General features: G+C 43.3%; 2 protein-coding genes across 2 annotated transcripts; both read left to right on the plus strand.

The window, feature by feature from the left end:
* The first annotated feature begins 25152 nt into the window (after positions 1–25152).
* LOC121562661 (mucin-5B-like) lies at positions 25153–44534 on the plus strand. Its single transcript, XM_045217593.1, has 32 exons — positions 25153–25319; positions 25454–25516; positions 25635–25837; positions 25969–26036; positions 26542–26656; positions 27994–28084; positions 28271–28374; positions 28752–28971; positions 29243–29368; positions 30873–30990; positions 31433–31571; positions 33048–33155; positions 33508–33586; positions 33827–33964; positions 34242–34406; positions 35013–35107; positions 35562–35688; positions 36275–36378; positions 36657–36808; positions 36985–37034; positions 37175–37275; positions 37678–37829; positions 37939–38077; positions 38259–38366; positions 39922–40101; positions 40236–40475; positions 41535–41691; positions 41949–42077; positions 42319–42469; positions 43476–43519; positions 43628–44375; positions 44525–44534. The coding sequence occupies exons 1-32, from the start codon at positions 25250–25252 to the stop codon at positions 44532–44534; spliced, it is 4494 nt and encodes a 1497-aa protein (XP_045073528.1). The 5' UTR covers positions 25153–25249.
* A 424-nt stretch (positions 44535–44958) lies between these two features.
* LOC123486321 (mucin-2-like) lies at positions 44959–48907 on the plus strand (the record flags this gene model as incomplete). The annotated part of the gene is made up of 2 exons (XM_045217595.1): positions 44959–46940; positions 48727–48907. Coding segments are annotated over 2 exons (2163 nt in total), but the record flags the coding sequence as incomplete, so codon positions are not given.
* Between the last annotated feature and the right edge of the window lie 23182 nt (positions 48908–72089).

The following is a 72089-nucleotide window of genomic DNA, read 5'->3' on the forward strand; positions in this document are numbered from 1 at the left end:
TGTTGAGGTTGTGGTGTGGAGGTTGTGGTGTGGAGGTGTGTGGTGTGGAGGTTGTGGTGTGGAGGTTGTGGTGTTGGGGTTGTGGTGTTGAGGTTGGGTTGTGGTGTTGAGGTTGTGGTGTTGAGGTTGTGGTGTTGAGGTTGGGTTGTGGGTTGAGGTTGTGGTGTTGGGGTTGTGGTGTGGAGGTGGTGGTGTGGAGGTTGTGGTGTGGAGGTTGTGGTGTGGAGGTTGTGGTGTTGGGGTTGTGGTGTGGAGGTTGTGGTGTGGGGTGTTGTTGGGGTTGTGGTGTGGAGGTTGTGGTGTGGAGGTTGGGTTGTGGTGTTGAGGTGGGGTTGTGGTGTGGAGTTGTGGTGTTGGTTGTGGTTGTGGTGTTGAGGTTGTGGTGTTGGGTTGTGGTTGTGGGTGGGTTGTGGTGTGGAGGTTGTGGTGTTGAGGTTGTGGTGGGGTGGGGAGGTTTTGGTGTTGAGGTTGTGGTGTTGAGGTTGTGGTGTTGAGGTTGTGGTGTGGGGGTTGAGGTTGTGGTGTGGAGGTTGTTGGTGTGGGGGTTGTGGTGTGGAGGTTGTGGTGTTGAGGTTGTGTGGTGTGGAGGTTGTGGTGTTGAGGTTGTGGTGTTGGGTTGTGGTGTGGAGGTTGTGGTGTTGGGGTTGTGGTGTGGAGGTTGTGGTTGTGGGGGTTGTGGTGGGGGGTTGTGGTGTTGGGTTGTGGTTGTGGTGTTGGGGTTGAGTTGTGGTGTTGGGTGGTGGTGTTGAGGTTGTGGTTATTGTTTATTCTTCTTGTTTTTAATTGTTCTTCCTGTTTGTGAGAAAATGTTTGTACTCAGGGCACCATTGGGAATGAGACCCCTGAATAATACATTAAAATTAATACTAAACATACATTTTACATTTTAGTCATTTAGCAGGCAGCTCTTATCCAGAGCGACTTACAGTTAGTGAGTGCATACATTTTCCTGCTGGCCCCCCGTGAGAAAGCGAACCCACAACCCTGGCGTTGCAAGCGCCATGCTCTACCAACTGAGCTACAGGACAGGCCCCTTGACTAGGGCTGTTACGGCGACCATATTACGCAACATCACGGTCGTGAAGGCAGTCAAATCCCCCATGACCGTTTAGTCACGGTAATTAGGCTTCTCCAAGCTCTGGTGCTGCTGATGGTCATTAGTAGCCTACCAACTTGCTAACATGCCTGGTACTCAGCACTCTATTGTCCCTCTATTCACTCTGACATCAATGCAAATGTGATTGGAAATCTAATCAAACACACTTCATGAGAGCCCATGAGCTCATGTTGCGCAACATTAGGCTATGCAATTTCTTGAAAAAACAGAGTGATGGCCTCTATTAAAAAAGGAGGATCCCATCAGCTTTCTATAGGCTTACTATATTTATTTCTCAACTTTTTCCTAATATTAAGCACATTGCTTCGCTTTACAACAGGAGTATAGCCTACCTTGCTGGTGAAAATAAACCACAGGAAAAGCGTCCTCCATTACGCTATTTAAGTGCATAGATGACATGTATTTCTTTCCCCCCCTCCCCCTGTTTCGATACAGGTGCATGATAATGGTCCATTCTGAATCAAAACAAATTTCACACATATATCATTTAGTATATGTAAAGACAAGATTAAATCAAGAATAATGTGATGGGGTGACAATATTAGCCTATCACTTGTGAATTATATGTTATCACTTGTGAATGATGCCCAGCTTAAGGCAAGAAACAGCAAATGCTTTTTTTGGGGGGACTCAAATCATAGTCGCACACCTCATGTAGCCTAGCCCATAGGCCACATGTTTTGATAAGGTTTGTGTCACAACTAAAAGTGGCCAAATAACTTCCTTAAAATGAAGCACATTAATCCGCTTTACAATGGGTGTAGAGCCTAACTGGCATGTCATACGGCGCATGAGTTTCACATTTCAGAAGATAATTTTCACCATAAAAATGCAACTTTATAATAAAATCATTACATGCATAATCGCATTTGTGGTCACTTTTGAGAATTGTGCTAATGGAACATTTGTGCTTATAGCCTACTGCCGTGTGCACATTGCTAGCGCTCATAATGTGAAGAAATAGTCTAATAGTTTATCAACATTTTAAGCAAAAAGCGTTCTCATCTGTTGCGTCAGGCTCATTGCTTAAAACAGGTTTTTTGATGCTAGTGGTTTGTATTAATTTGGGATCTATCGCATCCCACAACTGTCCCCAGACTATGTTTAGAATATTTATTTCTCGCACTTAGAATAGAACAGGTCAACTTTTTGTACTATGGGGGATAGTTGATTGACGTAGGCTAGTGCTTTTGATGTTCGTTAGGGCCTACTCATTGTGTTGGCTGGCGAAAGTAAATGTGGACAGTTCTTCCAATATCTTCAATATGCGCCTTGGAGGTGGATAAGGGCGCGCGCAGTTGCGTCCCGGATGTGTCTGTCTTCACTTGTAGCCAGAAAGACCCGATCATGCGACGGAGAGCCATGTGAGTGAGAGGTGCTTCGGCATCCAGCCGGGAGAAGGGAATTATAGTTAATATATTCAGTCCAAGGGCAAACAACACCGGCGGCGACTTTTTTAGCGGGCATTACGGCCCCAAAAGGGGACGCACGGGAAATTTGGGGCATTATCAAGTGCTTGTCAAATTGTGAATGAGAGACTGATGAAGTGTGTACAGCCTGCGCAAAAAAAACAAAGCAGGTACAATTTTTTCAAATCAGATCAGGGCTAACATAAGGACAACTCAGAGTATGCTATTCTGTTCTTCTGAAATAGACTACATTTTCTTCATATCTTGTTTCTTTAGACCTGTCTAAAATAAATAATGGATTTATTGTGATGGTGTGGGCTATATTACATGGATTTATTATATATTTTTTTAAATGTAGATGTTCAAAGGTCTGCACCCAGTGGCTTGTAGGCTGTGTGTGGAAGCCAGGAAATGCTAAATGTGTTTTATGTTAATTAACGGTCAATTACCGTGAGACCTGCAGTTAATTGCTTGACCAATCACCGGCTGACAAAAGTCATGACCACCACAGCCCTCTCTTGACTTATTCCATATTTTGTGTTTGTTACAGCCTGAATTCAAAATGGATTCAATAATTTTTTTTTACCCATCTACAAAAATACCCCATAATGACAAAGAAATTTTTAGCAAATGTATTGAAAATGAAATACAGAAATATCTAATTTACACAAGTATTCACCCCCCTGAGTCAACATTTGTAGAAGCACTGTTGGCGGCAATTACAGCTCTACAGTGAGTCTTTTAGAGTAAGTCTCTTAAGAAATGTTCAGCCGCTGTCAAGTTGATTGTTGATCATTGCTAGACCACAATTTTCAAGTCTTGCCATAGATCTTCAAGCCGATTTAAGTCAAAAGTGTAACTAGGCCACACAGGAACAGTCAATGTTGTCTTGGTAAGCAACTCCAGTGTAGATTTGGCCTTGTGTTTTAGGTTGTTGTCCTTCTGAAAGTGTTAATTCCATCTCCCCGTGTCTGTTGGAAAGCAGACTGAACCAAGTTTTCCTCTAAGATTTTGCCTGTGCTTAGCTGTATTCCGTTTATTTTTATCCTTAATAAAACTCCCTAGACCTTGCGATGACAAGCATACCCACTTAACATGATGCAGCCACCACCATGCTTGAAACCATGAAGAGTGGTATTCAGTGATGTGTTGTGTTGGATTTACCCCAAACATAACGCTTTGTATTCAGGACATAAAGTTAATTTCTTTGCCACATTTTTTTGCAGTATTACTTTAGTGCCTTGTTGCAAACACAATGCATGTTTTGGAATATTTTTATTCTGTACAGGCTTCCTTCTTTTCACTCTGTCAATTAAGTTAGTATTGTGGAGTAACTACAATGTTGTTGATCCATCCCCAGTTTTCTCCTATCACAGCCAATAAACTCTGTAACTGTTTTAAAGTTACCATTGGCCTCATGGTGAAATCCCTGAGCGGTTTCCTTCCTCTCCAGCTAGTTAGAAAGGAAACTTCTGTATCTTTGTAGTGACTGGGTGTATTGATACACCATCCAAATATAATTAATAACTTCACCACGCTCAAAGGAATATTCAATGTCTGCTTATTTTTTTTACCCGTCTACCAATCGGTGCCCTTCTTTGCGAACCATTGGAAAACCTCCCTGGTAACATAATTCCACTTTGACATTGTGGGGTATTGTGTGTAGATCAGTAACACAAAATCTCCAATTTATTCCATTTAAAATTCATGTGGAAAAGGTTAAGGGTTGTGAATACTTTCCTGAAGGCACTGAACCTATATGTCATGAAGTCAGTCCCAAATGGTACCCTATTCCCTTTATAAGGAAGTAGCGTGGTCTGGTCAATATAATTAATTACTTTTCTATTATTTCTCTATGTTCTTTCTCTCTGCATTGTTAGGAAGGTCCCGTAAAGTAAACATTACACTGTTGGTCTACACCTGTTGTTCTAAGAGCGTGTGATGAATAAGATTTTGATTTGTGAAGTACTGTTGGGATCTACATGTCTACTTCCAGACTTGAATTCCCTGCTGGGATCAAGTACACACACTGTACTAAAATGGATCCACTGACTGTACTGTCTTCAGAACATGGGAAGGACCAGGATGTAGCACTGTCGATAACCTACTTTGTTTCCTCCTTCAGGAAAAAACAGATAGCAAGCAAGCAAGATTTCTGGCTCTCACAGACCTGTAACTTCTTCTTTAAGAGGCTCCTCTGTCCCCCTCGTTACCTGTATTAATGGCACCTGTTTGAGCTTGTTATCAGTATAAAAGACACCTGTCCACAACCTCAAACAGTCACACTCCAAACTCCACTATGGCCAAGACAAAAGCTGTCAAGGTGATATGAGCCATATATAACTCTTCTATAACCTGATACAACCCTTCCACTGAGCTGCTGCTGCGGTGGCACGGACACTACTGGGTCCCCTCTCTATATCAGGACTCTCCAGCTCTGTTCTTGAGAGCTACAGTCCATTGTGTTTTTAATAATAATAAAAATAATAGATAGACAAGGAGGACTTCTGAAAGTGGTGGAGTTTCCATAACAGGGCAGGACTAAACCCAAATCTGGGGCCCTAGGCAAGAAAATGTTTGAGGCCTCCCCTCTTGGCAGCGGAGAGATGAAGCTAAAGCTGTTTTTGAAGCTAATTTCCTGCAGTTCTGCCGTATTTTGCCGTGGCTTATGCCGTGTTCTTATGTTGTCTGGTGGCAGTCGGTAATCCAGCCTCGTCCATATAAAGAGGTCTGACATCCTCCTTCTGAGGGGTGAGAACTGACAGACACAGATTGAGCAATGCCAATATAAAGGAGGACTGTCAAGCAGCACTCTACACTTTTCCCTGAAGCCCACTTCACCTGGCCACTAACTCTGGGGTAGACAACTCTGTGGTTGTGCGTTCTGGATCTGCCACTCGGCGCCATCCAGGAAAGCCAAGAAGGAAGACCAACAGGATTATTTTAAAAGGAATCTCGAAATGCTGTAGCAGTGATTTATTCTGATCTATGTACAGAAAAAAAGGTGCTATCTAGAACCTAAAGGGGTTCTTTGGCTGTCACCATATGAGGACCCTTTGGGTTCTAGTTGCGTTAGCTAGTTAGCGTTAGCTTGGCTCTCTCTGTGTGTTACGTACCGTGGGAGGGGGGGTTTCTTCTTTGTCTGAAAGCAATGGCTAGCTAGTATGCTAACTATTCTAGCTAACTAAGTTTCAGCTGAATAAGTTGACGACTGACTCGCTCAAGCTGTCGGGACTAACCCACAGCGTTAGACACGGACACGAATGATCTGCTTGGCGTGTTGACACACTGGTGGTTTGTTGTGGCCGAGTATTGGTGCTAAACCGTGTTGTTGGAGTCCGGCATGGTAGGTGGCTGTAGCGTCCTTATGACTAGGTGCCCTGGGCGATTTTCACGGGAATACTGTACCAAGTTAGCTAGCTGAATAAACTAAGTTAGTCTTTTCCTAGAAAACATTGAACCGCTGTTGTTTACAACAATTGTAGTTTCTGAGGTGGAAGTTGGGAGGGTTTTATTTGGGTGTTTCAGTAGAAGCGTAAGTGAGGAGGCCCGCTCTCTCGCTTTTCCCAGATGTTTAGTTCATTTCATTCGATCTCTTTGCATTATTGTAGCCATTTTCTGTAGCCTGCCAACTATGCCTCTGTCTATCCCTGTTCTCTCCTCTCCGCACTGGGCTATACAAACGCCCTCCACCGCGTGGCTGCTGCCTCTCTAACCTGGTGGTCCCTGCACGCACCACCCACGTGGGTTCCAGGTCTCAGGCAGCCTCTGGGACTGCCGTTCTGCTGCCTTCATCTCAACCTATGCTAGCCTCCAGTCCCTCGACTTCTTGGCGCTGGCGGAAGCATGGATTACCACTGAAAGCACTGCTACTCCTACTGCTCTCTCCTCGTCTGACCATGTGTTCATACCCAAGAGCATCTGGTCAGCGGGGGTGGTGGCACAGGAATCTTCATCTCTCCCAAGTGGACATTCTCTCTTTTTCCCCTGACCCATCTGTCTATCTCCTCATTTGAATTCCATGCTGCTCACAGTCACTAGCTCATTCAAGCTAAATCCTTTGTCATTTATCACCCTCCAGGTTCCCTTGGAGAGTTCATCCAATAGCTTGACGCCTTGTGATAAGTTCCTTTCCTGAGGATGGCTCACCCCTCACAGTTCTGGGTGACTTCAACCTCCCTACGTCTACCTTTGACTCATTTCTCTCTGCCTCCTTCTTTCCCTCCTCTCCTCTTTTGACCTCACCCTCTCACCGTCCCCCCCCCTACTCACAAGGCAGGCAATACGCTTGACCTCATCTTTACTAGATGCTGTTCTTCCTACTAATCTCACTGCAACTCCCCTCCATGTCTCAGACCACTACTTTGTATCCTTTCCTCTCTCGCTCTCCTCCAACTCTACTCACTCTGCCCCTACTCAGATGGTAATGCGCCGCCGCAACCTTCGCTCTCTCTCTCCCGCTACTCTCTCCTCTTCCATCCTATCATCTCTTCCCTCTGCTCAATCCTTCTCCCTCAATCTCCTGATTCTGCCTCCTCAACCTTCCTCTCCTCCCTTTCTGCATCCTTTGACTCTCTTCCCCTATCCTCCCGGCCGGCTCGGGCCTCCCCCTCCTGCTCCCGTGGCTTGATGACTCATTGCGAGCTCACAGAACAGGGCTCCCGGGCAGCCCGGCGGAAATGGAGAAAAACTAGACTCCCTACGGACCTGGCATCTTTTCATCCCTCCTCTCTACATTTTCTTCATCTGTTTCTGCTGCTAAGGCCGGTTTCTAGCCCTCTAATTCCAAGCATCTGCCTCTAACCCTAGGAAGCTCTTTTGCCATCTTCTCCTCCCCTGCTGAATCCTCCTCCCCCCTCCCCCCTCCTCCCTCTCTGTGGATAACTTCGTCAACCATTTTGAAAAGAAGGTTGGCGACATCCGATCCTCGTTTGTTAAGTCTAATGACACTGCTGGTCCTGCTCACACTACCCTACCCTATGCTTTGACTTCTTTCTCCCCTCTCTCTCCAGATAAAATCTTGCAACTTGCGACGGCGGCCGCCCAACAACCTGCCCGCTTGACCCTATCCCCTCCTCTCTTCTCCAGACCATCTCCGGTGACCTTCTCCCTTACCTCACCTCGCTCATCAGCTCATCGCCTTGACCGCTGGCTATGTCCCTTCCATCTTCAAGAAGCGAGAGTTGCACCCCTTCTCAAAAAACCAACACTCGGTCCCTCTGATGTCAACAACTACAGACCAGTGTCCCTTCTTTATTTTCTCTCCAAAACTCTTGGGCGGCCGTCTTTTAGCCAATTCTCTTTGCTCTCTCTCTCAGAATGACCTTCTTGATCCAAACCAGTCCAGGTTTCATGACTGGTCATTCAGCTGAGACTGCTCTTCTCTGTGTCACGGAGGCTCTCCGCACTGCTAAAGCTAACTCTCTCTCCTCTGCTCTTGTCCTTCTAGACCTGTCTGCTGCCTTTGATACTGTGAACCATCAGATCCTCCTCTCCACCCTCTCCGAGCTGGGCATCTCCGGCGCGGCTCACTCTTGGATTGCGTCCTACCTTTTTTTTTTATAAAAAATAAATCAAATAATAATAATAATATTGTAAAGTGGTTATCCCACTGGCTATAAGGTGAATGCACCAATTTGTAAGTCGCTCTGGATAAGAGCGTCTGCTAAATGATGTAAAAGTAAATGTAAATGAAGAACCAGTTTTGGTTCCAGGTAGAACCCTTTTGGGTTCCATGTAGAACCCTTTCCACAGAGGATTCTATATGGAACCCAAAAGGGTTCTACCTGGAACCAAAAGGAGCTCTCCTATGGGGACAACAGAATAACTATTTTGGAACCCTTTTTTTCTAAGAGTTAGACATGGACAAGGAGTTAAACTTAGAGATGGATACAATATCTATTTCTATAGCTACTGTATCTATATGGAGTTAGGTAAAGTATTTGTTTATATGGATTCAACTATCAGTCAAGAACAATAGCATTTTTCCTATTATGGTTTTAGGAAATCCGAGTGCAATAAAGTATTGATCTATCTATCTATTAGCAATTCCACTCTGCAAACAATAATGGATTTATATTATGGTGTTGCCTATTCACATCTGAGGCACTACATATGTCAAGGGATTTGAATTAAATGATTCAAATTCAAGTGATTTGACTGTATGTTGAGCAACTTCAGTTGTTGATTGACACATTGGTACATTTGTATTTAATCTATGTAATTAACAACGTTCATGATCTTTATTCCCAGTGTAACTCTTTATTCAGGTAGAACCCTTTTTGGGTTCCATATAGAATCCTCTGTGGAAAGGGTATCATGGTCCAAACACACCAAGACAGTCGTGAAGAGGGCACGACAAAGCCTATTCCCCCTCAGGAGACTAAAAAGATTTGGCATGGGTCCTCAGATCCTCAAAAAAACTCTACAGCTGCACCATCGAGAGCATCCTGACTGGTTGCATCACCGCCTGGTATGGCAACTGCTTGGCCTCTGACGCAAGGCACTACAGAGGAGTAGTGCGTACGGCCCAGTACATCGCTGGGGCAAAGCTCCCTGCCATTCAGGACCTCTATACCAGGCGGTGTCAGAGGAAGGCCCTCAAAATTGTCAAAGACTCCAGCCACCCTAGTCATAGGCTGTTCTCTCTCTGCTACCGCACGGCAAAAGCGGTGCCGGGTGCAGTCTAGGTCCAAAAGACTTCTCAGCAGCTTCTACCCCCAAGCCATAAGACTCTGAACAGCTAATCATGGCTACCGGACTATTTGCACTGCCCCCCCCACCCCATCCTTTTTATGCTGCTGCTACTCTGCTAAGTATTTATGCATAGTCACTTTAACTCTACCCACATGTACATATTACCTCAACTACCTCAACCTTAGCCGGCGCCCCCGCACATTGACTCTGCATCGGTACCCCCCTGTATATATAGCCTCCCTACTGTCACTTTATTTTACTGTATATATAGCCTCCCTACTGTCACTTTATTTTACTTCTGCTCTTTTTTTCTCAACACTTTTTTTTGTTGTTTTATTCTTACTTTTTTTGTTTAAATAAATGCACTGTTGGTTAAGGGCTGTAAGTAAGCATTTCACTGTAATGTCTGCACCTGTTGTATTAGGCGCATGTGACCAATAAAATTTGATTTGATTTGATTTGATTTGATTTGATTTGGTTTGAACTCTGCCGTACTACAATGGAGGAGTTCAACTGGAGTGGAACGCAGTTTACACCAAACCTGTCATGTGGAACGGAGGAGATGCCGTCATGGCTGTTATAAGAAAGTATCATGCAGCACTTATTAATGTGTTACATTTACATTTTTAGTCATTTAGCAGACGCTCTTATCCAGAGCCACTTACAGTTAGTGAATGCATACATGTTTCTTTTGTTTTTTTCATACTGGCCCCCCCGTGGGAAACGAACGAGTGTTCACAGAGGTTTCATTGGTCTGTTTTAAAAGAATTCAAATATGCAATTGTTCTACATGTCTGTTATCATCCAATGTGAAAGTTGAATCATATGATGGATTTCTCTGCGTTAGTTGAAGCTGGATTCAGAATATACCAACTGTACCTGTGGTCTCTGTGGAGACTTCATTGGTCTTTCCATCCACATTGAGTTCATTCAAAATGGTGAGCATTAATAAGGATTATAACCATGACGATGCATGAACATTTACATCATGCACAGTATAGTCATTTATAAGTCATTTCTAAGCATTTAAAATGACTTATTTAGTTATTATTAACATATTATTTATGTTACATATTCTAAGTGGCTGTTACTGTATATATTCTAAGTGGCTGTTACTGTAAATATTCTAAGTGGCTGTTACTGTAAATATTCTAAGTGGCTGTTACTGTAAATATTCTAAGTGGCTGTTACTGTAAATATTCTAAGTGGCTGTTACTGTAAATATTCTAAGTCATTGTAATTTCATACAGGTTGTAGGTTCACTAATATACATAATTGTATCTCCGTGCAGGTCGTTAGGTGAGCCCCATTGAGTTTGGCAACAGGCAGAGGGTCCACAGGCCCAATGAGGGTTGAAGAGACAGATGGACACCACCAACAACTACCCCCCAGACAACAGAACCACTAACTACAACAACTACCCCCAGACAACAGAACCACACCACCAACAACTACCCCCAGACAACAGAACCACTAACTACAACAACTACCCCCAGACAACAGAACCACTAACTACAACAACTACCCCCCAGACAACAGAACCACACCACCAACAACTACCCACCAGACAACAGAACCACACCACCAACAACTACCCCCAGACAACAGAACCACACCACCAACAACTACCCCCCAGACAACAGAACCACACCAACAACTACCCCCAGACAACAGAACCACTAACTACAACAACTACCCCCCAGACAACAGAACCACACCACCAACAACTACCCCCCAGACAACAGAACCACACCACCAACAACTACCCCCAGACAACAGAACCACACCACCAACAACTACCCACCAGACAACAGAACCACTAACTACAACAACTACCCCCAGACAACAGAACCACACCACCAACAACTACCCCCAGACAACAGAACCACACCAACAACAACTACCCCCCAGACAACAGAACCACACCACCAACAACTACCCCCCAGACAACAGAACCACACCACCAACAACTACCCCCAGACAACAGAACCACTAACTACAACAACTACCCCCAGACAACAGAACCACTAACTACAACAACTACCCCCAGACAACAGAACCACACCAACAACAACTACCCCCAGACAACAGAACCACACCACCAACAACTACCCCCAGACAACAGAACCACACCACCAACAACTACCCCCAGACAACAGAACCACTAACTACAACAACTACCCCCAGACAACAGAACCACACCACCAACAACTACCCCCAGACAACAGAACCACACCACCAACAACTACCCCCAGACAACAGAACCACACCACCAACAACTACCCCCCAGACAACAGAACCACACCACCAACAACTACCCCCAGACAACAGAACCACACCAACAACAACTACCCCCAGACAACAGAACCACTAACTACAACAACTACCCCCAGACAACAGAACCACACCAACAACAACTACCCCCAGACAACAGAACCACACCACCAACAACTACCCCCAGACAACAGAACCACACCAACAACAACTACCCCCAGACAACAGAACCACTGACTACAACAACTACCCCCAGACAACAGAACCACTAACTACAACAACTACCCCCAGACAACAGAACCACACCACCAACAACTACCCCCCAGACAACAGAACCACACCACCAACAACTACCCACCAGACAACAGAACCACATCACCAACAACTACCCCAGACAACAGAACCACACCACCAACAACTACCCCCAGACAACAGAACCACACCACCAACAACTACCCCAGACAACAGAACCACTAACTACAACAACTACCCCCAGACAACAGAACCACACCACCAACAACTACCCCCAGACAACAGAACCACTAACTACAACAACTACCCCCAGACAACAGAACCACTGACTACAACAACTACCCCCAGACAACAGAACCACACCACCAACAACTACCCCCCAGACAACAGAACCACACCACCAACAACTACCCCCAGACAACAGAACCACACCCACCAACAACTACCCCCAGACAACAGAACCACACCACCAACAACTACCCCCAGACAACAGAACCACACCACCAACAACTACCCCCAGACAATGGAACCACACCACCCACAACTACCCCCAGACAACAGAACCACTCCACCAACAACTACCCCCAGACAACAGAACCACACCACCAACAACACCCCCCAGACAACAGAACCACACCACCAACAACTACCCCCCAGACAACAGAACCACTGACTACAACAACTACCCCCAGACAACAGAACCACCTCCACCAACAACTACCCCCAGACAACAGAACCACACCACCAACAACTACCCCAGACAACAGAACCACTAACTACAACAACTACCCCCAGACAACAGAACCACACCACCAACAACTACCCCCAGACAACAGAACCACTAACTACAACAACTACCCCCAGACAACAGAACCACTGACTACAACAACTACCCCCAGACAACAGAACCACACCACCAACAACTACCCCCAGACAACAGAACCACACCACCAACAACTACCCCCCAGACAACAGAACCACTGACTACAACAACTACCCCCAGACAACAGAACCACTCCACCAACAACTACCCCAGACAACAGAACCACACCACCAACAACTACCCCCAGACAACAGAACCACTGACTACAACAACTACCCCAGACAACAGAACCACACCAACAACAACTACCCCCAGACAACAGGAACCACACCACCAACAACTACCCCCAGACAACAGAACCACTGACTACAACAACTACCCCCAGACAACAGAACCACTGACTACAACAACTACCCCCAGACAACAGAACCACACCAACAACAACTACCCCCCAGACAACAGAACCACACCACCAACAACTACCCCCCAGACAACAGAACCACACCACCAACAACTACCCCCAGACAACAGAACCACACCACCAACAACTACCCCCAGACAACAGAACCACACCACCAACAACTACCCCCAGACAACAGAACCACACCACCAACAACTACCCCCAGACAACAGAACCACACCACCAACAACTACACCCCCAGACAACAGAACCACACCACCAACAACTACCCCCAGACAACAGAACCACACCACCAACAACTACCCCCCAGACAACAGAACCACACCACCAACAACTACCCCCAGACAACAGAACCACTAACTACAACAACTACCCCCAGACAACAGAACCACACCACCAACAACTACCCCCAGACAACAGAACCACACCACCAACAACTACTCCCCAGACAACAGAACCACACCACCAACAACTACCCCCCAGACAACAGAACCACACCACCAACAACTACCCCCAGACAACAGAACCACACCACCAACAACTACCCCAGACAACAGAACCACTAACTACAACAACTACCCCCAGACAACAGAACCACACCACCAACAACTACCCCCAGACAACAGAACCACACCACCAACAACTACCCCCCAGACAACAGAATCACACCACCCACAACTACCCCCAGACAACAGAACCACACCACCCCCAGAGACATGCATGTACTCCTTGCATTCCTACTTGTGAGTGGTCAGAATGGTATGATGAAGATGATGAGTGACTGGGAAATGGAGTGGAAACTAAGTGTGTAAAGATCCACAGGATATTGAATGTGTAGCTACAGACTATCCTGATATGAGCTTAGAGGACTATGTAGCTGGGACAGGCCACGTTGTAGAGTGAGATGAAAACTAAACAGACTCAGAGACCATTAAAGTGCGAGAACTATACGATTTGAGTCCTCTGTTGCATTGTATGTATCTCAACAACAAAACCACCCATAACAACCCCCAAGACAACCCAAAAACCCACAACACCCAAGATGACTGAAAAACCAACAACTGTAAAATCCACAACCCCTTAGACAACTGAAGAACCCACAACAGCAACACCCCGGACAACCAAAAAACACACTGAACCAACAACCCAAAAAACCCACAGAACCAACAACCCAAAAAACCCACAGAACCAACAACCCAAAAAACCCACAGAACCAACAACCAAAAAAAAACACTGAACCAACAACTGTAAAACCCACAAATCAAATTGTATTTATCACATGCGCCAAATACAACTGGTGTAGGTAGACTTTACAGTGAAATGCTTGCTTAGGAAACTTTCCCAACGATGCAGAGTTTAATATAAAATAGTAACTAACACGAGGAATAAAATCAAATACACAAGAATGGAGCTATATACAGGGAGTACCAGTACCAGATCAATGTGGAGCTATATACAGGGAGTACCAGTACCAGATCAATGTGGAGCTATATACAGGGATTACCAGTACCAGATCAATGTGGAGCTATATACAGGGAGTACCAGTACCAGATCAATGTGGAGCTATATACAGGGAGTACCAGTACCAGATCAATGTGGAGCTATATACAGGGAGTACCAGTACCAGATCAATGTGGAGCTATATACAGGGATTACCAGTACCAGATCAATGTGGAGCTATATACAGGGAGTACCAGTACCAGATCAATGTGGAGCTATATACAGGGAGTACCAGTACCAGATCAATGTGGAGCTATATACAGGGATTACCAGTACCAGATCAATGTGGAGCTATATACAGGGAGTACCAGTACCAGATCAATGTGGAGCTATATACAGGAGTACCAGTACCAGATCAATGTGGAGCTATATACAGGGAAGTACCAGTACCAGATCAATGTGCAGCTATATACAGGGAGTATCAGTACCAGATCAATGTGGAGCTATATACAGGAAGTACCAGTACCAGATCAATGTGCAGCTATATACAGGGAGTATCAGTACCAGATCAATGTGGAGCTATATACAGGAAGTACCAGTACCAGATCAATGTGCAGCTATATACAGGGAGTATCAGTACCAGATCAATGTGGAGCTATATACAGGGAGTACCAGTACCAGATCAATGTGGAGCTATATACAGGAAGTACCAGTACCAGATCAATGTGCAGCTATATACAGGGAGTATCAGTACCAGATCAATGTGGAGCTATATACAGGGAGTACCAGTACCAGATCAATGTGGAGCTATATACAGGGAGTACCAGTACCAGATCAATGTGGAGCTATATACAGGGAGTACCAGTACCAGATCAATGTGGAGCTATATACAGGGAGTACCAGTACCAGATCAATGTGGAGCTATATACAGGAGTACCAGTACCAGATCAATGTGGAGCTATATACAGGAGTACCAGTACCAGATCAATGTGGAGCTATATACAGGAAGTACCAGTACCAGATCAATGTGGAGCTATATACAGGGAGTACCAGTACCAGATCAATGTGGAGGCTATATACAGGGAGTACCAGTACCAGATCAATGTGGAGCTATATACAGGGATACCAGTACCAGATCAATGTGGAGCTATATACAGGAGTACCAGTACCAGATCAATGTGCAGAGGTACGAGGTACTTGAGGTATATATGTACATGAAGGCAGGTTAAAGTGACTAGCATCAGGATAGATAATAATAAGGTATTTGAGGTATATATGTACATGAAGGCAGGGTAAAGTGACTAGGCATCAGGATAGATAATAATAAGGTATTTGAGGTATATATATGTACATGAAGGCAGGGTAAAGTGACGAGGCATCAGGATAGATAATAATAAGGTATTTGAGGTATATATGTCAGGCAGGGTAAAGTGACTAGGCATCAGGATAGATAATAATAAGGTATTTGAGGTAGATATGTACATGAAGGCAGGTAAAGTGACTAGGCATCAGGATAGATAATAATAAAGTATTTGAGGTATATATGTACATACATTTTACATTTACATTTTAGTCATTTAGCATGACGCTCTTATCCAGAGCGACTTACAGGAGCAATTAGGGTTAAGTGCCTTGCTCAAGGGCACATTTACGTCATTTAACAGACGCTCTGGTCCAGAGCGACTCACAAAGTGATGCATTCACCCCTATAGCCAGTGGGATAACCACTTTACAATTTTTTTTTTTTGGGGGGTAGAAGGATTACTTATCCTATCCCAGGTATTCCTTAAAGAGGTGGGGGTTTCAAATGTCTCCGGAAGGTGGTGAGCGACTCCGCTGTGTGTGGGGGGGGTGAAGGATTACTTTATCCTATCCCAGGTATTCCTTAAAGAGGTGGGGTTTCAAATGTCTCCGGAAGGTGGTGAGCGACTCCGCTGTGTGAGGGGGGGTAGAAGGATTACTTTATCCTATCCCAGGTATTCCTTAAAGAGGTGGGGTTTCAAATGTCTCCGGAAGGTGGTGGCGACTCCCGCTGTGTGTGTGTGGGGGGTAGAAGGATTGCTTTATCCTATCCCAGGTATTCCTTAAAGAGGTGGGGTTTCAAATGTCTCCGGAAGGTGGTGAGTGACTCCGCTGTCCTGGCGTCGTGAGGGAGCTTGTTCCACCATTGGGGTGCCAGAGCAGCGAACAGTTTTGACTGGGCTGAGCGGGAACTATGCTTCCGCAGAGGAAGGGGAGCCAGCAGGCCAGAGGTGGATGAACGAATGCCCTCGTTTGGGTGTAGGGACTGATCAGAGCCCGAAGGTACGAGGTGCCGTTCCCCTCGCTGCTCCAAAGGCAAGCACCATGGTCTTGTAACGGATGCGAGCTTCAACTGAAGCCAGTGGGTGTGCGGAGGGGGGGGTGACGTGAGAGAACTTGGGAAGGTTGAACACCAGACGGGCTGCGGCATTCTGGATGAGTTGTAGGGGTTTAATGGCACATGCAGGAGGCCAGCCAACAGCGAGTTGCAGTAATCCAGACGGGAGATGACAAGTGCCTGGATTAGGACCTGTGCCGCTTCCTGTGTAAGGCAGGGTCGTACTCTCCGAATGTTGTAGAGCAGGAACCTGCAGGGAGCGGGTCACCGCCTTGATGTTAGCGGAGAACGACAGGGTGTTGTCCAGGGTCACGCCAAGGCTCTTCGCACTCTGGGAGGAGGACACACGGAGTTGTCAACCGTGATGGCGAGATCATGGAACGGGCAGTCCTTCCCGGGAGGAAGAGCAGCTCCGTCTTGCCAGGGTTCAGCTTGAGGTGGTGATCCGTCATCCATACTGATATGTCTGCCAGACATGCAGAGATGCGATTCGCCACCTGGTTATCAGAAGGGGGAAAGGGAGAAGATTAGTTGTGTATCGTCAGCGTAGCAATGATAGGAGAGGCCGTGTGAGGATATGACAAAGCCAAGTGACTTGGTGTATAGGGAGAAAAGGAGAGGGCCTAGAACTGAGCCCTGGGGGACACCAGTGGTGAGAGCACGTGGTGCGGAGACAGCTGCTCGCCACGCCACTTGGTAGGGAGCGACCGGTCAGGTAGGACGCAATCCAGGGAGTGAGCCGCGCCGGAGATGCCCAGCTCGGAGAGGGTGGAGAGGAGGATCTGATGGTTCACAGTATCAAAGGCAGCAGACAGGTCTAGAAGGACAAGAGCAGAGGAGAGAGAGTTAGCTTTGAGTGCGGAGGAGTCTCCGTGACACAGAGAAGAGCAGTCTCAGTTGAATGACCAGTCCTGAAACCTGATTGGTTTGGATCAAGAAGGTCATTCTGAGAGAGATAGCAAGAGAGTTGGCTAAAGACGGCACGCTCAATAGTTTTGGAAAGAAAAGAAAGAAGGGATACTGGTCTGTAGTTGTTGACATCAGTGGGGGTCGAGTGTTGGTTTTTGAGAAGGGGAGCAACTCTCGCTCTCTTGAAGACGGAAGGGACATGGCCAGCGGTCAAGGATGAGTTGATCAGCGAGGTGAGGTAGGGGAGAAGGTCACCGGAGATGGTCTGGAGAAGGGAGGAGGGGATGGGGTCAAGCGGGCAGGTTGTTGGGCGGCCTGCAGTCACAAGTCGCAGGATTTTATCTGGAGAGAGAGGGGAGAAAGAAGTCAAAGCATAGGGTAGGGCAGTGTGAGCAGGACCAGCAGTGTCATTAGACTTAACAAACGAGGATCGGATGTCGTCAACCTTCTTTTCAAAGTGGTTGACGAAGTCATCCACAGAGAGAGGAGGGGGAGGATTCAGGAGGGAGGAAAATGTGGCAAAGAGCTTCCTAGGGTTAGAGGCAGATGCTTGGAATTTAGAGTGGTAGAAGGTGGCCTTAGCAGCAGAAACAGATGAAGAAAATGTAGAGAGGAGGGAGTGAAAAGATGCCAGGTCGGCAGGGAGTTTAGTTTTCTTCCATTTCCGCTCCACTGCCCGGAGCTCAGTTCTGTGAGCTCGCAATGAGTCATCAAGCCACGGAGCTGGAGCGGAGGACCGAGCCGGCCGGGAGGATAGGGGACACAGAGAGTCAAAGGATGCAGAAAGGGAGGAGAGGAGGGTTGAGGAGGCAGAATCAGGAGATTGGAGGAGAGAAGGATTGAGCAGAGGGAAGAGATGATAGGATGGAAGAGGAGAGAGTAGTGGGAGAGAGAGAGCGAAGGTTGCGGCGGCGCATTACCATCTGTGTAGGGGCAGAGTGAGTAGTGTGGGAGGAGAGCGAGAGAGAAAAGGAAACAAAGTAGTGGTCGGAGACATGGAGGGAGTTGCAGTGAGATTAGTAGAGGAGCAGCATCTAGTGAAGATGAGGTCAAGCGTATTGCCTGCCTTGTGAGTAGGGGGGACGGTGAGAGGGTGAGGTCAAAAGAGGAGAGGAGTGGAAAGAAGGAGGCAGAGAGAAATGAGTCAAATGTGGACATAGGGAGGTTGAAATCCCCCAAAACTGTGAGGTGAGCCATCCTCAGGAAAGGAACTTATCAAGGCGTCAAGCTCATTGATGAACTCTCCAAGGGAACCTGGAGGGCGATAGATGACAAGGATATTAAGCTTAAATGGGCTAGTGACTGTGACAGCATGGAATTCAAATGAGGAGATAGACAGATGGGTTAGGGAAAAATTGAGAATGTCCACTTGGGAGAGATGAGGATTCCTGTACCACCACCCCTCTGACCAGATGCTCTCGGGGTATGCGAGAACACATGGTCAGACGAGGAGAGAGCAGTAGGAGTAGCAGTGTTTTCAGTGGTGATCCATGTTTCCGTCAGCGCCAGGAAGTCGAGGGACTGGAGGTTGGCATAGGCTGGGATGAAGTCAGCTTTGTTGGCAGCAGAACGGCAGTTCCAGAGGCTGCCTGCGACCTGGAACTCCAGGTGTGGGGTGCGTGCAGGGACCACCAGGTTAGAGAGGCAGCAGCCACGCGGTGTGGTGCGTTTGTGTAGCCTGTGCAGAGAGGAGAGAACAGGGATAGGCAGAGGCATAGTTGACAGGCTGTAGCAAATGGCTACAAAAATGCAGAGGAGATCGGAATGAAATGAGCTAAGCATCTGGGAGAGGAGAGAGCAGGGCCTCCCTCACCAAAAACTTCTACCTCAGAAACTAAAATTGTTTCACTGAACCACCCGAACAAAAAACTCTCCCAACTTCCACCTTTAGAAATCAGAATTGTTGTGAACCACAGCGGTTCAATGTTTAAAGGAATAGACTCAACCCACTTTATTCAGCTAGCTAACTATGACACCATAGCTAACTAGCATGCTAGCATCCAATAACAATAACACACAGTTTAGCACCAACACTTGGTCACAACAAACCACCAATAGTGTGTTAACTAGCTAACTAGCATGCTAGCATCCAGTAACACACAGTTTAGCACCAACACTTGGTCACAACAAACCACCAATAGTGTGATAACACACTAAACAAATCATTCGTGTCTGTGTCAAGTTCCTTTCATGACGCAGCAATGATTAAACGTTGGCTAGCTAGGACAAGTATATTGTATTTAGCTACTACAGTACAGTTAGCTGGTCGTGTTGGGTAGCTAGCAATGGCCACTGTGTTGACTTTGTTTGAAGAACGGCTAGCTAGCTAGCTTCGTGCTACACCCGGCACACAATGGCTACTGTGTTGACTCTGACTCTGTTCGAAAACGGCTAGTTAGCTCGCTTCGTGCTACAGCCGGCACGGCGGAAGACACTGCCAAGACACACCAATAGTGTGTTAACACACTAAACAGATCATTCGTGTCTGTGTCAAGTTCCTTTCATGACGCAGCAATGATTAAAGCGTTGGCTAGCTAGGACAAGTATATTGTATTTAGCTACTACAGTACAGTTAGCTGGTCGTGTTGGGTAGCTAGCAATGGCCACTGTGTTGACTTTGTTTGAAGAACGGCTAGCTAGCTAGCTTCGTGCTACACCCGGCACACAATGGCTACTGTGTTGACTCTGACTCTGTTCGAAAAACGGCTAGTTAGCTCGCCGTGCTACAGCCGGCACGCGCCGAGACACTGCCAACCTACAGTAACTACCGTGTCTAGTTCCTTTCATAACGCATAACGCAGCAAAAATTAAAGCGTTGGCTAGCAGCACATTAACATTGAAACAGCTCTCCACCGTTGCTAAGCGTTACCCAGTAGCTACCGCTAGCTAGCTGGCCTCGTGCTTCGATACTAACCTACAATTACCTACGGAAACCTACAATAACAACAATACTAACCTACAATAACTACAATACCTAACTACAACTAACTACCTACCTACGATCTAATACATGGTTAAGCTTTACTCAACACCATATGAGAAGCTTACCTCCTGCTTACCTCCTGCTAGAGAAAAACACAACCTCTCCCGGTAAAGTAAAGTGACTAGGCATCAGGATAGATAATAATAAGGTATTTGAGGTATATATGTACATGAAGGCAGGGTAAAGTGACTAGGCATCAGGATAGATACTAATAAGGTATTTGAGGTAGATATGTACATGAAGGCAGGGTAAAGAGACTAGGCATCAGGATAGATAATAATAAGGTATTTGAGGTAGATATGTACATGAAGGCAGGGTAAAGTGACTAGGCATCAGGATAGATACTAATAAGGTATTTGAGGTATATATGTACATAAAGGCAGGGTAAAGTGATTGCAAAGTTTGATGACAAAATTTGCCCACAAGAATGACCACCACGCCACCTTCCTTTTCAAGTGAGCACAGCGCAACAAGGTGAGTCCAAAAATGTATTGTATGCTGCTGCATAAATGATGTAATATGCCAGGGAGATATGTATACTGTAGCTAAGAAAGTAATACTAAGTGTATGTTGTGTAGTAAGCTGTTAGTAGCCCATGTGCCTCACCCTAATAATTTGGTCCCGTTCCCCCTCATAATTTAGCCAACTGTTCTGACTTGGTGGTGCACATGTAGCCTATAGCCTGTTTTAGAGAAATGTAGTCATGGAATATTGTAAGAGCTTTCATTGTCTGCTTATATGCCCCCTTTATATATCCTACGGTTCTGACTTGGTGTACAGGGAGAATACTGTAAGAATGGCCCATGTTCTGAATTCTCCAATAACATGTATTTTTCCTGGTCTTTAGATCCGGATCATGTATAATGGTGTGTCTCCCTCCAATAGAAGGTATTTTTCCTGGTCTTTAGATCCGGATCATGTATAATGGTGAGTCTCCCTCCAATAGAAGGTATTTTTCCTGGTCTTTAGATCCGGATCATGTATAATGGTGTGTCTCCCTCCAATTTGCAGGTGTAGAGAAGGACAAAATGGAAGGGAAAGGGGATAACTAGTCAAAACTGAATGGATTCAAACAAAATATGTCTTCTGCATGTTTTGCGGAATCAGAGAGGTGCAGGGGGCTGCCTTGATCGACGTCCGGGGAGAGAATTATATTTAAAATGTGGAAATGTAGAAACATATGTTCGCTTATCTTATTAAAATGCAACGTTCAAATCCCTCTGCCTCTTGTTTGTTTTATTGGAGAAGTGCATGTACCTAGTCTTGAAAAGTATAGTTTTAATCCATGTGCCCTCCATGAGTTTTGTGGGTGGCCATCAGTCAGTGATGCATTACATTATGACAGAATATACACTGAGTGTACAAAATATTATGAACACCTGCTCTTTCTACTCTCTTCTATATTTACTGTTCTGTTCTGAAGTATCACTACCCTGCTCTGTTCTGAAGTATCACTACTCTGTTCTATCTGAAGTATCACTACTCTGTTCTGTTCTGAAGTATCACTACTCTGTTCTATCTGAAGTATCACTACTCTGTTCTGTTCTGAAGTATCACTACTCTGGTCTATCTGAAGTATCACTACTCTGGTCTATCTGAAGTATCACTACTCTGTTCTATCTGAAGTATCACTACTCTGTTCTATCTGAAGTATCACTACTCTGGTCTATCTGAAGTATCACTACTCTGTTCTATCTGAAGTATCACTACTCTGGTCTATCTGAAGTATCACTACTCTGTTCTGTTCTGAAGTATCACTACTCTGGTCTATCTGAAGTATCACTACTCTGTTCTATCTGAAGTATCACTACTCTGGTCTATCTGAAGTATCACTACTCTGTTCTGTTCTGAAGTATCACTACTCTGTTCTGTTCTGAAGTATCACTACTCTGGTCTATCTGAAGTATCACTACTCTGTTCTATCTGAAGTATCACTACTCTGTTCTATCTGAAGTATCACTACTCTGTTCTGTTCTGAAGTATCACTACTCTGGTCTGTTCTGAAGTATCACTACTCTGTTCTATCTGAAGTATCACTACTCTGTTCTGTTCTGAAGTATCACTACTCTGTTCTGTTCTGAAGTATCACTACTCTGTTCTGTTCTGAAGTATCACTACTCTGTTCTATCTGAAGTATCACTACTCTGTTCTATCTGAAGTATCACTACTCTGGTCTATCTGAAGTATCACTACTCTGTTCTGTTCTGAAGTATCACTACTCTGTTCTGTTCTGAAGTATCACTACTCTGTTCTATCTGAAGTATCACTACTCTGTTCTATCTGAAGTATCACTACTCTGTTCTATCTGAAGTATCACTACTCTGCTCTGTTCTGAAGTATCACTACTCTGTTCTGTTCTGAAGTATCACTACTCTGTTCTATCTGAAGTATCACTACTCTGTTCTATCTGAAGTATCACTACTCTGTTCTATCTGAAGTATCACTACTCTGGTCTATCTGAAGTATCACTACTCTGTTCTGTTCTGAAGTATCACTACTCTGTTCTATCTGAAGTATCACTACTCTGTTCTAACACAACAGACATCCTGTTAGTACAAGTATAGTTCTGAAATATTTCAGTGAATTATAATTGAACTGAGCTAGACCCGTCAACTTCTACTGCGTGACTGTACGGTATGGTCACCAAAAGCAGATGAGGAATTGTAAATAAGTTGCCAAGTCAATATTTGGTCATATCCTGTATGATTTAATGCTTCAGTAGAGCTCTGAGCATTTAGCAATGACTGGGTGGTGGAGTTGATGTTAAAAAATGTCCTCCAACCAAAAACAAATAATCTGAAGACACAACCCAGTGTTTGAACAGCTGTAGGATATCTATGCTTGTGTCCCAAATGGCACCCTATTCCCTAACTAGTGCACTACTCATGACCAGAGCCCTATGGGGAGTAGCGCACTACGTAGGGAGTAGGAAGCCATTTGGGATTGAGCCTATAACTTTGTGGTCCTGTGGTGAGGCCTGGCTGTGAAGCAGACTAACACTAACGATCATCCCTCTTTTCCAAGAACAGGCCATGAAACAGGACAAGTACTAAACCACCATTGAATTGTGTAACACTGAAGTTCAAAGAAGTTCATCCCATCAGGTTTTAAAGGTTTATTTGAACATCTTTGTACATATGCAGAACATACGTAAAATGTGATGTCGTACAATATATTAAAAAGCAGGTAAAACCATAAGATCAGCGTGAACAGATGGACAGTGCATAATCAATTAGTCATACAAAGGCCCACTCCTTCATTTGAAAAATAACTAAACGGCAGCCCCGTCACTTGGTTTTCTGTAAAAGCTGTCTTTCCATTGATCATTGTTTACATAAGGGTTTACTGTAATCAACGCCAAATGGCACCCTATACCCTATTCCCTATACCCTATACCCTATACCCTATACCCTATACCCTATACCCTATACCATACACCATATACCCTATACCCTATTCCCTATACCCTATACCCTATACCCTATACGCTATACCCTATACCCTATACCCTATACCCTATACCCTATACCCTATACCCTATACCCTATACCATATACCCTATACCCTATACCCTATACCCTATACCCTATACCCTATACCCTATACCCTATACCCTATACCAGGACTCTGTTCCAAAGTAGTGCACTATACACTGAGTGAACAAAACATTCCTGATATTGAGTTGCACCCTTCCCCCCCCTTCCCCCCCCCTTCCCCACCCTTCCCCACCCTTCCTCACCCTTCCCCACCCTTCCCCACCCTTCCCCACCCCCCTTTGCCCTCAGAACACCCTCAAGTCGTCGGGTCATGGACTCTACAAGGTGTTGAAAGCGTTCCACAGGGATGCTGGCCCATGTTGACTCCAATGCTTCTCACAGTTGTGTCAAGTTGGCTGGATGTCCTTTGGGTGGTGGACCATTCTTGATAGAGACGGGAAACTGTTGAGCGTGAAAAACCCAGCAGCGTTGAAGTTCTTGACACAAACCGGTGCGCCTGGCACCAGCTACCATACCCCGTTCAAAGGCACTTAAATCTTTTGTCTTGCCCATTCACCCTCTGAATGGCACACATACACAATCCATGTCTCAATAGTCTCAAGGCTTAAAATGTATTCTTTAAACTGTCTCCTCCCCTTCATCTACACTGACTGATGTGGATTTAACAAGTGACATCAATAAGGGATCATAGCTTTCACCTGGATTCTTAATGTTATGTACAGTCATTATATAGGGAATAGGGTACACTTTTGGGACGCAACCAACTTCTCAGGAATATCGATAGTGATCTAAGGACTATTATGCTTAATACATTACCCAATGTCACTTACAGTGAAGTTAATCTGATCTCTGACAGACGGACAGAACAATGGTAACGCCTAAAGTTTGATCAGTCCCCTCCTTAAATACAGAGTCAACTATCCCAGCATCATCAAGGTGCTTCCCTGAGTGTAGGTACTTCCTTGAGTGTAGTAGTTTAAAAGCAGGTACCTGGTGCCATACATTATCAGTAGGAGCAGGTAGATTACCTGTTCAGGTGGACCAGGAGGACATCGTTAGAAGAACCATCATGGCACTCCAATGGGTAAAGCCGTGGATTGCTCTCCTCTTCGGACTGTCTGCTGCATATTCTGAGACTGGTAAGAAAATATAAGACAAGATATGATAAAATGCCATTTAATATCACCTTAGGATAATTCATGTAGCATAGTTTAGGAACTAAAGAGGAGCTGGACTAGAAGCTAAATAAGACTTGTTCCCTGTCTTTTTCCAGTTATGATTCCAGATATGACTTCCATTGGGAGTCTATATGATTCCAAACTGCAAATCTTGTCAGGTATTCTTTTTTACATATATGTTACCTAATACTCAAATATCTATATTATACTGTTATATTTTACATCTCATATTCAGACATGAATGGTGCAACTATACAGTACATTTCCCCCATGCAGCAGGAGTGAGTCCCACTCATAACGGGCAGGTCTGCAGCACATGGGGTAACTACCACTACAAAACCTACGATGGAGACTTCTTCCAGCTGCCCTACACCTGTAACCACGTGCTGACGTCGCTGTGTAAGAGCAGCAGCGGCTATGAGGCCTTCAACGTTCAGCTGCAGCGGGGAGAGGTAGACGGGCTGCCCACCATAACCAAGGTATTCCTTTGGGATCAGTCCTTTGATTGGTTTTTAAATTGCACTATGATTTTAATGTAAGGTGACCTTGAGATGTCCTGAAAGGCATCTGTCAAATAAAATGTATTATTATTATTTTTTTTTTTATTAAGGTGTCTTTGAAGCTGGATGGAACCTTCGTGGAACTGGCCAATGGTAACGTCAGTGTCAACGGAAAACAGTGAGTTCACAGTTCAGTCAACAAAGGCTCTTAGATGTGTAAAACCATTGGCTCTTAAATTTAGTGTAAAATAAATTGTAATAGAGGAAGCAAATTATAGGCGGTTTGTTACCACTTAACTACATCCAATGGAATTAATGTTATTCAGAGATCAATCTTATCAACTGTAGGGAAACAAAACGAATGGAGAGTTTTTTTAAATTTTTGCTTCAATTGCATTCAGTTGCTACTTTTGTACAAAGAATTCATACATTAAAAATTGTTTTTATTAATATCATGGATGTAGTGTTGGATCATAATTCTTTTTGCTGTTTTAACATAATCTACATAATGTCAGTTTCAACGGGCAACAGGGAGGTTCATCAGTGATCAGTGATCTAAAAGCATGAATTGTATAGCATTCAGAGGTAAAACTCTTTTTCTGAAGTTTAGTTGAACAATGTTGACCCTTGTTGGAATACCAACCCTTCCCTCTGATGAACACTGTATTGTTTTGTTCCCCTAGGGTCACCATACCATTTGGTCAGTTCAACGTCTTCATTGAGAGGACCGTTTCCTATGTGAAGATCACAGCCAAGCTGGGGTTAGTCGTCATGTGGAATGGACATGATTCCCTCTGGGTATGTGTTCAGTCTGCTTTACTCATTTCAATGTGTTTTCTGTCACACTACAGTGATATGCGGTTGTTTTACCTGCTTTGGTTCAATGCACTGATTGTAAGTCGCTCTGGATGAGAGTCTCTGCTAAATGTCAAATGTATGTGATGCTTTGCTGCAATATACTGGTCCTGATGAACACGGTCTATAGTTAGCTAGTGAATGTAGAGCAACATCAGTGTTAGTGGAACTGTTGGGATAAGAGTGGGAACATATCAGTGTTAGTGGAACTGTTGGGATAAGAGTGGGAACATATCAGTGTTAGTGGAACTGTTGGGATAAGAGTGGGAACATATCAGTGTTAGTGGAACTGTTGGGATAAGAGTGGGAACATATCAGTGTTAGTGGAACTGTTGGGATAAGAGTGGGAACATATCAGTGTTAGTGGAACTGTTGGGATAAGAGTGGGAACATATCAGTGTTAGTGGAACTGTTTGGATAAGAGTGGGAACATATCAGTGTTAGTGGAACTGTTGGGATAAGAGTGGGAACATATCAGTGTTAGTGGAACTGTTGGGATAAGAGTGGGAACATATCAGTGTTAGTGGAACTGTTGGGATAAGAGTGGGAACATATCAGTGTTAGTGGAACTGTTGGGATAAGAGTGGGAACTTATCAGTGTTAGTGGAACTGTTGGGATAAGAGTGGGAACATATCAGTGTTAGTGGAACTGTTGGGATAAGAGTGGGAACATATCAGTGTTAGTGGAACTGTTGGGATAAGAGTGGGAACATATCAGTGTTAGTGGAACTGTTGGGATAAGAGTGGGAACATATCAGTGTTAGTGGAACTGTTGGGATAAGAGTGGGAACATATCAGTGTTAGTGGAACTGTTGGGATAAGAGTGGGAACATATCAGTGTTAGTGGAACTGTTGGGATAAGAGTGGGAACAGAGAATGGTGTGAAGACGGTTTAAAAGGTTTTAACAACATGATGAGAGTTTAAAAGGTTTTAACAACATGATAAGAGTTTAAAAGGTTTTAACAACATGATAAGAGTTTAAAAGGTTTTAACAACATGATAAGAGTTTAAAAGGTTTTAACAACATGATAAGAGTTTAAAAGGTTTTAACAACATGATAGTTAGAGAGGGAGTAGCGAAATGCTTGTAGCACAGGTACAAGGAGTGGAATGTTAGCATAAACAGCCTGGTACCCAGGCTAGAACAGCCTCAACTCATGATGAAGTGTGTGAAATGTCAATACATATGAACTGCTGTAGGTGCATGTACAGCTGGCTGTATGTGAAATGGACATATTTGCAATGCGTTAAACCTCAGTCATCTTCCTTTGGTTTTATAGGTGGAGCTGAACTCAAAGTTCCAGAATCAGACGTGTGGGCTGTGTGGAGACTTCAACGGAGTCCAGATTTATGACGAGTTCATTAAGAATGGTAAACACAATCACCAAATGTCTTAGGGGGGGGCGGATTATGCTCCTGTTCTGCTTATGAATGTGTGGGTTCAATCTATGGCTTAGGAACAGGTCCTAAAGTATTTTACCATGTTAAGAAAGCGTTACAAAAAACACAAAACACATGATGACAGAGATAGATAAAACTCTGTTTCTTTTCCCACAGATGCTCATCTCAACATAATCGACTATGGTGATCTTTGGAAGATGAATGGCCCAACAGAGACCTGTACAGAAATCCCTGGTCCCAAGGAGCAGTGTGAAGACCAGGTATTTACACGTCTAGAGCTGAGCTGAACATTTAAGATTTCGTATTCATTACATTTAAACATGATTGTAAGATCTTGGAATGTCAGTTGAAATATCAATATCAACATCCTCATGGCTGACATTTGATCAGTACAAAATCCCCTCTATGTTGCCTCTAGTAATTTCTTCTTCTTCTCCTTCTTCTCCTTCTTCTTCTTCTTCTTCTTCTTCTTCTTCTTCTTCTTCTTCTTCTTCTTCTTCTTCTTCTTCTTCTTCTTCTTCTTCTTCTTCTTCTTCTTCTTCTTCTTCTTCTTCTTCTTCTTCTTCTTCTTCTTCTTCTTCTTCTTCTTCTTCTTCTTCTTCTTCTTCTTCTTCTTCTTCTTCTTCGTCCTTTTCAGACCGAACTTTGTGAGCAGCTTCTCACCAGCCTTGCCTTCAGTAGCTGTAAGGAGCTGATTGCCACAGACTCTTTCATCAAGGCCTGTGCAGCAGACATGTGTCACTGTGGCAACAGTAGCAGCAGTGCCACCTGCGCTTGCCCCACCATGTCAGAGTACTCCCGCCAGTGTGCTCACGCAGGGGGGAAACCCCAACAGTGGAAGACCGAGGAGTTCTGCTGTAAGGGAAATCTGTTTTGTCTTTGTATTGGAACAGTTCTGTTGGAACTCAAAGTAAACACTTTGGTCATGCAATAATGCTTTGCCTTAGGTCATCTGTAGTGTCTTCTTCTTCTTCGAGATGCTGGTATTTACATTTACGTGACGGAAAACTGAGGAGCAAATCCCAATTTCCACTTAGTTGATGTCAATAAAAGACTAAAGTGAAAATCTGAAGTAATGAAGACTTGGAAACAGATTTCTGATTAGGGTTATTTGTCTGTGTTGAGCAGTGGAGACGTGTCCTTTCAACATGGAGTACCAGGAGTGTGCTAGTCCCTGCACTGATACCTGCTCCAACCCAGAGAGGAACCAGCATTGTGAGGAACACTGCACCGACGGATGCTTCTGCCCTGCCGGTACATGCACTAATATACTGAATACAACATCATACGTCAGCAATGTAACTTTTTTAAAGTAGCAATAAAAAATATACAAATGTGATCTCACCGACGGATGCTTCTGCCCTGCCGGTACTGCACACTCACTGATTTTAACAGAGATGGGATCAAGTCACAATTTTGCAAGTCTCAAGTCTTAACTTTCGAGTCTCGAGTCAAGTCCCAAGTAATAATGGGTAAGTCCCAAGTTCCACAGCTCAGCTCCCTAATTTGGGGTTTCGAGTCCTCAAGTCAAAGGTTAAGTGTTTAATGCCAATTTCAATGCATCAGTGATTTTGGACCCACATGTTTTACAAACTGCCCCCAGAGCAACTTACAGGAGCAGTTTGGGTTAATTAAGTGCCTTGCTCAAGGGCACACTGACAGATTTTCACCTAGTCAGGTCAGGGATTCAAACCATTGACCTTTCAGTTACTGGCCCAATGCTCTTAACCAATAGGCTACCTGCCGCTTTGGTATGCAGATATTTTCTAAACAGGGCACATGGTTTTAAAGAAATTCTGGAAAAACTCCTGGCCCTAGGGAGGATGAAAATCCTGTCAAACTGCAGCAACCTTGTACTTAATATGAAATATGTTTGAAAACGACTTTCCGTTACCCATCAACCACTGCAATTGGACAATAGAAGTCACAGGGCGGAGCTTGCTTTATGCAGGTTTGCATCGTTGCAACTGCAATTAAAAAGTAACTCACACAGTCTATTTATGTCTTCAGTATTGTGTTGTTTGATTAATTTCAGTTAATCATTTTGGATTTAAAAGATCAAGGGAGCCTAGCCAGCAAGCCCAAGTTTGAATATAGCCTAAACCGAATTTGATCACATTCACATTTTCTCTAGAAACAAATAAATGGGCTATAAATTGGCTACATAACATTACCACATATTTCCCCTGGCCAGAGGGCAGGAGGGGACATTGGCTGTGGCCTATGCAGCTGGAGGCTGCAGTTGTTATCAGTAGTCTAGTTGATCAGACTGAGAAATAGTCCCATTTTCTTCCCCTATAGTTTAGGTGGAGGCTGCTGCAGCATTTCTGTCAAGGGTTCTTGCTTGTGTATGTCGGGAGTGATATGTTATCATGTTGGCTAAACAAATATCGGAGGACAGTGGAGCGGCACGCGCTTTGCTAGATTATGTGCTTTGTGCCCGTGAATCTGATTGGTCAAGTTATTATTATCAGGTGACTAAATGTATTTAATGTCATTTATGGAACCAGGTGACTAAATGTATTTAATGTCATTTATGGAACCAGGTGACTAAATGTATTTAATTTCATTCATGGAACAAGGTGACTAAATGTATTTAATGTCATTTATGGAACCAGGTGACTAAATGTACTTATTGTAATTTATGGGATCAGGTGACTAAATGTATTGAATGTAATTTATGGAACCAGGTGACTAAATGTATTGAATGTAATTTATGGAACCAGGTGACTAAATGTATTGAATGCCTTTCTCATAGGAACCGTGTTTGATGACCTCAATCTGACTGGCTGTGTAGCTGTGAACCAGTGCTCTTGTCTCCACAACGGACAGTCTTACCAGCCTGGACAATCATTCTCAAGAACATGCCAGACATGGTAAGAGCTGCACTGTATTTATATACACTGAATTATTGTGTGTGTGTGCGAGCCGGATGTGTTGAGCCGGATGTGTTGAGCTGGATGTGTTGAGCCGGATGTGTTGAGCTGGATGTGTTGAGCCGGATGTGTCGAGCCGGATGTGTCGAGCCGGATGTGTTGAGCTGGATGTGTTGAGCTGGATGTGTTGAGCCGGATGTGTTGAGCCGGATGTGTTGAGCTGGATGTGTTGAGCTGGATGTGTTGAGCTGGATGTGTTGAGCTGGATGTGTGCGTGTGTGTTGAGCTGGATGTGTTGAGCTGGATGTGTTGAGCTGGATGTGTTGAGCTGGATGTGTTGAGCTGGATGTGTGCGTGTGTGTCTATGTGTGTTGAGCTGGATGTGTGCGTGTGTGTCTATGTGTGTGTGCTGTAGGCTAAACTGACTGTCTCTCTCCATTAGTACCTGTAACCAAGGCCAGTGGAGTTGTACAGATCTAGATTGTCCAGCTACCTGCTCCATAGTGGGAGGTTCCCACATCACCACCTATGATGGGAAAGACTACACCTTCCATGGAGACTGCTCATATGTCCTGTCCAAGGTAGGGATCTAAACTAACGTATGGAGACTGCTCATATGTCCTGTCCAAGGTAGGGATCTAAACTAACGTATGGAGACTGCTCATATGTCCTGTCCAAGGTAGGGATCTAAACTAACGTATGGAGACTGCTCATATGTCCTGTCCAAGGTAGGGATCTAAACTAACATATGGAGACTGCTCCCGCTGTATGTCCAAGGTAGGGATCTAAACTAACGTATGGAGACTGCTCATATGTCCTGTCCAAGGTAGGGATCTAAACTAACGTATGGAGACTGCTCATATGTCCTGTCCAAGGTAGGGATCTAAACTAACATATGGAGACTGCTCCCGCTGTATGTCCAAGGTAGGGATCTAAACTAACGTATGGAGACTGCTCCCGCTGTATGTCCAAGGTAGGGATCTAAACTAACGTATGGAGACTGCTCCCGCTGTATGTCCAAGCTAGGGATCTAAACTAACGTATGGAGTGATATTAGTGCCAACAGAAATATTGAATACAAATTTGATTTCTTAACACAAATTATTAAATTCAGACTCCATTTCAGTTGGCACTGATATGACTCCATACTAATGCATACTGTATGTTTAGTAGATTTAACTCCTGACTCGCTAGCGAACATGTACTGGCCCACGAGCGGGCCACATCCGGCATAGATTGCGGCCGACCGGTGGCATCCACTTGCATTGGCGGTGCTTGTACATACCATTGCTATCACTATCCATATTCATCTCATAAATAAAATCTAACTTTTCAATCAAGTTGCACCATAATATACCCTGCCTCCATTCACACCCCTTGACCTTTTCCACATTTTGTTGTGTAACAGCCTGAATTAAAAATGGATTAAATAGTGTGTTTTTTTTGTCACTGGCCTACACACAATATCCCATAATGTCAAAGTGGAATTATGTTTTTCAAAAATTAATTTAAAAGAAAAAGCTGAAATGTCGAGTCAATAAGTATTCAACCCCTTTATTATGGCAAACCTTAAGTTCAGGAGTAAAAATGTGCTTAACAAGTCACATAATATATTGCATGGACTCACTCTGTGTGCAATAATAGTGTTTAACATGATTTTTGAGTGACTACCTCATCTCTGTACTCCACACATACAATTATCTGTAAGGTCCCTCAGTCGTGCAGTCAATTTCAAACACAGGTTCAACCACAAAGACCAGGGAGGTTTTCCAATGCCTCGCAAAGAAGGGCACCTATTGGTAGATGGGTACAAATTTAAAAAGCAGACATTGAATATCCCTGTTTTATTTTATTTTCTTCTTCTTCTTCTTCTTCTTCTTCTTATTATTTAATTCAGGTTGTAAGACAACAAAATGCAGAATAAGTCAAGGGGTATGAATACATTCTGAAGGAACTGTAATTCCCTAGAACTGAAAGTATGCAAGTAGTAAGTAGTGTGTTAAAAAAAAATGAGTTTCCTTAACTTTACTGTCATACCTTGTGCCAATTGTCCCCAGCAAACCAACAACACTGCTTTCACAGTCCTGGGTGACATAGTGAAATGTGGAAATACGGACACTGAGACCTGCCTAAAGGCTGTGACCCTGGTGATTCCAGAGTCCAAGGTAAGTTAGCCTCTCTGCAGTGACACACCCACCTGATAGTGTCATATTAAAATACATCAACATCAAACCATGTTGTATATGTTTAGAGAAAAAAAGCTCAACGTTGAGACTTCTCCTGCTGCCAGTAACTCTTATCACCACTTCAGGGCCAATTCTATTTCAATTCCAGTCAATTCAGGCAGTAAACTGAAATCCCAATTCCAATTCTCTTCATTGTTTTTCAGTGAGGAACATTTGGAATTGGTATTGGAATTAGGCTCTGGATAAGAGTTTCTGCTAAATGACTAAAATGTAAATGTAAATGTTTACTTTCTGTATTGAATGGAATTGACTCCACACTCCTTATCACCAGGGGAGTCTCTCGGTCGTCATCAAGGCCAGTGGAAGGGTCTTTGTCAACAAGATGTTTTCTCAGTTGCCGCTTTTCATGGGTGAGTTACTGCTTGATGGCAACTTGAGAAAAGGGATACAGAAATGTGATATCTGTCTATTTTATTTTTGTCATGAATCAGTATAAACTTCTGTTTGAAACCCACCAGACATGTCACCCATTGAGTTGTCTCTTTTTTCTTAGCATCATGTAACACCAATAGCATCCCACAACACAACGGGGGAGCTAAAAGTTAATGGTCCACCAGATTGTGACTAGAACTTGTGTATATTTTCCACAGCGAATGTAACAATCTTTCAGCCCTCTACGTTCTACATCGTTGTGCATACCTCTTATGGGCTGCGTCTAGAGGTCCAGCTAACTCCTATAATGCAGGTCTACATCATAGCTAGCAGCTCCCACAAGGAACAAACCCAGGGTATGTTTCTCTCAGTTCATTCAACGTCTTCGTGAAAGATAAGCGTCTTTGGGTCTTTGAAAAGCGCTATATAAATCCCATGCATTGTTATTATAAAAGCTGATTGGTTGTCAAACTATTGTTATTGTAATATACCACTTGTTTGGGGGGGTTCAGTCAAACCTCATCTGAAACAATTATTAATAAACTAACAATACTTGATGCATTGCATCTTTAGTCAATGTTAGTTTTAACCACTTTAATGAATCTGTTATATTGTTTTGTACCTCTTATCCAGGTCTTTGCGGAGACTTTAACAGCGTCCAAGCTGACGACTTCAGAACCATCAATGGACTGGTGGAAGGAACCGCTGTGACGTTCGCCAACACGTGGAAGACCAAAGCAAGCTGCCCTGATGTGACACAGAGCTTTGAGATCCCATGCAGTCTGAGTGTAGAGAACGGTACTCCTTCGACCTCTTTAAAAACACTAACGTATGTCTAATGCAGCGGTTCTCAAACTAGGGGTCGTGAACCATTGTGGGGTCGCCTGATATGAAAAAAGGGTCGCGGGAGAATTTCCAAAATACCCCAAAGTATATACACTGAACAAAATATAAACGCAAAACATGACAAGTGTTGGTCCCATGTTTCATGAGCTGAAATAAAAGATCCCAGAAATGTTCCATAAACACAAAAACGTATTTCTCTTAAATTTGGTGCACAAATTTGTTTAAATCCCTGTCAGTGAGCATTTCTCCTTTGCCAAGATAATCCATCCATCTGGGGTCAAAAAAAGGCCACTCTACCCCAGTGGTAGAAAAAGGATCACTCTACCCCAGTGGTAGAAAAAGGATCACTCTGTGCATAGATCAGAGTTTATTTTCTAACTAAACATTTGTATTGTTTGCTTATGTTTCGGCGTAGAGAGCCTTTATCAAGGCCTTGGGACACTTTTTGGGGATGACACTTACGTATGTCTACTGAGATGCACAGTAAAGCCTAGATAAAAACTCTTTGTACTTTGTGCTTAAATGTTAAATGTTGCTCATATCTCATATGTTTTACAGAGAGATATGCCAAGCACTGGTGCTCGATGCTGTCCGATCCTGCAGGAATATTTTCCCAATGCCACACTGAGATCAACCCAAAGTACTACAAGGAAGTAAGTATGATGATTTTAATTTGTCAAATGCTCTTTAATTACAGAGTTATCCCAAAGCTCTATCATTCAAGAAGTTCTATATTAAAATGTATCATTTTAATGTATTACTAAATGTAACCTAATGTAGATCTCAAAACATGTCATCAGATTTTTCAAGATGTTTTCAAATAGTATTGTCCTGTGCTTGTGTGTGATTTCAGAAAACAGTAGTTTTCTTCATTAACACATCACATAACTGAACTATCTTCTATTTCTCCTTCTCCTTCTCCTTCTCCTTCTTCTCCTTCTTCTTCTTCTTCTTCTTCTTCTTCTTCTTCTTCTTCTTCTTCTTCTTCTTCTTCTTCTTCTTCTTCTTCTTCTTCTTCTTCTTCTTCTTCTTCTTCTTCTTCTTCTTCTTCTTCTTCTTCTTCTTCTTCTTCTTCTTCTTCTTCTTCTTCTTCTTCTCTCCCTATAGATCTGCCTATATGACAGCTGTAACTGTGAGAGGAGTGAGGAGTGCATGTGTGCTGCGGTCTCCTCCTATGTCCGTGCATGTGCTGCTGCAGGTGTCCTGCTCAGTGGATGGAGAAACACCACCTGTGGTAAGATAAACATCAGAGAACCCCCAAAATGAATTAATGAATTAATGAAGGGTTTCCACTTATATTAACCCACTGTGTTCAGGGTTTCCCTTTATATTAACCCACTGTGTTCAGGGTTTCCCCTCCTATTAACCCACTGTGTTCAGGGTTTCCCCTTATATTAACCCACTGTGTTCAGGGTTTCCCCTTTATATTAACCCACTGTGTTCAGGGTTTCCCTTTATATTAACCCACTGTGTTCAGGGTTTCCACTTATATTAACCCACTGTGTTCAGGGTTTCCCCTTTATATTAACCCACTGTGTTCAGGGTTTCCCCTCCTATTTACCCACAGTGTTCAGGGTTTCCCCTCCTATTAACCCACTGTGTTCAGGGTTTCCCCTTATATTAACCCACTGTGTTCAGGGTTTCCCCTTTATATTAACCCACTGTGTTCAGGGTTTCCCCTCCTAATTACCCACTGTGTTCAGGGTTTCCCCTCCTAATTACCCACAGTGTTCAGGGTTTACCCTCTTATTTTAAAACAAAATAAAAGAAATACCCCAAAACATATAATGAAATGTTGAATCACCATACTGTTTCCACAGGGAAGTACACCTCTCTCTGCCCCGACACAATGGTCTATGACTACACCATGACCAGCTGTGACCGCACCTGTCGTTCACTGAGCCAGCCAGACTTTACCTGCCAGGTACATTCACATGGACATCTCATTTCTATCACTTTTATTTATTTAATATTATTATTATTATTCATTTTATTAATGTCTTGGTGTCTAAGATTGTTGTTGTCTTGTTGTTGTTGTTGTTGTTGTTGTGTATGTTGTTGTTGTGTATGTTGTTGTTGTCTTTGTTGTGGTTTTGCTGTTGTTGTCTTGTTGTTGTTGTGTATGTTGTTGTTGTAGTTGCAGACATGCCCAAAGTAATTTCCCCTCAGGGATAAAATAACATTTTAAATTGAATTGAACAGTTAGACCATGTGCCTGTGGATGGCTGTGGCTGTGCAGAGGGAACCTACCTGAATGACCAGGGAGACTGTGTCCCTGCCTCACTCTGCTCCTGCTACTATGGAGGCACGGTAGTACCCCCTGGAGAGGCCACCAGGATCTATGGGGCTACTTGGTGAGGACTTGCTTGGCATGTGAAAGAAAATCTCAGAAAATCAGATGGTCTTCTTTGTCGTGGCTCTATTCAAATATTTAGAAATCGACTGTCTTCTTCTCAAGTCTTGGTTTACTGCAAGAGGCATGCTAAACCATGCTTAACCCCCTCCTCTTGTACCCCTCTTAACCACCCAGCTCATGCAGACATGGGAAATTAAGCTGTGTTGGAGAACAAAAACATTCATGTGAGTACGACGAAATTCGGAAACACATCTTTATTTGCCAAATACAGCAAATCACTTCACAACCAAGACTCTATAGTTGAGTCATGAACAAGGAAGTTGAGTCCCTACTAACGTATAAAGCCTACTTTTGTTCCCTACAGCCTGTGAAGAACCAATGGGTTTCTTCAACTGCTCCAGTGCAGGGCCCGGAGCCAAGGGCTCAGAGTGCCAGAAGAGCTGTCAAACACTAGACAGTCAATGTGTAAGTCTACAATGGGACATGCCTTACAACACGTTTAATAAAAACATGCCTTACAACACATTTTAATAAAAACATACAAGGACAATGTTATGTTACCACAGTCTCAGATTGATCAAATTATTTATAACCTTAGACATAGCTAGGCCCAGGATCCAAACGACATCCTCCGATGGTGCACTGAGATTGACTTTTTAGAAGGTTTCTGTTTGAGCAGACATCTGTAACGTTTACAGAGAACCTGATCTCCATGAACATCAAGGAGATCATCTTTAAAAGTCCTTTAAAAACACTTGATCCATTTGACAAATAATGCCCACATGTCATTCCCAGGGACATACAGGCACACTGTCAACTTAAATATCAGTCCTTCCCTATTTCATGTCATTTCATTGTGTGTTCCAGATCAGTGCAGACTGTGTATCAGGCTGTGTTTGTCCTGCTGGTCTGCTGTCTGATGGAAATGGAGGATGCATCGAGGAGGACCTATGTCCCTGTTCTCACAATGGAGTCTACTACCAACCTGGACAGACACTCAAAGTAGACTGCAATACCTGGTAACATCGGCTTCTGCCCCTCCTCTTCCTCTTTTGGATATTTTCAAATACAAGTGTCAAATGTTTCCCTCTATAATCTTGACATGTGATCATGTTTGCATCACTGTAGCACTTGCAAAGGGAGGAAATGGCATTGTACCAATAACCAGTGTGATGGGATGTGTGCCATATATGGGGATGGGCATTTCATCACTTTTGATGAGGAAAGGTTCACTTTCAATGGAGATTGTGAATACACTCTTACTCAGGTAGGGCAATACTCATTAGCATTTATGATTAAGGAACAATACTTTGATTTGATTTTGTATTTTAATAAAAACCCTACTTTATGTACGGTCCACATATTTTCTAATTATTGATCAATATATAGTAATGATAATAACTAAGCGTTAAAGGTTTTCTGATTCTGTGTTGTAATACATCCTGCAGGATTACTGCAGCAACAATCCAAACGGTACCTTTAGAGTGATCACGGAGAACATTCCCTGTGGAACCACTGGCACCACCTGTTCCAAGGCCATCAAGCTCTTCTTGGGGGTAGGAACCGCTGTTCATAAACGGCTTCATAAATGCATTAAAGGTGTAATAGACAAGTCCGGACATTTGGCACAATGTCGACGGCGGTGGCAGCGAATGTAATTGCATTGCTGAAGTCTATGCGTTTTTGCTAGCAGGCTAGATTGACTGACAGAGTGCCTGCTTAGAATTGTCTTCGAGCAGAATTGATAGCAGCACAAAACCCCCATATGTATTTGTACATTAGAATTTAAAATCGACATGTTGTATCTGTGTACAAACTGGGTAGTGTAAAACCCAGCACCACCACATTGTAACCCTGGACAGTGTAACCCTGGATAGTGTAACCCTGGATAGTGTAACCCTGGACAGTGTAACCCTGGATAGTGTAACCCTGGATAGTGTAACCCTGGACAGTGTAACCCTGGATAGTGTAACCCTGGATAGTGTAACCCTGGATAGTGTAACCCTGGATAGTGTAACCCTGGATAGTGTAACCCTGGATAGTGTAACCCTGGACAGTGTAACCCTGGATAGTGTAACCCTGGACAGTGTAACCCTGGACAGTGTAACCCTGGATAGTGTAACCCTGGACAGTGTAACCCTGGACAGTGTAACCCTGGATAGTGTAACCCTGGACAGTGTAACCCTGGATAGTGTAACCCTGGACAGTGTAACCCTGGACAGTGTAACCCTGGATAGTGTAACCCTGGACAGTGTAACCCTGGATAGTGTAACCCTGGACAGTGTAACCCTGGACAGTGTAACCCTGGATAGTGTAACCCTGGACAGTGTAACCCTGGACAGTGTAACCCTGGACAGTTTAACCCTGGATAGTGTAACCCTGGATAGTGTAACCCTGGATAGTGTAACCCTGGACAGTGTAACCCTGGACAGTGTAACCCTGGACAGTGTAACCCTGGATAGTGTAACCCTGGACAGTGTAACCCTGGACAGTGTAACCCTGGATAGTGTAACCCTGGACAGTGTAACCCTGGACAGTGTAACCCTGGATAGTGTAACCCTGGACAGTGTAACCCTGGATAGTGTAACCCTGGACAGTTTAACCCTGGATAGTGTAACCCTGGACAGTGTAACCCTGGATAGTGTAACCCTGGATAGTGTAACCCTGGATAGTGTAACCCTGGATAGTGTAACCCTGGACAGTGTAACCCTGGATAGTGTAACCCTGGATAGTGTAACCCTGGATAGTGTAACCCTGGACAGTGTAACCCTGGACAGTGTAACCCTGGATAGTGTAACCCTGGACAGTGTAACCCTGGATAGTGTAACCCTGGATAGTGTAACCCTGGATAGTGTAACCCTGGATAGTGTAACCCTGGATAGTGTAACCCTGGATAGTGTAACCCTGGATAGTGTAACCCTGGACAGTGTAACCCTGGACAGTGTAACCCTGGATAGTGTAACCCTGGACAGTGTAACCCTGGATAGTATAACCCTGGATAGTGTAACCCTGGACAGTGTAACCCTGGACAGTGTAACCCTGGACAGTGTAACCCTGTCTACTAGTCTTACATTAGCAATAAAATGAACACATTCTGTTTCTTTCTTTCAGAACAATGAGATCATACTGGCAGATGAATCTGTAAAAGTGATCAAACAAGAGAATGGGGTAGACGTGCCATACCAGGTCCACTCTATCGGTCTGTATGTTGTTGTTGAGGCTGAAAATGGCCTGATCCTCATGTGGGATAAGAAGAATAGCCTGTTTATCAAACTCAGCTCGACTTTCCAGGTGAGTGACTAGAATAGGACATATTCAACCAGTGACTGCACTGTATATTTGTTTAGCAATTGATCAAAGGGAATAGGGGAGTGTACTCATAATTAAACATGTGATGTTATATTAACCATGTTCTCTCCTTCCAGGGCCAAGTGTGTGGTCTGTGTGGAAACTACGACGGTAATGGAAAGAACGACTTCACGTCCAGAAACCAGGAAGTGGTTGTTGACGCTCTGGAGTTTGGGAACAGCTGGAAAGTGTCAACTAGTTGCCCCAACGCTGATGTCATAAAGAACCCATGCGCTTTAAGATCATACAGGGAGTCCTGGTCTCTGAAACGTTGCAGCATCATCACCAGTAAAGTGTTCGCAGCCTGCCACTCAGAGGTACAGTAAACAGCAGATACTAGTCAAGATAGATTCAACACTTTATTGCCATACCAACCAAAGTTGTTAGGAAGTTGACGTAGTGCAGCTCAAAAAACAAAGACAAAAAGATACAGATATAGATACGTTCATTTGCATAACCTATACATACAATAGAGAGTACAGCAGATACATTCTGGGGGGGGGGTTACATATGGAATTGTTTTAAGATGGTCATACCATTGATCATTTAGCTATTTGATTTAGAAATGTAGGACCCCTTTAGGTTTCAAAAAAAAATATATAAAAAATATTTGATAAAATATTGAATTTGGCCTTTACTACTGTAGCCCATAGAAACACATTGAATAACACTTTCATAAATGGCAAAAAAAAATACAGTCAAAAAATAAATCATAAGGAATGAAGTTTTGAAGTGTCTGACGTATATTTAGGAGATATAAGAAACCTCAGGTTGTAGCCTCTGAAGATATCTTTAGCACAAAGATGCAATGCTTATTTCCTGTCTTTTACATTTTGGGGTGGTTGTCATGGTAATGGCAGGTCATGTGCAAAACCCCCACTTTAGAGAAAAAAACATCAGATCTGAGCAGGTCGCATGGAGAATCGGGTTTGAATCAGGTTTGAGATCCACATATGGAAGTGGTATAAATCAGAGCTCAAAAGATCAGATTCCATGTTTTTTGTTGTTGTTGTTGCTGTTTACACATTAAGGACAAGATCAGATAGGTATCAGATATACAAATAATTGGTAAAATATCTGAATTGGACTGCCTGTGTAAACGCAGCCATAGTGACAGTGCATAAGTACAATAATATAGTTAAGGCTTCAACAAGAGTTCATAGACTTCACAGGGTCAATATGGTTAATGCTTCAACAAGAGTTCATAGACTTCACAGGGTCAATATGGTTAATGCTTCAACAAGAGTTTATAGACTTCACAGGGTCAATATGGTTAATGCATCATCATCATCATCAGGAGTTCATCTGTAGTCTGTTCAACAAGCAAGGCAATGCATTGAATAAATAAATGATGGCTAAATGCATCTTCCTAAAAGGTGGACCCCACCCCATTCCATGATGCCTGTGTGAGGGACTCGTGTGCCTGTGACACTGGGGGAGACTGTGAATGTTTCTGTACTGCTGTAGCAGCCTACGCCCAGGCCTGCAACGAGGCAGGGGCTTGTATCAGGTGGAGAACACCAGATATCTGCCGTGAGTCATTTGCTTTGAGTGGGACAATTGATTGATGGATAGGTGGGATTGTTTTTGCTATTGGGGCGAAATACTGATTTGTATGTGTAACTGTTTAATCATTCCTCGTTTGGGACCCTGGTTAAAATGTAACATGTTTTAATTTCCCCAGCTGTGTTCTGTGATTTCTACAACCCTATTGGTGACATGTTTTAATTTCCCCAGCTGTGTTCTGTGATTTCTACAACCCTATTGGTGACATGTTTTAATTTCCCCAGCTCTGTTCTGTGATTTCTACAACCCTATTGGTGAGTGTGAGTGGCATTATCAGCCGTGTGGAGACCCCTGTATGAAGACCTGCAGGAATCCCTCAGGAACATGCTCCAGTCAGATCCCTGCACTGGAAGGTAACTAACAGCCCTTCATAACAGCTTGGGCCTTTGATTTAGACCATATTACATGCCAAGTTGTAAAACAAATGTACAGTATAAAATATGTAATGACTCCTCCTCCCTTGTCTATCTATACTGAAAAACTAAACACAAAATATTTAAATATCGTATCCAGCTTTGGTGTTAGAACTAGATACCATGAGCATGTTCTAATCTGTGCCGGTGTCCTGGATTAAATTGACTGTTTATCTTAAAGGTTGCTATCCAAAATGTCCTCCGGACCAGCCTTATTTAGAAGAAAGTACCATGAAGTGTGTCCCTATCAAGAAGTGTGGTTGCTACGATGGAGATGGAACACATTACAACGAGGATGACGTTATACCTTCCAAGGAGAACTGTCAGAGATGGTATGTTTTTATATCAGCATTTTGACATATACATAGATACTGTATTTACATTACATAGTATTTAACATGGTTGGTATATTTCTATATACCTATGTTTCTGGTGAGATAAGGCGATGTCAATGGTCCCCCTACAAAGACGTTTTCCTACCATTCAACTGATTTAGCTTTTCAAAGATTGGGATTTGACCTGTTAATATCTTATTGGGATTTTACCTGTTAATACCTTATTGGGATTTGACCTGTTAATACCTTATTGGGATTTGACCTGTTAATACCTTATTGGGATTTGACCTGTTAATACCTTATTGGGATTTGACCTGTTAATACCTTATTGGGATTTGACCTGTTAATACCTTATTGAGATTTGACCTGTTAATACCTTATTGGGATTTGACCTGTTAATACCTTATTGGGATCTGACCTCTTTATACCTTATTGGGATTTGACCTGTTAATACCTTATTGGGATCTGATATGTTAATACCTTATTGGGATCTGACCTGTTAATACCTTATTGGGATCTGACCTGTTAATACCTTATTGGGATTTGACCTCTTAATACCTTATTGGGATCTGACCTGTTAATACCTTATTGTGAACATACTCCTGAGTGGCGCAGTGGTCTAAGGCACTGCATCGCAGTGCTAACTGTGCCACTAGAGATCCTGGTTCGAATCCAGGCTCTGTCGCAGCCGGCCGCGACCGGGAGACTCATGGGCGGCGCACAATTGGCCCAGCGTCGTCCAGGGTAGGGGAGGGAATGGCCGGCCGGGATGTAGCTCAGTTGATAGAGCATGGCGTTTGCAACGCCAGGGTTGCGGGTTCGATTCCCACGGGGGGCCAGTATAAAAAAATATGTATTCACTAACTGTAAGTCGCTCTGGATAAGAGCGTCTGCTAAATGACTAAAATGTAAATGTAAACATATAACAGTGCTTTCAAATCATAACAAATAACATCTTATTCGACTTTCAAAGGTACTAAAACCCCCTGCTTTCTTTTTCAAGTCTTTGCTCATCAACTAAGGCCAATTGCAGCTATGATATCGAAGGTAAGGAAAACTGTTACAAACTGAAACATTAGCCTTCATTACCAAGAAGGTAACATGACAAGATGATTACATGATAATAACTTGTTCACTGTGAAAATCATATTGCAGCCTGCCATTGTATATACGACGGCAGAACATACCCGTATGGAGCTATCGTATATAACACAACTGACGGTGATGGGACCTGTATTACTGCCATCTGCAAAACCAACGGAACCATTGTCCGGAATATGAAACCCTGCCCCGGCACCACAACTCCACCTAGTGTTACAACAACACAGATATCCACCCAAGCACCGACCACAACAGTATTTGTTTTCTCAACTCCTACCACTGCCCAAACAACAACTCCTACCACTAACCCAACAACTACTACGACTACCTCAACAACAAAACCTACCACTACCCCCACAACAACCCTCACTTCAACACCAACCACTCCACCCACTTCTACTCCACACTGCCTGATCTGTGAATGGTCAGACTGGATTAACAATCATTATCCTTCAATTGGACCAGAAGGAGGAGATTTCGAAACCATAGATATTTGCAGTGAACCCAAGGAAGTACAATGCAGAGCCAAAGAATTCATTGATGTTCCTTTGGCCGACCTAGGTCAAAAGGTTGAATGCAATTCCTCGGTTGGACTGATATGCCGCAACAAGGATCAAGGCATCCCACCAATATGCTACAACTATGAAATCAGAGTCAAATGTTGTGTTGTTTGTGGGACAACTACCACCTCAGAAAGGCCCACAACACCTACTACCACTGAAATAACAACCACTAGGCCAACAACTACCCCAACAACAACCACAATAACAACCCCTACCCCCACAACAACCATTACACCAACAACAACAACAACACCCACTACCCCAACAACAACCCCTACCACTACCCCAACAACCACAACAACAACCCCTAGCCCCACAACAACCCCTACTTCAACACCAACCACTCCACCCACTTCTACTCCACACTGCCTGATCTGTGAATGGTCAGACTGGATTGACAAACATTATCGTTCAAATGGACCAGAAGGAGGAGATTTCGAAACCATAGATATTTGCATTGAACCCAAGGAAGTACAATGCAGAGCCAAAGAAAACATTGATGTTCCTTTGGCCGACCTAGGTCAAAAGGTTGAATGCAATTCCTCGGTTGGACTGATATGCCGCAACAAGGATCAAGGCATCCCACCAATATGCTACAACTATGAAATCAGAGTCAAATGTTGTGTTGTTTGTGGGACAACTACCACCTCAGAAAGGCCCACAACACCTACTACCACTGAAATAACAACCACTAGGCCAACAACTACCCCAACAACAACCACAATAACAACCCCTACCCCCACAACAACCATTACACCAACAACAACAACAACACCCACTACCCCAACAACAACCCCTACCACTACCCCAACAACAACAACAACTACCCCAACAACAAGCACCACAGAAAGTCCAACAACCACAACTAAGACAACAACCCCATCCACAACAACAACAGTAACAGAGGAATTTACAACTGGTCCAGAATCAACAACCCCCACAACAACAACAACCATTACACCAACAACACCCACAACACCCACTACACCAACAACACCCACAACAACCACTACACCAACAACACCCACAACAACCACTACACCAACAACAACAACTACTACTACTACAACCACAACAACTACTAAGACAACAGCGTATTCCACAACAAGTGAAACAACAGAAGAAATTACAACTGGTCCAGAATCAACAACAACCACAACAAACCCTACCACTACCCCAACTACTACCACAACAACAACCCCATCTACGACTACCTCTGAGGAAACGACAACAACGACCCCAACAACAACCACAATAACAACCCCTACCCCCACAACAACCATTACACCACCACCAACAACAACACCCACTTCCCCAACAACAACCCCTACCACTACACAACCAACAACAACAACACCCACTACCCCAACAACAACAACAACAACTACCCCAACAACAAGCACCACAGAAAGTCCAACAACCACAACTAAGACAACAACCCCATCCACAACAACAACAGTAACAGAGGAATTTACAACTGGTCCAGAATCAACAACACCCACAACAACCACTACACCAACAACAACAACTACTACTACTGCAACCACAACAACAACAACCACCACAGAAAGTCCAACAACTACTAAGACAACAGCGTATTCCACAACAAGTGAAACAACACAAGAAATTACAACTGGTCCAGAATCAACAACACCCACAACAACCCCTACCACTACCCCAACTACTACCACAACAACAACCCCATCTACGACTACCTCTGAGGAAACGACAACAGCCACCACCAAAGCCCCTACCACAACAACACCCACAACAACCCCTACCACTACCCCAACAACAACCACAACAACCCCTACCCCCACAACAACCCCTACTTCAACACCAACCACTCCACCCACTTCTACTCCACACTGCCTGATCTGTGAATGGTCAACCTGGATTGACAAACATTATCCTTCAATTGGACCAGAAGGAGGAGATTTCGAAACCATAGATATTTGCAGTAAACCCAAGGAAGTACAATGCAGAGCCAAAGAAAGATTTGATGTTCCTTTGGCCGACCTAGGTCAAAAGGTTGAATGCAATCCCTCGGTTGGACTGATATGCCGCAACAAGGATCAAGGCATCCCACCAATATGCTACAACTATGAAATCAGAGTCAAATGTTGTGTTGTTTGTGGGAATGAGACAACTACCACCTCAGAAAGGACCACAACACCTACTACCACTGAAATAACAACCACTAGGCCAACAACTACCCCAACAACAACCACAATAACAACCCCTACCCCCACAACAACCATTACACCAACAACAACAACAACACCCACTACCCCAACAACAACAACAACTACCCCAACAACAACACCCACTACCCCAACAACAACAACAACTACCCCAACAACTACAACAACTAACCCAACAACAACCACAATAACAACCCCTACCCCCACAACAACCATTACACCACCACCAACAACCACAACAACTACCCCAACAACAAGCACCACAGAAAGTCCAACAACCACAACTAAGACAACAACCCCATCCACAACAACAACAGTAACAGAGGAATTTACAACTGGTCCAGAATCAACAACACCCACAACAACCACTACACCAACAACAACAACTACTACTACTGCAACAACAACAACAACAACCACCACAGAAAGTCCAACAACAACTAAGACAACAGCGTATTCCACAACAAGTGAAACAACAGAAGAAATTACAACTGGTCCAGAATCAACACCACCCACAACAACTCCTACCACTACCCCAACTACTACCACAACAACAACCCCATCTACGACTACCTCTGAGGAAACAACAACAGCCACCACCAAAGCCACTACCACAACAACAACAACACTGACTACACAAACACCACAATACAACAACCGCACCACAAAGAAATAACAACTTGACAATACAGACAGAAAAACTACTACACCAACCCCAACAACTACTACTACTACACCACAACAACAACCCCTACCACAACCCACAACAACTACCCCAACAACACACCCCACTACAACTACCCCAGGACCCAACAACACCCACAACGACCCCAACAACAACCACAATAACAACCACTACCCCAACCACAACAACCATTACTACCACCAACAACAACAACACCCACAAAATTCCCCAACTGAACAACCCCAACAACCACTACACAACCACCAACAACAACACCCACATCCCCAACAACAACAACAACAACAACTACCCCAACAACAAGCACCACAGAAAGTCCAACAACCACAACTAAGACAACAACCCCATCCACAACAACAACAGTAACAGAGGAATTTACAACTGGTCCAGAATCAACAACACCCACAACAACCACTACACCAACAACAACAACTACTACTACTACAACCACAACAACAACAACCACCACAGAAAGTCCAACAACAACTAAGACAACAAAATATTCCACAACAAGTGAAACAACAGAAGAAATTACAACTGGTCCAGAATCAACACCACCCACAACAACTCCTACCACTACCCCAACTACTACCACAACAACAACCCCATCTACGACTACCTCTGAGGAAACGACAACAGCAACCACCAAAGCCCACCACAACAACAATAACAACCCCTACCCTACCCACAACAACCAACCACAACAACAACAACAAACTACCCCAACAACAACACCACTACCACAACAACAACCAACACACAAAGTCCAACAACCACTACTACCCAGACAACAACTCCAATCCACAACAACAACAGCAACAAGAACCCCATCTACGACTACCTCTGAGGAAACGACAACAGCCACAACAAAGCCACTACCACAACAACAACAACAACCACTACCACTACCCCAACAACCACAACAACAACAACTACTCAACACCAACAACCACCCACCTACACACCCCACAGACGACAACCTAAAGACCAGAACCATGCAGTAAAACCCGAAGTACAAACCAAAGAACCGCGACCTACAACAACCTCACTATACCGCAACAACACCCACAACACACACCACAACTACACCAACAAACCCACAACACCCACTACTACCAACAACAACCACAAGCAACAACTACCCCAACAACAACCACTAATACTACAACCCCAACCCCCACAACAACCATTACAGACCAACACCCACAACAACTACCACTACTCCACAACTACTACCCCAACAACAACCCAAGCAACTACGACAACACCCACAACAACCATTACACCACCACCAACAACAACACCCACTTCCCCAACAACAACAACAACAACAACTACCCCAACAACAAGCACCACAGAAAGTCCAACAACCACAACTAAGACAACAACCCCATCCACAACAACAACAGTAACAGAGGAATTTACAACTGGTCCAGAATCAACAACACCCACAACAACCACTACACCAACAACAACAACTACTACTACTACAACCACAACAACAACTCCTACCACAACAACAACTAAGACAACAAAATATTCCACAACAAGTGAAACAACAGAAGAAATTACAACTGGTCCAGAATCAACACCACCCACAACAACCCCTACCACTACCCCAACTACTACCACAACAACAACCCCATCTACGACTACCTCTGAGGAAACGACAACAGCCACCACCAAAGCCCCTACCACAACAACAACAACAACCCCTACCACTACCCCAACTACTACCACAACAACAACCCCATCTACGACTACCTCTGAGGAAACGACAACAGCCACCACAAAAGCCCCTAACTACAAAAACAAAAAAACAAAAAAAAACCACAACAACAACCCCATCTACGACTACCTTTGAGGAAACGACAACAGCCACCACCAAAGCCCCTACCACAACAACAGGATTCACTGTCATCACAAACCAACACAACATAAAAGGCTCCTACCACTACCCCACAACAACAACTCCTACCACTACCCCAACCCCAACTCCTACCACTACCCCAACCCCAACTCCTACCACTACCCCAACCCCAACTCCTACCACTACCCCAACAACAACTCCTACCACTACCCCAACAACAACTCCTACCACTACCCCAACAACAACTCCTACCACTACCCCAACCCCAACTCCTACCACATTATGTTTTTGCACATATAAAAAACAATATTTCCCTGCTGGTAAGTGATAGCTTCCTTCATTAAAATGATCAAATCTGACTACATAATGCATTCATACACTTCATTTAATATCTATTTGTTACTAATAATATGTTTTTGTTTAGGTTCCTTGATATACAACGAGACTGACGGGGCAGGCTGGTGTTTCACCTCTTACTGTAACTCAAGTTGTATTGTTGAGAAACAAGCCAGACCGTGTCCATCTCCGACCCCAACTACAGTCAGCACTGTCTCAACTACAGTCAGCACTGTCTCAACTACAGTCAGCACTGTCTCAACTACAACAGAAGCTACACGTTCTACAACATCTAGATTGTCCCCGACTACACCTTCCAGAGGCTGTGAATATGTCAATCCACCAAGAAAGGTAATGAAATAAAGTTTCGACAGAATAATTGTGTTTCTCAGTTCATAGGTAGTACATGTCTCAGTAAGATGGCGGTGTGTTTCTCAGTTCATAGTGTTGTGTAGCGCTCAGTTCATAGTGTTGTGTAGTACGTAGTTTGTTTCCTTTCAGGACTAAAACATACATTTTCGACTTTAGGATGGTGAAACTTGGAAAACAGGCAACTGCACAACTCAAACGTGCAACAGGGGTGTAATTACCACAACGTATGTGGTCTGTGAGTCTGTACAACCGCCTGTGTGTGAAAATGGATTTCCACCAGTGAAAGTCTATGACGAATCAGGTTGCTGCTATCGCTACGAATGTCAATGTAAGTTCAAAACACAATGATTTTAAATTATCTTATCTCCTTCTACAAATACTTCATACTCCAAGTTTACTTGTTTTAAAGACGTCCGGCAGTGATTTTTGAACTTTCCTGTTGAAAAACGATATCCCAAGTATTAATACAGTGAAGTACACACACTAAAGGGTAAACAAATACAATGTGTTTTGAACAAAATAGTGTTTTTTAGACACAACTGCAAACTTCAAGGAGTTGGTCTGATCCAGGGACGCAACTTTGGTTTTTTAAGTGGGGGGGGACATAATAATAATAATAATAATAATAATAATAATAATAATAATAATAATAATAATGATAATAATGATAATAATAATAATAATGATAATAATGATAATAATTGTAATAATAATTGTGACAATAATAATAACAATAATAGTAATAGTAATAATAATGATACTAATAATGATAATACTAATAATAGTAATAATAATGATAATAACAATGATAATAATAATAGTAATAACAATAGTGACAATAATTGATAACAATAATTTAATAAAACTAATAATAATAATAATGATAATAATGATAATAATAATAATAATGATAATAATGATAATAATTGTAATAATAATTGTGACAATAATAATAACAATAATAGTAATAGTAATAACATTAATACTTTTTTTATCCAGTCGGATAAACACTCCAAACATCCTACCCGACCGCTCGGAGGCGTCCGCATGGTCCTAAAACATACTGTTGCCTCGTTTTGTATCACATTCCAATGAAAAAACTGGAGGGGACAAAAATGCAATATCAGAACGTCCCCAGTGAAAGTTGCACCTCTGGTCTGATCTGATGGTGACATTGTGATGTTTTCAGCCTCCCCTCTTGCTTGTGCCATGTCATGAGGATACCTAGACCACCTGTTGTGTTCAGTAAATCAGGTGTTAAATGAGGTGAAAAGGAGACTGGAGTAGGATTTTAAACTCTTGTATTGATGAGTGATCTATCTATTTGGTACCGTTTCTCTGTTTCATCTCTCAGGTATATGCTATGGATGGGGAGACCCTCATTACGTCACATTTGATGGGCAATATTACAGTTTCCAGGAAAACTGCACCTACGTTTTGATTAAAGAAATAGTTCCTCGATATAACTTCAGTGTCAACATCGACAACTACAACTGCGATCCGTCTGGACACGTGACCTGCCCTCAGTCTCTGATTGTCCATTACAAGTCCTATATAATCGTTCTTACTCCGAAGAGATCAACCACGACAAAAAATGTGGTAATTATAAAACACTTATACACTTTTTAAAAGTGCACTTTGATATAGACATTCGTTGATATATATATTCTATGATATAGATATTCTTTGAGATAGATATTATCATACCACTTTAAGAATGAAAATAATCTAGCTTCATATTTTGAAATGTATTATTTACTTTTTGTAACGTGGAGGTATTGATTAATAGGCATATCTGATCCTGCCGACTACCACAAATATAATTTGCAGTACTACACTAGAGTAGTTGGTAATAGTTATTTAGTAACATTACATAATGGTTAAGCACTTTGATGATGCCATCACGTTAACTCAAAAACCATCATCAAGGTAACCGAAACATTCCCAGGACATTTCAAAGAATTTCATTTTATTGACAAAAGATTAAATGAATTGACAGAATACCACCTCTTATTGTGAGTTCATTTAGTTCTGGAAACCGTTCATATCTTATCTACTGTGTTGTCATGTTATTCTGTTCTCTATTGTCATTAATTATGTTGTGTTTTTCCTTCTCATTCACAAGGTGTACATAAATGGAAATCAGATCTTCCCGACCTTTTCTAATGAAGACCTCATGATCACCAGCACTGGAATAGAGTTACTGTTGACTATCCCTGCCATTAAAGCACAAGTGATGTTTAAATCCCTTATGTACAGTGTAACCCTGCCAAACTCCCTATTCCACAACAACACAGAGGGACAGTGTGGTAAGTATGTAGGCTTTGTCTGTATCCCAAATGGCCCACTGTTCCCCAATGCACTCCTTTCAACCAGGGGATAGGGTCCCATTGGGGATGCTGACATGATGTAGACAAAATACACTTGTAGTATAAATCAGAAGAACAGCTTGTAGTACTCTGTGAGTAAACGGAACCTTATTGGCGATGATTTTATGTTATTTTGTTGCATGTTATTGTATTTCCATGGCATTAAAAAGTTCACTGTACAGTTGCAATGATAGCGTAACCAATTAAAAGATACTGTGTAGGTATGCTTAAAGTTATGAGCGGCTGTTTCTAACATCAAAGAACCTTTGTTTCTTTCTCATTCCCATATTTATTTGACCTTTTTAAAGGCACCTGTGACAATATCAGGAAGAACGATTGCAGATTACCGAATGGACAGATTGATCCATCATGTCCTGGGATGGCTCATCAATGGCAGATTCCTGATGATAAAAAACCCTATTGTAAACCGAAATCCCCTACCCCATCTACCACAACTACCCAATCAACCAAACATACCTCACCTACCAAACCGATGCCACCTAGCACACCTACCCCTACGCCTCCAACCTGCCCGTCAGGAAAGACAGCAATCTGTGACATCATACTTAGCCCGTAAGACATGTGACCTTCTAATAACACACTGAGCCAGCGATATTACAAAGACACGTGAATCTGATTGAGGTTGCTAGTTTTGACACTGTATACATAAAACTCTGTAAACTTTCCAGTAATGGGTTGTTGTTCCATAAAGTATAACCAAACTCATAATGAAACTTATCTTACAGACTTTTTATGCCATATCAAAGTTTTATAGAGCATTCATGAAGTCTTCATAAACACTACATAGATGCTTCACTAATAATTTAGCCTGTAAGGCATACAGTAATCAAATATTTCAAAGTGATCTGTCGTGACATGTTATGTGCCCCATTTGGGTTAGGCCTATATAATAACTTAAATGGGTTCTTTATTTTGGAAGGGTCTTTGAACAATGCCATGACGTTATCCCACCACGACCCTTCTTCGAGGCCTGTAAGTTCGATGTCTGCCACATGCCAAATATCACAATCGGCTGCTCCAGCCTGGAAACCTACGCTGTGATGTGTGCAGGAGCTGGAGTCTGTGCCAACTGGAGGAACTCAACTAATGGAAAATGTGGTAGGGAGGGAATTTCATATAAAATAAGGACTGTGTCCCAAATGGCATCGTATTCCCTACATAGTGCACTACTTTTGACCAGGCTCTTGCCAAAAGTAGCGATCTATGTAGGGAATAGGATCCCATTTGGGATGCAGACAAGATGTTAATAAGATTTTACATAATTATAATAATTGTATGATTTATCATAACGAATTGTATTTTGACAACCTGCATTTACAAACTGTTTACGTACTGTTTTGTCTTTCATTCCATCTTGACCATATTACAGAACTGACCTGCCCTAAAACCAAAGTGTATAAGGCATGTGGCCCTACTATCCAGCCAACATGCAATTCAAGGTATCCATCTCATTCCCATCTCATTATTTTACACCACTACCTAGTGTACATGCATTCTTAAAGGTTTCCATTCCGTTTTTCTCCCTAGTCTGTAACGCATTGTTTTTCCTTATTATAGATACAATGACAAATATGTGCATTCATGTGAGGGAGAACAAAACAGCCGTGACATTGTATGTGACACATTCATGGAGGGCTGCTTCTGCCCCGAGGCGACCATCTTGTTCAACACGTTATCTGACACCTGTGTTCGTGACTGTGGTAAGGATGTGTCACAGTTTTGAGGAATACATTGTTTAATTGTGTCTCAAAGTACCACCATGTATGACTTGAAATCTTATTTTCCCTTCAAGGATGCACTGGACCTGATGGGAATCCCAAACAGGTAAGAATGTAGATCGATTCACTGTGGTGTACATCAGAAGAAATGGTGCGACAGTATATACAACCGAAAATGGTTCAACGGCTCGCTTCACATTACGGCCCTCAAAAAGGTTCTGTATAGAACCCCATTTCTTATTTTCTTCAGTTTACTAGTTTCATTGGGGCTTGTTAGTGGTCCAAGCCCTGAAGGGGCTGGAAGCCCTATTGTTATTATCAATCAATCAAATGTATTTGATAAAGCCCTTTTGTCATCAGCAGTAGTCACAGAGTGCTTTACAGATACCCAAGCAGTAAGCAATGCAGAGACAGGAGCACAGTGGCTTTACAGATACCCAAGCAGTAAGCAATGCAGAGACAGGAGCACAGTGGCTTTACAGATACCCAAGCAGTAAGCAATGCAGAGACAGGAGCACAGTGGCTTTACAGATACCCAAGCAGTAAGCAATGCAGAGACAGGAGCACAGTGGCTTTACAGATACCCAAGCAGTAAGCAATGCAGAGACAGGAGCACAGTGGCTTTACAGATACCCAAGCAGTAAGCAATGCAGAGACAGGAGCACAGTGGCTTTACAGATACCCAAGCAGTAAGCAATGCAGAGACAGGAGCACAGTGGCTTTACAGATACCCAAGCAGTAAGCAATGCAGAGACAGGAGCACAGTGGCTTTACAGATACCCAAGCAGTAAGCAATGCAGAGACAGGAGCACAGTGGCTTTACAGATACCCAAGCAGTAAGCAATGCAGAGACAGGAGCACAGTGGCTTTACAGATACCCAAGCAGTAAGCAATGCAGAGACAGGAGCACAGTGGCTTTACAGATACCCAAGCAGTAAGCAATGCAGAGACAGGAGCACAGTGGCTTTACAGATACCCAAGCAGTAAGCAATGCAGAGACAGGAGCACAGTGGCTTTACAGATACCCAAGCAGTAAGCAATGCAGAGACAGGAGCACAGTGGCTTTACAGATACCCAAGCAGTAAGCAATGCAGAGACAGGAGCACAGTGGCTTTACAGATACCCAAGCAGTAAGCAATGCAGAGACAGGAGCACAGTGGCTTTACAGATACCCAAGCAGTAAGCAATGCAGAGACAGGAGCACAGTGGCGAGGCAAAACTCCCTAGAAGGTAGGAACCTGGGGAAAAAACCAAGAGAGGAGCCAGGCTCTGAGGGGTGGCCAGTCCTCGTCTTAATAACTTTGAAGTCTCTGCTAACAATGTTTTGTTTTGTCCCAACACAGTTTGGTGAGACTTGGAACAGTAACTGCCAGAAGTGCGAGTGTAATGCTGACACACTGAGTGTCCGGTGTGAACCAGTGAAATGTCCGCCCCAAGAAGTTGCTACCTGTAAGAAGTACGGTGAGGTGTTGGTCAACAAGACAGTGGACTGCTGTCAAATAAATACATGTGGTGAGTAGAGACAGTATTTCAGTTTAGACTAGGTAGAGCCACCTTAACGTACTACCAGGTAACCTGGGTACAGGTCTGTTGGTGCTAAATGTTTGGCATATGACATATGCTGCCCTTTTACTCCACCCCATTCCAATGGCGGCTGAATCACATCACATGTGGCTTACTACACCACAGAAACCCCTCTAACCAGACAGTGCAGGGCATGGTCACTGAATTAAAGGCCAACTACACCACACCTCAAAAGTCATGCCCTGTTGTGGTTTAAGCATTAAAAGTGTGAAAAAAACTGGGGGAAACCAGAGAAAACTGGGGGAAATCAGAGAAAACTGGGGGAAATCCCAAAAAATTGGAAAAACAAAACCAAGAAAACTGAAATTTTGAGAAAACCCCCCAGAAATAAGCAAAAAATGTAAACATTACAATATTACAATTACAATACAGTAGATTTTGAAAGGCCTCACCAATGTGTTCTGCTGTCATGACCACACTTTAGAGTGTCTCATCCTGCAGCACAGCATTCTGGGAGAAGTTGAGGTCAGGTCCAATATTGACTGTTTACCCAAGAGGGAAATAGGTTGGGCTATCCTAGAAATGTTTTAGTGAAATATAATATATATCATTTTGCATATGCTTTTATCCAAAGCATGAGTACATTTTTACGTATGGGTGGTCCCGGGAATCGAACCCATTATCCTGGTGTTGCAATACTCTACCAAGATGGATGACTGTGTAATAAATACTTAGTGAAGCCTCAATTTAATTATTTATAAAGCCTTTATTAAGCAGTGCTTATGCCACACTTTACAAAGCACATCTTTGTCACATTTGACATTGGTGGTTATGTCATACAGTTATGCCACGTTTATGAACCCTTTATAAAGCATGACATACGGTTACAGATGATTTGTAACACATTGATGTAGTGTTTATAAAGCCTTTATACTGTAAGCTGCACGTCATTTGAAGAGGGACCGAAAGGTTAATAGCTGACGTGCATAAAAACAGTGCCTCCATGTACTTACCACAAATGCCTTGTTTGCTAAGTTCGTCGTATTGTACAGTGCTCTCCGTTACTCTGTTTTTGTATCAGCATTAGACCAGTACACATGATCCCAATTCCAGCTCCAAGATGGCGGCAATTAAAAAAAACCAAAAAGTAGATTGTGCTGATTTACTGGCACATTGGACCATCTCATTGGACCATCTCATTGGACCATCTCATTGGACCATGTCATTGGACCATGTCATTGGACCATGTCATTGGACCATGTCATTGGACATTTTTTTACATTTACATTTTAGTCATTTAGCAGACACTCTTATCCAGAGCGACTTACAGTTAGTGAATACATATATATATAGACTTTTATTTATTTTAATTTTATTTTTTATACTGGCCCCCCGTGGGAATTGAACCCACAACCCTGGCGTTGCAAACGCCATGCTCTATCAACTGAGCTACATTCCCTCCCCTACCCTGGAGCCGGCCATTCCCTCCCCTACCCTGGACGAAGCTGGGCCAATTGTGCGCCGCCCATGAGTCTCCCGGTCGCGGCCGGCTGCGACAGAGCCTGGATTCGAACCAGGATCTCTAGTGGCACAGTTAGCACTGCGATGCAGTGCCTTAGACCACTGCGCCACTCAGGAGACAATGGACCATCTCATTGGACCATCTCATTGGACCATCTCATTGGACCATCTCATTGGACCATGTCATTGGACCATGTCATTGAACCATCTCATTGGACCATCTCATTGGACCATGTCATTGGACCATGTCATTGGACCATGTCATTGGACCATCTCATTGGACCATGTCATTGGACCATCTCATTGGACCATGTCATTGGACCATGTCATTGGACCATGTCATTGGACCATCTCATTGAACCATATCATTGGACCATCTCATTGGACCATGTCATTGGACCATCTCATTGGACCATCTCATTGGACCATCTCATTGGACCATGTCATTGGACCATCTCATTGAACCATGTCATTGGACCATCTCATTGGACCATGTCATTGGACCATGTCATTGGACCATGTCATTGGACCATCTCATTGGACCATGTCACGCGCTGTAATGTAACATCTGTGTATAGTGGTAACATGGTGCACGTATCAACAACTGTCTGACCCTTTTATTGTGTGTTCTTTCAGTGCCCAAACCTGTCTGTGTCCACAATAATACTGAATTCACGGTGAGCAGTAACACTTCTTTTGATATCAGAGCAGTATTACAATAAAACATCTGTAATTTTTTTATAAAATATACCTAAATATTGATGTACCAATCACAGATTGCCCCTTTAAGTCGTCTTGAGAGCCACTGAGGACCCAAGCTTAATGTTTTGCTACAGCACATGATACTAACTCTTGCTTGCACTCTCCAGCTTGGTGAAATTGTTCCCAGCGGCATCTGTGAGGAGTGCAAGTGTGGCCCTAAAAAGGATCCAGTCTCCGAGCTATATGTTGTTGAGTGTGTCCAAATCGACTGTTCCACCACCTGCCAAACGGTACTGTACTCGGGATAATGGCAAACTCAGTTTAACATTTTACATGGTAGGCTATACAGTTTGATATGAAGGACATCCGCTAATGATGCCACCTTGTTGATTCCCGTCCAGGGTTATGAGTATGAAGTCGTACCTGGGGAATGCTGTGGAACATGTGTCCAGAAGGAATGTGTTGTAGCTCTACCAAACGCCACATCTCACATCATTCAGGTGACACCGATGAGATAATTCACCCAATTTAGATTATTATTAATATCAGGTATCTTTGTGATATCACAAATGGACGAATGACGTCACTAATGAGAACTTATTATAAGTGCTTACAAATGTTTATAAATGCATCATAAATGTTATAGGTCTAAATGCTTAAGAATTGTAATGCTTGTTTACATTTTCAAACCATGAAGTACTTATTTCTGAAAAGCTTATAAATTATTTAGCAACGCTTATTTATTTAAGTTTTTATAACGTGCAGCATTAACTTACCAACATTTCTTTCCTGCTACCTGACAGCTTGGGAAGTTTTGGTCGCCCCCTAGTGACCGCTGTGTGAAGTATGACTGCACAAAGAGAAACGACCAGTTCATCGTTGTGAAAACCAAATTGGAATGCCCAGTGTTCAGTCCAGAAGACTGTGTCCCTGTAAGTAGATGAGAAAACTGGTTGAATTTGTTTCTTTAAAGTAAAGTAACTATATCTAAATATGCTGTTTGCTTCATAGGATAGTAACTTGTAGGTTATATTGAATTTACACCCTAGTAACATTTCATATCTGATCATAGTTTTCCATTATAACATCTATACTGTGTTCTCCAACTCAATAGACCGTAACTAGTCATATCCAAATTTAACTGTACACTATTCTTTTTGACATCACAGGGAACTGAGAAAACTGATGCAAATGGCTGTTGCACATCCTGTAAGTAACAAAACAACGGATTTATTTATAAATATTCATGTTCATAACCTCTTGTGAACATAACCTCTTATGAACATAACCTCTTATAACCTCTTGTGAACATAAGCTCTTGTGAACATAACCTCTTGTGAACATAACCTCTTGTGAACATAACCTCTTGTAAACATAACCTCTTGTAAACATAACCTCTTGTAAACATAACCTCTTGTGAACATAACCTCTTGTAAACATAACCTCTTGTAAACATAACCTCTTGTGAACATAACCTCTTGTAAACATAACCTCTTGTAAACATAACCTCTTGTGAACATAACCTCTTGTGAACATAACCTCTTGTGAACATAACCTCTTGTGAACATAACCTCTTGTAAACATAACCTCTTGTAAACATAACCTCTTGTGAACATAACCTCTTGTGAACATAACCTCTTGTGAACATAACCTCTTGTGAACATAACCTCTTGTGAACATAACCTCTTGTGAACATAACCTCTTATGTTCATAACCTCTTGTGAACATAACCTTTTATGTTCATAACCTCTTGTGAACATAACCTCTTATGACACAATAAATCAATGTTGAGTTACTGTAGATGAAACTGAATGCAGATATGATGAGAGTCTGATGGTTCTGGAATATATAATAATCTACTGGATGTAGTTCTATTTCCATAGCCAGAAAACCAGACCCTGTTTTGTGAGGACATTCCAGTCCTTGTGCTCAGTTTCATTGCCAAATACGCATGACAAGGCGTGGCAAGGAGTTCAGTTATAGCTAAAACCAGGCAACTTTTTCAAGTAGCTCAAAGTCCAAGCACTTTACATAGTAAGGGGGAAACTCACCTCTTTAAAATGTCCTCCCTAACTCTGTCTCCCTCCCCAGGCACTCCAATCAGTCACTGTGATGTGAAGAACACCACCACCTACCTAGAGGTGAAAAACTGCAGATCTACTGTGCCCGTGGAGATCGCAGCCTGCGGGGGATCCTGTGGAACGTCTTCTATGTGAGTAGAAACTCAAAATAAGCACACACACACACACACAGAAACAAACGCAACATGCATTTGGGTCTTGCAGAAATGTGTACGGGTGGAATTGGATTGAAGGTTGAGAATTCAATGGGAGTTGACCTATTGCAGAATGAATTGGGACTGTTTCTAACAGTGTTGTTTGTATGTCCTGTTTGCTAGGTACTCTGCAGAGAAAAACACCTTGATGCACTCCTGCTCCTGCTGTCAAGAGATGTCTACCAGTGAGAGGGAGGTGGAGATGGTCTGCTCTAACGGGAAGAAGTTCATACATTCCTACATTTACATTGATAAGTGCGGCTGCCATGAAACTGAGTGTGACAAGAAGAACCACAAAGATTAGGCACAGAAGTCTTTTAAAATGGCCGTATCAATTTTCCTATTTACATTAACTGCATGGAATATTAAATACCTTTATCTATAGGGAACCAATAGGGTCTGACTCATTATCATATAGGCTACTTTCATGAACTGTATGTCCTTTCTCTCTACACTATCATATAAATGATTCATGTTGTCTAACTTTTTCTCAAATGTATTAAACTGATTAAGAAGCATGCAGTCATTATCTTTCTCATTTTATTTCATATTGTTTAGTGCATCAATGTGCGACTAGGTAAAAAGTACAGATATGATTTAATAAAGAACACATTCATTATATAAGTGCTACTATTAAAGGGGCAATCTGCGGCTCAAACAATAACAAAGTAGGTACCCCGCCACTGTTTTGGCAAAAAGATGAAGGATGGGGCTGGAGGAATTTAACCACTTTCAAACTCATAAACAGAGCCATGGATGCAAGGACTGACCATCCATGATATCAACATTATAGTTTTAACCATGTTTTGAGGATATATAGTGTTTGTTAACAATGATGTTGTTTACGAACAATGGAATAAAGCAATGTTATATTTGGGGTTCTGATGGGCTGCTACTGTTGAACTAAGCTCATTGGACATTTATAAGTTATATTCTTCAAGAATCAATGGGTTTCATCAATTTAAAAGACCAAAAATGTATGTAGCAATCACAGATGAGTCACTGAAATCTGCAACATTGATTACCTATTCCAATACATTGATGTCAAAATGTCACAAGAACCATACCCACTGGGCACAGACGTCAATTCAACATTGGTTCAACATCTATTCAACATCTATTCAACATTGGTTCAGGGTTATTTCATTGAAATGACGTGGAAACTACGTTGATTTAACCAGTGTGTGCCCAGTGGGCAGTATATTATTAGAAACAAAATTAGGGTACACAATATTTATGCAGTCACTCACTGGCGACTTACCATGAGGTGTTTCTATACGGATGTTATTGAATGTAACAAACTGGCGACCTACCTGTCATTTCCAGAGATCCACTCACTGACAGTAATAACATCAATCTACCTTTTGTTTAGCCAATTATATCTCAATTAATGTGTCTGTCATTTCAAAATGTAGCTAATAATCACCTAAAGATTTGTTTCTTTATTGACATTTAGATTGCATTTTTAGAGAGAAAGTTTACAGCCAGTTGAACATTTGATTTAAGAGCGGTGAGCTGAGCTGTTGGTCCTGTTTCGATTGACTGACTCTGAAGTTTGTGAAGTTAAGGGGAGTTGGAACTATGAATCCAATTAGGTTGACGTCTTATAAAAAATATGATTGGGAAGTTGTTGATGCTAAAGTGTTAACAGATGGGAGCTTGCTGGTGTTCTGTAAGGACATGGAGCAGAGAGATGGGAGCTTGTTGGTGTTCTGTAAGGACATGGAGCAGAGAGATGGGAGCTTGCTGGTGTTCTGTAAGGACATGGAGCAGAGAGATGGGAGCTTGTTGGTGTTATGTAAGGACATGGAGCAGAGAGATGGGAGCTTGCTGGTGTTCTGTAAGGACATGGAGCAGAGAGATTGGAGCTTGTTGGTGTTCTGTAAAGACATGGAGCAGAGAGATGGGAGCTTGTTGGTATTCTGTAAGGACATGGAGCAGAGAGATGGGAGCTTGTTGGTGTTCTGTAAGGACATGGAGCAGAGCGATGGGAGCTTGTTGGTGTTCTGAAAGGACATGGAGCAGAGAGATGGGAGCTTGTTGGTGTTCTGTAAGGACATGGAGCAGAGAGATGGGAGCTTGTTGGTGTTCTGAAAGGACATGGAGCAGAGAGATGGGAGCTTGTTGGTGTTCTGTAAGGACATGGAGCAGAGAGATGGGAGCTTGTTGGTGTTCTGTAAAGACATGGAGCAGAGAGATGGGAGCTTGTTGGTGTTCTGTAAGGACATGGAGCAGAGAGATGGGAGCTTGTTGGTGTTCTGTAAGGACATGGAGCAGAGAGATGGGAGCTTGTTGGTGTTCTGTAAGGACATGGAGCAGAGAGATGGGAGCTTGTTGGTGTTCTGTAAAGACATGGAGCAGAGAGATGGGAGCTTGTTGGTGTTCTGTAAGGACATGGAGCAGAGAGATGGGAGCTTGTTGGTGTTCTGTAAGGACATGGAGCAGAGAGATGGGAGCTTGTTGGTGTTCTGTAAGGACATGGAGCAGAGAGATGGGAGCTTGTTGGTGTTCTGTAAAGACATTGAGCAGAGAGATGGGAGCTTGTTGGTGTTCTGTAAGGACATGGAGCAGAGAGATGGGAGCTTGTTGGTGTTCTGTAAGGACATGGAGCAGAGAGATGGGAGCTTGTTGGTGTTCTGTAAAGACATGGAGCAGAGAGATGGGAGCTTGTTGGTATTCTGTAAGGACATGGAGCAGAGAGATGGGAGCTTGTTGGTGTTCTGTAAGGACATGGATCAGAGCGATGGGAGCTTGTTGGTGTTCTGAAAGGACATGGAGCAGAGGGATAGGGAGGTATAAGGTGTTGAGAGGCGTGCCTGACCAAGCAGGGTAGTATAAGGTGTGGTGGAGGTGTGTGGGTGCTCACAGTGTGGGCTATGGTGGGTATGAGGCAATGAAACAGGCAGTAGAGAGAAGGGTGTCATGCTGAGGCAGTGAGGGTGGTCCAGGACCAGGGAGATACAGGATCTAGGTAGAGAAGACAGTTAGAATGGTCCAGGACCAGGGAGATACAGGATCAAGGTAGAGAAGACAGTTAGAATGGTCCAGGACCAGGGAGATACAGGATCTAGGTAGAGAAGACAGTTAGAATGGTCCAGGACCAGAGAGATACAGGATCAAGGGTGATTAAGGTAGGCATATGGAGCAGTTTCAGTGCCAACAGAAATTGTATTAGAATTCCATAATTTTGCAAAGTTTTAAATAAACTAAAAAATTGTTTGTGCACATCCCGGCCAGCCAAACCCTCCCCTAACCTAGACGACGCTGGGCCAATTGTGCGCCACCTCATGGGTCTCCCAGTCGCGGCCAGCTGCGACACAGCCTGGGATCAAACCCGGGTCTGTAGTGACGCCTATAGCACTGTGATAAAGTGCCTTAGACCGCTGCGCCACTCGGGAGGCCAATTATGAATTTATATTAGGATATTGAATTTGAATGTAATCTTTTTGAATTTGTAACACACAAATTGAATTCATAACCTTAACTTGTATTTCATGATTTGAAACTGAATTGAGTGAATATTGCATTCAGTTTTCAAATTCAATTTCAATTTAATTGAATATTCAAATTAAATATTTATATATTCTTTTTCAATATGGTAGATATTGCATTCATTGTCTGTGTATCAAGTTTGCAAACTATCATTTCAAGTTTATCAAAGTTTCATATATTCAACATCTCAGATGCATTCAGATTTCAGTTTTCAAATTCAGTTCTCTAAATTCACATTCAAAACCAGAGACAACATCCTGGCACTTTGCCAGCCAGGAAAGGTAAAGGAGAGCAGGTAGAATTAAATGCTCACTGTGGTCGACAGAAGCTTCTGGCAGTTTCTGAAGCCAATGTGGCATGTTGAATTTATTTTCTTTCTATGAATTTGGCTCTAGCATTTGAACCGTTTTGGCTATAAGCTATGATAACCCAATTCCTGAAAGCTAAGACTCTCTGGAATATGGATGTGCCTTCTGATCCCCTCTATGGTGATCACAGGCTGCGTTAGAAGGGAGTGTCACAATTATCCCTGTCATAGCCCTTCTAAGGATAGCCTTTCTAATCTATTTCATCTTGTGACTGACTGGGTTCGAACCAGGTCTCCTGCGTGTCACAAGACTGTGCTTAGAATCAGAGGTCAGGAAGGCCCAGGTGAACTAGCAGACGGTTGTGGCTGTCTGTGTCTATGTGGAGAAAGCGTACAATATGATGTGGAATGAGGGGTTGCTAATCAAGCTTGGTCTTATGGGGGTAGGAGGAAGAACGTACAACTGGATAAAGGACTTCCTGTTTGGAAGGTCTATCCAGGTGAGGGTGGGGAAGTCTTTATCAGGAAGCTACTTGGTGGATAACGGTACACCGCAGGGGAGCGTGATTGGTCTTCTTTTGTTCTTAATCATGATCAATGATGTTTACTCTCAGCTACAGACGGATATTGGGAGGTGGTTATTTGCTTCAGATTCTCCAAAAGGTTCTACAGCTGCACCATTGAGAGCATTTTGACTGGCTGCATCACCGCTTGGTATGGCAACTGCTTGGCATCCGACAGCAAGGCGCTACAGAGGGTAGTGCGTACGGCCCAGTACTTCACTGAGGCTGATCTCCCTGCCATCTAGGACCTCTATACCAGGCGGTGTCATAGGAAGGCCCTAAAAATTGTCAAAGCCACCCAAGCATTAGACGGTTCACTCTGCTACAGTCTGGCAAACGGTACCGATGCACCAAGTCTGGAACCAACAGGACCCTGAAAAGCTTCTACCCCCAAGCCATAAGACTGATAAATAGTTAACCAATAGCTACCCAGACTATCTACATTGATCATTTTTTTACTAAATATTTTTGACTCATCACATACGCTGCTGTTGCTGTTTATTATCTATCCTGTTGCATAGTCACTTTTCTCCTTACCTACACTATATATACAAAAGTATGTGGACACCCCTTCAAATGAGTGGATTCAGCTATTTTAGCCACACCCATTGCTGACAGGTGTATAAAATCACAGCCATGCAATCTCCATTGACTGTAGAATGGCCTTACTGAAGAGCTCAGTGACTTTTAACGTGGCACTGTCATAGGATGACACCTTTCCATCAAGTCAGTTTATTACATTTCTGCCCTGCTAGAGCTGCCCCGGTCAACTGTAAGTGCTGTTATTGTGAAGTGGAAACGTCTAGGAGCAACAACGACTCAGCCGCGAAGTGGTAGGCCACACAAGCTCACAGAACGGGACCGCCGAGTACTGAAGCACGTAGAAAACGTCTGTCCTTGGTTGCAACACTCTCTACCAAGTTACAAACTGCCTCTGGAAACAAAGTCAGCACAATAACTGAGCTTCATGAAATGGGTTTCCATGGCCGAGCAGCCGCACACAAGCCTAAGATCACCATGCGCAATGCCAAGCGTCGGCTGGAGTGGTCGAAAGCGCGTCGCCATTTTACTCTGGGGCAGTGGAAAGGTGTTCTCTGGAGTGATGAATAATGCTTCATCATCTGGCAGTCTGACAGAAGAACCTGCCCAAATGCATAGTGCCAACTGTAAAGTTTGGTGGATATGGAATAATGGTCTGGGGCTGTTTTTCATGGTTCGCCCTAGGCCCCTTAGTTCCAGTGAAGGGAAATCTTAAAGCTACAGCATACAATAATATTTCTAGACGATTCTGTGCTGCCAACTTTGTGGTAACAGTTTGGGAAAGGCCCTTTCTTGTTTCAGCATGACAATGCCCCCGTGCACAAAGCGAGGTCCACTTGACTGGCCTGCACAGAGCCCTGACCTCATCCCCATTGCTAGGTTTCAATTCAATTGGCAACAGATTTTCATGCAAATATTCTAAAATCTGCATAAAAACAATATGTGCATTTCAGAGTTTCCTTCAGTAAAATTTGGTGCTGGACAACTAGACCATGAAGATTTTCATTTACCAGACATTTGAGAAATTTACCGGACATCCATATGCATTCAGATCCGACCTGGCACAGCCAGCGCTATTGAATAAAGGAAGCATATTGGCCAAATGAGCCACATTTACTGTCAGAACGCTGAGTGTGGATGTGGTGCAGGGAATCAAGCGCAGGAACAAGGGTGTTCGTCAACAGACTTTAGTAATCAAAAATAGAACTCCAAACAGGTGGATAGCCAACCCAACCGGGAGGCATGAACAAAATTACGCACACACACAACAGTGCGTAAAACAAGAAAAGGCGCACGCAGTGCGGACTCTCGACACAAACAACACGAGAGAGAAAAACCCATCAACAGCAACAGCTGACATAACAATCACACATAACACCTGCCCCAACACACGATAACTAAATAGGAAACAAAATCAAACACTAACAAGGGACAGGTGTACAAACAGACAAAACCAAACAAACATGAAACATCGAACGGTGGCAGCTAGTACTCCGGGGACGACGACCGCCGAAGCCTGCCCGAACAAGGAGGAGGAGCAGCCTCGGCCGAAACCGTGACATTTACGTGTCCTTAAAAACAGCCTATAACAAATCACAACAGCACTATTCCTTGAGTTTTGATGTGTAGCAAAACTTTATAGCCTATTTTTGTTTTTGTTTTTTACAATAATTGTCAGCTGTCGGAGATTTGACCACTAAATATATCAGGGCATTGCATGTATGATACTGTATGATATTACTATAAAAAAATATAAAAATAGAGATGCTATGATATGAATATTCATTTCTTTATGTCAGATGGCTACTGTGTCTGCTTTACAGATATAGACGGACAGAAGGAGGCAAATTCATAAATTGTCAATGAGAATATTTTGTAGAAAGATAAGCATCGTATTGTTAGATTATAGGAGTAACTATGGTAGGCCTGAAACCTCAAGTTCAACAGTTGGAGTCAGTTGGAGCGCCGGGGATCACTGCCTTCATACCATAGGCCTGCAGTAGCTAAAGGTTAATAATAGCCAAACCAAACCTTCACAAAAATGTCTAAACTTTATTAGGGAAATATCAAAGTAAGTCAAGCCATTGTTTACAGGGAAAATATGAGCAGTGGTAAACACAGCATTAGGCCTACAGCACAGGTGTCAAGGTAGATGTAGGTGGGTGTGGGTGGAATCAGGCGCAGGACGCAGTACGTTAGTCCAACAGACTTTAGTGATGCACAGCAAAACAAACACGAAATAACTGCCCTGAGGCAAAAGCTCCGCACGTAGGCGAAAACACAAGCGCACAAAACAGGTGCGACAAAATACTCCAAAACTAAGGAGCAAAATAGCTCAACCGAGCAAACAGTAATAATCCAGCCTACCGGCACGACAGTAAAACAATCACACACAACACTAGACAAACACAACGAGAACTTATAGGACACTAATTACACTAAACGATAACAGGTGTACAACAATCAGACAAAAGCAAACGAACATAGAAACATACAACGGTGGCAGCTAGTATTCCGGAGACGACGAACGCCGAAGCCTGCCCGAGCAAGGGAGAGAGGCAGCCTCGGCCGAAACCGTGACAACAGGAGGTTGGTGGCACCTTAATTGGGGAGGATGGGCCTCGCGGGTAATGGCTGGAGCAGAATTAGAGGAATGGTATCATGATTTCCATGTGTTTTTGTGATTCCATTAGTTCCCTTCTGGCCATTATTATGAGCCGTTCTCTCCTCAGCATCCTCCTGTGGCCTACAGTTGGAACTTAATATGCCAAAGAAAATGGCTCAACAGAACGTAACAATACACGTGCCAACTGGCTCAACGGAACGTAACAATACACGTGCCAACTGGTTTAAACCTTCACAAAAGTTTTGAACAGGCTGTATTGCAGTAATTACCAACAAAGGCAAGTGCCTACCGTACCCAACAAATGACAGAAATAGGCTAATGTTATTTATTTCACAAAAGACCTACTTATAACCTGTCTTAAACTAAATACGGAGCACACAATTAAAAAAGACCGATGTAATTACCCGCTCACTATGCCGAAACCAGTCGGCGACAGCTGGGACAGTACCCTCCCTTGTGCCCAATAAAAACACACTACCCTCCCCTGTTCCCAATAAAAACTCACTACCCTCCCCTGTGCCCAATAAAAACACACTACCCTCTCCCTGTGCCCAATAAAAACACACTACCCTCCCCTGTGCCCAATAAAAACACACGACCCTCCCCTGTGCCCAATAAAAACACACTACCCTCCCCTGTGCCCAATAAAAACACACTACCCTCCCCTGTGCCCAATAAAAACACACTACCCTCCCATATTTTGGACCACCCCTCCCCCTCAGTAAATTGCGATCTGTCCCTTATAACACCCATTAATAAAATTAGGAGGTCCCGTGAAAAACACGGGTATTATTTAAGATACTCTTTGAAGAGGGTTTCAGATGTTTTTGGAAGATGGACAGGGACTCTGCTGTCCTAGCTTTAGGGGGAAGCAGGTTCCACAATTGGGGTGCCAGGACAGAGAAGACCAGAAGTGGCAGAACGGAGTGCTCCGGTTGGGGTGCAGGGTTTGGGCAGAGCCTGAAGGTGAGGAGGGGCAGTTCCTCTTGCTCTTCCGTAAGCAAGCACCATGGTCTTGTAGTGGATGCGAGCTTCGACTGGAAGCCAGTGGAGTGTACGGAGGAGCGTGAGACATGGGAGAATTTGGGAAGCTTGAACACCAGGCGGGCTGCAGCTTTCTGGATAAGTTGCAGGGGTTTGATGGCACAAGCAGGGAGCCCAGCCAACCGCGAGTTGCAGTAGTCCAGACGGGAGATGACAAGTGCCTGGATTAGGACCTGTGCCGCTTCCTGTGTGAGGTAGGGTAGTACTCTACGGATGTTGTAGAGCATGAACCTGCAGGAGCGAGTCGCTGCTTAGATTTTTCTACTTTGAAGAAATAGTGAAATGATTTCACCACAGCTCTGCAGCCTACTTGGGCAGGCTAGCCTAGCTAAACAGGATTACTAAAGACAGAGATAACATTGTCTGAGTTGATGACTTTAAAGAATGAAAAATAATAGTAATAAAATAAAAACTAATGTACACCTGAAATATTGTATTATTTCATAGTAATTTCCTATTTTTCTATTGATGTCTACTCCATGGCTGTGTAGCCGGCGCGGTCAGCTCGTCGCCGACTACTGCGTTGTGTTCCGGTGCACTGAAGACAAGACACTGGCGTACTTGAAGGCACTTTATTGTGTACAACTCTCTCAATCTGTTCAACATCAAGGAGAGAAAATGTTCAAAACTCTACCCTCGACCAGAATCCGCCTCTCTCAGTCGAGTACAATGCAGACAGAATATAATCACATTCAAAAATACAAGGAATAAAATACAACATAATTGGAAAATAAACATCGCATCTGGTGTATATCTTATGTATGTGTCATATTGCATGCTATCTCTGCCAAAAACTCTGAGCTTTTAGCCTTTACATTAATACTGTGCAACATGACATAAACCATCTTTCAAATAGGTAATACATACAATAATATGCACGAAGCAACATGTAATCCTTCACATTGGAGCTTTTCAGTGCCATTAAACACTAATCAATACATGAAAACATTTTAAATGAACACATATTTTTAACCTGATATAGGGAATACATACCTGTTCAACATCAAGGAGAGAAAATGTTCAAAACTCTACCCTCGACCAGAATCCGCCTAACATAAAAAGAACAACGTGGGCTTCAACACAAGAGGATAGAATGACGATTGCTAACTTACAGCTAAACAAAACATGAGGTTAGCTAAGTTAGCAATTTCTCAAACTCTCAAAAATAGCTAAATTCACGACACAGCTTGATTAAATGTACGTACACTCATCATATAATATACATACAAGTTACTATGTGCACTGAAACGTTTTAGTTTTAACAGGTATATCAAGTTTATGTCACGCCGAAGTGAACACATACCTCTCTCAGTCGAGTAGAATGCAGACTGAGAAAAGCATGAGACCCCTCCGCATATAACCAAACCAACACTCTAGAGGGCGCACTTACACAACTAACTCTCCCAATATCTGTAAACTACACGAAATGCTGAACAATACAATATTTTGGTGAAATCAACTCACAAAATAAAATAAAAAATAGAAAATGAACGGTTGCAAAAATCTGTAATTCTTTGACCTGTTACATTCACCCCTCTATAATTTCACCAAAATCCTTCGCACTTCGAGGGTGGAAAAGAACCAAAAACATATAGAATAAAACTCTTGTCCACTTGGTCCAAGATAGCCCTGGGACTCCATTTCCCATATACAGCTTATAAAGCTACTTACAAAGTAAGTTAAAAGAAAACAGCAGTTGATCAGGCTACTGCCCCTTCTAGTGAATATGATGCCTTATACACCATATGAAATCTCGGAACACTTTCCCTCCAATATGAACATCTCATGACCCAGGTCATACTACTGGTAATAAAGAAAAATATCTTAATCTCAAAAATGTATCTAAAATAAAGAACGGAAAGACAGTGACCTTCTGACTCCTGTAAAAAACCCTTGGTGAGTGGTTTTTGCACCATGTTCTCTATCAAGCGATCGACTGCCTTAACAACCCTGCCAGTACGTGTTCTGACAACCTGACTTTCAAACCCTTGTACTTGGGAGGGTATCGGACTATCAGTCAGTGTAACAGGTGAATTGACGTCCGAAGACCCTGTCTCATCTAAGTCAGGAACATCAATTGGGGCAACAGAATCAGTGTCAGTCATGTGCAAATCAGGGGGGTCACTGGAATCCGACAAGTCTCTCACAGGTGAGTATTCATTTTCCCCTTGGCCTCTGACCTCTTTAGACTGGGCTCTCGTGGGTGTCAGTTGAACAGACTTCCTGGACAGAGAGTGGGGCATCTCATTCTCCATCTCAGACTCATCAGCTTCTCCAATAGACTCAGAGTCAGAGGATGCGTTTAACCACGAACATGTACGGTCCTCAGAAGCATCTACTGCTAGGCCACTCAAAGCATCAACAGAAGGAGGCTGAAACTCACTGGCCACATCCGAGGCAGCTCCATTCATCTCTTCATCGCTTAGTTCTGGCATGGGCAAGAAGCTCACGTCCAACATCAAATTCCGATGAACAACTTTTGTTTTCCCACTTTCGTCTCTGACTTTGTAAACGTGAGTCTGAGGGTTCCGGTCTATGATGGTATACATAGTGGCTTCCCACTTATCCGCTAACTTCCTCTTCCCTCTCTCTGCTTTATTAGCTAACAAAACTCGGTCGCCAACGTTCAAATGGGTTCCACGAACTCTCTTGTTGTAGCCATCAGCTTGATGTTGCTGTCCTTTCCTCGCATGCTGCTGAGCTATGTCGGCAGCCACATGGAGGTTCGCCATCAGTTTCTCTGCATAGGTCTTATAATTCACCACGACTGGATCCCTCAAGACTTGTTTGAAGACCATGTCTACTGGGAGTCTGGGGACTCGACCATACATCAAATAGAATGGAGGATATCCAGTTGTTTCATGAGTGGTGGCATTATACGCAAAAGTCAAAGTCTGTATCTGTTGGACCCAGTGTTGCTTAGCTGTCAGGGGTAGGGCACGCAACATACTGCCAAGTGTCCTATTGAACCTTTCGGTTTGCCCATTTCCCATGGGATGGTATGCTGTTGTGTGTGTTTTCATAATCCCTGTGAGGCTGAGGAGTTCAGCTATGAGTTTGCTTTCAAAATTGGCCCCTTGATCAGAATGTATTCGCTCTGGGAAACCGTAGATGCAGAATACGTTATCCCATAACTTCTTTGCTATTTGCTTTGCAGTTTGGTTTATGCAGGGAAAGGCATGAGCCAATTTTGTAAAGTGGTCTGTTATGACTAACACATCGACAGATCTTTGCTTACAGTCCTCAGCACTCCAAAAATCAATGCACACCAGCTCCATGGGTGCCAAAGTGCGAATGCTCTCCAAGGGAGCTCGGGCAGCTGGTTCAGGGGTCTTTGCAAGGATACAGCGTTGGCAGCATTTCACATATTCCTTGATGTCTCTTCCCATTTGCGGCCAGAAGAAACGCTGTCGGGCGAGGTGTGCTGTTCTAGCCTGCCCTTGATGCCCAGCGAAATCATGCACACCAGCGAGAGCTTTGGCCTTCAAGCTAGCAGGCAACACAAACTGATACCTCTTCTCTCTGCTTAATGGGTCTTTGGTTACCCTATATAGGACTCCGTCCTGGACTTTTAGATGATGCCACTGCTTGCACAGTGTCTGGGTCGTAAGAGCTAACCTCCTCCTCCCTCGCCTAGGTGGTGGCTCACCCCTCTGAATGAGTGGCAGGACTTCCCTGATAACTGGATCTATTTCCTGGCTTTGCCTCAGCTCGCCGATGGAGAGGGCTGGAAGTGTGTCTTGTTCTGAGGGCACCGCCTGGGGAA

The sequence above is a fragment of the Coregonus clupeaformis genome, unplaced genomic scaffold (assembly GCF_020615455.1).
Source record: "Coregonus clupeaformis isolate EN_2021a unplaced genomic scaffold, ASM2061545v1 scaf1137, whole genome shotgun sequence".
Taxonomy (NCBI): Eukaryota; Metazoa; Chordata; class Actinopteri; order Salmoniformes; family Salmonidae; genus Coregonus; species Coregonus clupeaformis.

Bases quoted from the DNA above. Each gene is read 5' to 3' on its own strand.
- LOC121562661 (XM_045217593.1), top strand. From the start codon at position 25,250: ATGGCACTCCAATGGGTAAAGCCGTGGATTGCTCTCCTCTTCGGACTG. The intron at 30,991-31,432 runs GTAAGAGCTGCA...TCTCTCCATTAG, and splicing joins TCAAGAACATGCCAGACATG to TACCTGTAACCAAGGCCAGT. The intron at 35,108-35,561 runs GTAAGTATGATG...CTCTCCCTATAG, and splicing joins ACCCAAAGTACTACAAGGAA to ATCTGCCTATATGACAGCTG.